The sequence below is a fragment of the Scyliorhinus torazame genome, chromosome 2, assembly GCF_047496885.1.
Source record: "Scyliorhinus torazame isolate Kashiwa2021f chromosome 2, sScyTor2.1, whole genome shotgun sequence".
NCBI lineage: Eukaryota > Metazoa > Chordata > Chondrichthyes > Carcharhiniformes > Scyliorhinidae > Scyliorhinus > Scyliorhinus torazame.
The window spans coordinates 50265583-50337671 of NC_092708.1; positions in this window are offsets into that span (position 1 = coordinate 50265583).

The following is a 72089-nucleotide window of genomic DNA, read 5'->3' on the forward strand; positions in this document are numbered from 1 at the left end:
TTATCTTTGTAAAAAGGGGGGATGTCATGATATTCAAACACACACATCATGATAGACACACCAACAGACAAATCAGAACACACAACACCACAACCAATGACAGAAAGATATAAAAGCACAGACACGACCCCCGGTGGTCAGTATTAGCTGCAGAGGAGAACCAGGACACATCTATTGCCAAACACACTCAGGGAGACAGCACATGCAGAGTATCCAGAACGAACTGTATTATAAGAGTTATAATAAAATAGAGTTGTACCACATACAACTGTGTTGGCTCATCTGTGCACCAGAGCACCCAACACCACAATATGTACATGGTCAGTAGCCCCAATGCAAATCATGTTGACCAGTACGTTGGTTTGATCCTACAGTACTTCACATGCACAGGTTAAGTACTGAGATTTTCCCAGGTCTAATTTATCAATGAATAGCATGTGGTGAAAATCTTCCAAAGTTTGTGCTCTCTTTTGGAGATTGTAACCATTGTTTTTATGTATTTATTCCCACATGTACTTCAATGTACTTTATATGTGAGAAATCTTCAACTGGACCAAGATAAATGCATAAATAAATAAACTATCTTGTGGTTTAAACCCCCCCCCCCCAACACACTGTGGCATTGAGTGATATTTCTTTGTTAAATTATGTTCCGCAAAAGTTTGCTCTGGGTGCTAATTATATGTGCCCTACCTGCTCTGCACAGCAAGTACTGATCTATTGATTCCCTTGGACATTTCTGGTCAATTATACATTCACACACATTGGCACACTGTTGCTTCCGACTAAACAACAGAAACTGAACCAGGTTTTCATGGAAGCAGGAAGCTCGAGTCAGGATGTCTCCAACTTGGCAGACTCATCTCCATGAAAATTAGCCCTACACCCACAATTTTCACTCTGAAGAGCAAGGGCCCATTCAAGTTGGCCTGCTCCCACAGAGGCAGACTGGTTAGAAGGCCCACCTCAGTTTTCTGAGACTTCAGCCCAGTTTTATAAAAGATTGCTAGGCACTTAGATCTCACACCTCATCATATCTCCACCCACCCCTCATGCCCCCCAATACTCCCATATCACCTCAATGCTACCAATGTCACTTCAGCAGTTACTCACGCAGTATCCACTATAGGAAGATGTTAAGAGCCTGTGGAGATGAAAAAAAACATTTGAAGCCAGCTCCCATTTATACACACATGCTACAGAAAAAAACACTCAAATCATGAAACCCACACAGATTTTACATCTAAAAGTAGTCAATCAGTTGTAAAAAACAACAACTCCTATTTGCTAACCACAACGATAGATAATCCTTCAATAGTCTCTTAAAGCTGTCAATTAAAATGCCAAGTCAGTTTCCCCCACCCCACCCCACTGAAATAAAGCGTTCTGAAACACAGGCAAGCATTCATAATGGGCTTAGTAGTAATAACAGCCCTCGGGAAATGGCAACAATGAAATTTACTAAAACTGCAGGAACAACTGGCAATTTATTTTGAAGCCCATGTAAATCAATGCACTGCAGTAGTGGGTTATTTCTTTTTACTCTAACTGACAAATGCAGCCTTTTGGTTTCATATTTCAAGGGCTGGGCATTTAAATTACTTCAGATCATGGGCGAAATTCTCTGGTATCGGCGCAATGTCCGCCGACCGGCACCAAAAATGGCGCAAATCAGTCGGGCATCGCGCCGCCCCAAAGGTCCCCGCCAGCTGGCGGAAAAGGCCTTTGGTGCCCCACCAGCTGGCGCAGAAATGACATCTCTGGGCGGCGCATGCGCGGGAGCGTTAGTGGCCGCTCACAGCATCCCCGCGCATGCGCTGTGGAGGGAGTCTCTTCCGCCTCCGCCATGGTGGAGACCGTGGCGAAGGCGGAAGGAAAAGAGTGCCCTCACAGCACAGGCCTGCCCGCGGATCGGTGGGCCCCGATCGCGGGCCAGGCCACCGTGGGGGCACCCCCCGGGGCCAGATTGCCCCGCGCCCCCCCTCAGGACCCCGGAGCCCGCCCGCGCCGCCTTGTCCCGCCGGTAAGGTAGGTGGTTCAATCCATGCCGGCGGGACAGGCATTCTAGCAGCGGGACTTCGGCCCATCCGGGCAGGAGAATCGCGGGGTGGGGCCCGCCAACAGGCGCGGCGCGATTCCCGCCCCCGCCGAATCTCCGGTGCCGGAGAATTCGGCAACCGGCGGGGGCGGGATTCACGCCAGCCCCCGGCGATTCTCCGACCTGGCGGGGGAGTCGGAGAATCTCGCCCCATGATACTTAAAACAGATTTTATCCATCCTTCAAGAACTTTTTTGCCTCTTCCATAAATTTGTGACTCCACACTGCAGGTTGAGACCCATGGAGCAAAGATAATGGGGTCTGTTTCTACTCAACATCAGTCATAAGTGACCCTGCGTAGTTCGGGTTTCCCATCAGTGTGGCTCACAATCCACTCCTAGCTGGCCAAAATGGGATCTGCTGGAAGTGGGACAGGAATTCCACATCTGGGTCCCGCCCACCATTTTTAAAGGCCTTGGGAGTCAGCTACACTCTGTGAAAATCTGGCTCAAGCGGTTTATTCTGTAATAATGTTCCATAACTCGATCAAACAAAACTACCATGCAAAACAATGCTGATATTATATTAGTAAATTAGTTGAAGAGAAAAATGTAACAAGACAGCCATCAAATGCAGACTGATATCAGCTGCTTTAGTGGACACCTATGCTTAACAAGATGGGCTTTAGTTTGGTTTCACAGGTCGGCGCAACATCGAGGGCCGAAGGGCCTGGCTTAAATGTGACTCCAGCTCTACAGAAATGAGTCATAACTGCTCTCCGAAATGACCTAGCAAGCCACTTAGCGAGGGATGGGCGATAAACACTTGCAGCAATGCCTAAATCCCATGAATGTATTGGGAAAAATATTTTTGCTTTTGGGCGTGCACCTTATTCTTTTTAAAAAAAAAACAGAATATCCAATTTTATCCTCATAGGGACAATGGCTAGAGTAGGTGGAAGAGGAAATGACCAACATTTGTACAGCTTGCATTTTTCATGAATGCTGACTGAATAGCCTTCTACCTTGAACATAGTAGTCAAAGCAATCACTCATTCTTCACTTCGGCACAGCATTTATATGTGGCATTTATTATAAATGAAAGAAATAAAGCATGGTGAGGAAATGTCTGCCTGATGTGATATTAAGCCACATAGTTGATTGTTTGTGTGTGTGAGCTGAGGACAGGATCAAATTTGGCTTTTAATATTCCTGTCTGGGCTAATGCATGAAGAATGCCCCTTCAAGTCAAATACACTAGCCAAGTATCATAGAGGAAGAACTCCTGTGATGTGCTTGCTTATTTTCTAGAAGCCCGTCTTTAAGCAAAGCTGGTTGCAGTCATTCTCGCCTGTCAGATCTGCTGGGAATAAAGTAATTTGATTCCTTGTAAATGTGCTGAAATATACTTTCAAGTAAAGCACAATGCATTTACACAATTATAAAATATTTTTCAGGTGAGTGAATAAATGCTAAAAGCTGTAAACTGGTTTTGTGCCGTGTGCTTGTTGCATCAATTGTTGCCATCAGTTCTGTTAACGATCAATTTCTATTAGGACCATTGCCAAGATTATGCATTCACCAGCCCAAATGACCCATTCACTTTCTACAACATGCCCCTGTTATCGTAATATATGTTTGCTCATCAGTCTAGGCATAGAAAGCTAAAAGTTGTATTTTGTAGGTAGTGTAGGTGATTTGCAATTAAAGTTAAGATGCAGAGCACTCTATACAAAGCAATAAAATAAATGTTCAGGTGCTCAACTGCACAGCCCATTGAATATGGGCAAAGCACCAAGCACCAGCATTCTCATGCGTCTGGCTCCCTGGCTTTTGTGCCACCTGCTACACACCATTGTCCTCCTTCTGACTTACAAGCTACTGCTTCTCTCCATGGCCACGATAAAAAGCACGGTCTGACAATCATCTCTGCCAATTGCAGTAAAACTGCCTCAGGGCAGCCCAAATATGTTTTTCTTTTGAAGAATTTCACATATCCTTTTGACGGAGGTCTTGGTCTGAGCATGTATCGGATAACTAAGGAATGCGAACAGTTATCATCAGCCACGTGTACACACACTGATGCATACCTTCTCGAAGATAGCCAGCATTATCCTCCCGACCCTTTTCTCTCAAATACCTGTGATATTTGATTTCCTCAAATTGAAACCATTACACAGACACCTTGGGAGTTGTGAATTACTTTCTGGTGGAAACTTCTCATAGTTTGCCAATAGATATCAGGGATTTCCCCCTCCCACAGCTCCCTCCCCCTCCCACAGCTCCCAGCAGCAGACTCACATCAGTGGAAAGTTGTTTAGGGGTAGCGCAACAATACACCAGAAAGTCACAGTGACGCAGAGCACGGCAGAGGGGCAAGAGAGCACCCCTTCTGGACTCCAGGCCTTCTGACAAAAGGGGCTGCAGCATCCAGACATCAAGCACTGAACAGTTGACAATACAACATGCAAACTATGTAAAACACATATCACATGAACCATTAACAGACAGGGAAAAGGCACCATGCCAGACAGACAGGCACCTCCCACTACAGAACGTTGGCACAAAAGCATAACCACCAGTGTACATATATAACCACCACAGTGTAGTTATCCAAATACCAAATACACAACGAACATTGTCAGCAGTACAAGGAAGTCACCAGCATCAAAATCAACCTGTCACTCTCAGCAGCAAACTCACATCAATATAATGTTACTTGGGAGGCAGCACAACAATATATTGGAAGTCACACCGATGCAGAGCATGGCGGCAGAGCGAGTGAGAACTCCTTTCTGTACTCAAGGCCTCACACAGAAGGGGCTGCAGCAGACAAATATATGGCCTCCAGACATCAAACAGTAAACAGTTAATAGTACAATAACTCTTTCCTCACTCCCTCCTCAGTTCCAGCAGTGAAAAGCTGCTCAAAAACGAGCATAACAATATAATGGAAAAGTCACACCGACACAGAACATGGCGGAAGATTGAGAGAGTGCCCCTTCCCCCGCTCCAGTACTGGAAGTTTGTTCCAGGCTACAGAAGCAAAAGGAGGTACAGCAGACACAGCCTCCAGACATCAAAGAGTAAACAGTCATCAACAAAAGCAAACACATGGCTTCCAGACAATAAACATAATCAAGCAGCGTTACACAAAGTCACCAGTAATCTGCAAGGCATTTCTTCAAGACCTTCAAGTTGCTTGATGGAATCAGGCAGCCACCCTTCCCCTCCTGTAGTGCCGGCATCTGATCACTTGACTCCCCCTAGTCTTGGTCCAGGCCACAGAAGTAGAGGAAAGCAAACACACACTTCCAAACAGGAAACACTGAACAGTTAACAGTACAACAAAAGCACCAACAAGCTGCCAGAGCAGTCCTCCATACCTTCAGCAAGTTGCTCAGTTGAATTAGGCCACCATCCTGCAGAGGGGAGACCACCTGGACCTGGAGGAGATGGAGGAGTCCCAACATGAGGAGGAGGGCAGCGATGGGCAACCGGCGAAGGAAGAGGAGGAAGGACCTCGGGCAGCCATAATTGAATTGTGGAGCAGACGTGATGGGCCGAATGGCCTAATTATACTCCTATATCATGTGGTCTTATGGTCTTAGGGCCTGCTTGTACCGTCAGGCTAGGTAGGGATGGCCTCATAGCCTTTAGGTTTGGGGAAGAGCAGGACTAGGGTGAGGAAATCTCTATACGAGGGGACAGCTATCTCAGCATTCGTGCGGTGCCAAATTCCATGGGCAGGGCGCTAAAGTAATTGGCCAGACTCTGCAGGAGAATGATGATAACTTGCATTGAGGACAGAGGAATGCTCCTCTCATCCTCAGAGATATGTCTGACTCATGCCTGTCAGAGGGCTGAACACGTCCTGTCAAGGAAGGATTTAGCATTGGGTTCAGAGATGTGGGATATGCTCTCATCGGCTTCCACCAACTTTGATGTCTGGGGTCCTGGTGTGTTCCTCCAACTAACCCCCAGCGTGGTTGCCAGCCCGTGGAATCCTCATTACTGGAGATGTGGCTGCTATGAGATGCCTGAGCCATGATGCTGAGAATTCTGAATTCCCCCTCTGTGTATCCGAACAGGCGTCGGAATGTGGTGACTAGGGGCTTTTCACAGTAACTTCATTGCAGTGTTAAGGTGAGCCTACTTGTGATAATAAAAAGATTATTATTTATTTATTTTATCTTCAATGAGTCATCAGTGCGGAAGGTGGGAGACATAGGGCTGACACTCTTACACCGCACAGGGAATAAGCACTAAGTGTGCATGGGGGTTCGCGAATCTTGGGCCTATGAAATGATAAGGTGGAGGGTCTGGTGTTGAACAAAGTGACATTTATTACAAGTGTTATATTACAGTGGTGTCCTATTTTAACAAATGCCTGTGATCACCCATGCCCACTAGGTGCCACAGTTTCCTACTCTTCCTCACCCTCACACTGCGTCTAGGTGTATGCCCAAGATCCACATCATGGTAGAGGCGATCTGCTGCCTTCCATGGCCTGTTGCCTGAGGTGACGTTGGGGGCTTGGAGCACCTTCAAGCAGCATGGGTGTTGCAGTGCTGCCCTCCTCAGTGTGCAGGACAGGAGGTGAGTAGCTTACAAGGAGGGGTTATCAAATGGGTTCGGCACCCCCTGGGGTCCCCTGGGCAGAGGACCCCAAGCCACGATCCCGTCTCTGCAACACCCTACCCAGGAGTCTGGTCAGGGCTCCCTCAGTAAGATGTGAAGCTGGCGTCCGTGCTGCCATCTCCATCAACTGGATCTGGAACAAGTGCTGGGCATGCTGGGGAGACAATTATATGGAGCTCCCAGTGATTGCACTGATTAAGTTTCCCTGGGGCGAATGAACCAGCGTGAGAGCGCTTAGAGTGTGTTGTGATTCTTATAGGGAGAAAAAACTTTTCTTAAAGTGGTGTGAGATTCCATGAGAAATCCCACCAACGGTTTTCTCGCTGAAACAGACACTGTTCTGTTTTTTGGTAAGATCCCTCCCATAATGTTTAATGGTAGATGTGATTCTGCAATTGGACAGCATGCTGAACATTTTCAAGTTTGCTGAGAAATACACGAACAACCAATTTAAGATTATAAATCAGGCTCACAATGTGACTCACTTATGCTTACTAGAAGCTACATATATTCATACTCAGAGTTCCTACTCTGCAGGCAAATGGACCATGTCCAGGCTTTGTGTCTCTTTTAAATTAAACCAAAGTATGGAGGCAATAGATTCACTGATGCATTCTCCCTGGCAATGCTTTGACCAGCCAGAGTTGACTTGATAACCAATCAGCACCTCATGCAGTATAAATTGGTGTTCCTTTTGAAATTTGGCATTCTTGTATCTGTCCGGATGAGTGCAAGATGAAAAGCTTCAACAGCACGTCTCTTTTTTCAACAATATGATTCTTAGTATTCTTACTTTCATTTCCATTACATCTATATTTTATTGAGTGCACCAGAGCCTAAAGGTCTATGATCTCATTGAGTAAACTGTTCAGGATTGGCTGAAGATTCTGAAAGAGAGCAACATAATTCCAGCCTCAGATCATTAATATTGTTCCGAACAATATGGCCTATAGGATACAGTGTGAATGGTGAAGTCAGGGTGCGATGTACTGGCTTCGTCGCACCCGACTTGGTGTTGCAATGAGTTTGTTAAATCTGGTGAGAGGCCACTCAAGAGATTCGCGATGCTTGAGATGTCGATCTGGACTTCATCTGTGCTGGGCATGATCCAGATCTGCGCCGTATTCTCCCGGGGCCTGGGAACTAACGGCCTTCCCAATGAGGCCTTGACCGGCTGCCGTTTAATACTGGTCTGCACAAATGTGGAACGGTTGTAATAGCACCTGGGAGCGGGGGACGGGGAGTGGGGGTGGGGGTTCCCAGGACTTTGGAGACTCCGGGGTGGGCGGGAGGTCCCAGGACATTGGAGACTCCCAGGTGGTCAGGCTCTAGACAGTATGGTACCCTGGCACTCCTGCTGGTAGTGCCAGGGTACCCAGGTGCCAGTTTGCCCATGCCATGGGTAGGGCCGAGGGTGCCTTGCCCTTAAGAGGTGGCGTGGGGGGGGGGTGGGAGTGACTCCAGGACCCCGGAAGAGGTAGGTTAGGTGCAGTGGGAGGGTCCGGAGGCTGCGGTGGAGATGCTGAGGGGGGGGTCGAAAGATTGGGGCTGCCTTTAAAAATGGCGTTCAGATCCTCGAGTCTCTTCCTGCACTGGCGAGCTGAGCTTGTCACTGCAGCAAATGATGTCAGTGTGGTCTCGGTGGTGCGCTGCTCATTGAGTCTGAAAAAAACAGCACAGTGTCGTTGAATAGCAGGGTGTTTCTTGGTGCTGTCGCCGCTGAGAAACACCCCGCTAAACACACCCAAAAGCGGCCTCTGATTTCTTTCCCCATTAAATTGCACCCTCAGTCTACTCGGAATCAATTCTAGGTAACTCTAATTAACTTACCTTCACAAGTTGTTGGCTTTCAAGTGAGGACTGAGGAGTGAAGTAATGGTTTACATCTATGCTGCTTTTTGCACGACCAAACAATGGTTTATCCATGATCTTCATAATCCATATTAATGGAGATAAAGTTAAGATTAGTGAACTACGAATGATAACGATCTTGGAGGCAAGAATGAAATGAATCATCCCAACAACAACAAGACATCAATACTTGTAGTCGCATCACCTCACACAAAGAAGGCAGACAGAAAATCTGCTCTTGGCGTCCTACTGAAGTTGTTTTGGTCAACTGACGGGCGTGTTGCAAGTGAGAGTATCCCTGGTTTGATTTACCCTTCAAATTTAACTTCCTCTTTGAGTTGAGAAGCACAGCTCATAATGTGAAATGGTTGAATTAGAAACTCACCTGGGCTGAAGAGTTACAGGAAGTCACTGATAAGTGGCAGCCAATGGGCTTCATGGAACTAGAGCAATAAGTGCTTTAATTCGTTTTGCTACTGTGCTACCTTCAAAACCATTCGTTAAATACTGGAGAGATCATTCTGTATACAGATATTTAGCTTTGGACTGGGAGTAATGACAGAAAATTGGCTCAACAAAGTTCCCTCAATCCTATTGAAGTATGGGCTAGCTTTTGCTGTACCAGTTTCCGACTGGTGAAAGAATTGATCAAAATGAAAAAGAAATTGTGGACTCCAGAAATACATTTGTGGATATCAACGTACTTCGCGCCAAAAATGAATAAATCTTAAGAAGGTTTGCAAAGAAATGCAGAAAGTTGTTTTATGACTTCAAAGATGATGCAAATGTGAGGGCGATCCTTAATAAAAGTTTCCGAACATGCCGGAAAAATAAAGTGCACAGCTACATGCTTCCCGTCATGAAAGGATATAGATAGTCAGTTTGAGGAGAAAATATTTGGTGAATCTTGATTCAGAAAGAAGGAAGGACAATTCACAGTGAGAAGTAAACATGCATGTGCTGCCTGGACAGCAGCTTATGCCTCTGCATCAGTGTTTAAGGATTCTGACCTCATAAGCCTAGCTAAAAAAACAAGATTACTGTCTGAACAGGATCATCTGCAGAATTCACTTGAGCCCATGCAGAATCGCTGAATCTTTGCTGCCGTGGCTCAAATCCCAAAAAAACGATAGGGGAAATCTTTTTGCGCATAGGTCGTTCAGGACACGGAATGCCTAATAGCACTCTGCGTTCAAATTATTCCATCATCCTGCAGAAGCAGAATCTGTAATATATTTTAAAAGATATAAATATTTGTAAACTGAGTACAAATGGGTGACCCAAGTAGTCAGCTCTTCTGTGAGCCATGAAAGGCCTACTGAACCGAATGGTCACTTTCTGTACCATAAATGTAAATAGCCCAAATCCTGGTTGCTGGGAAGAATGGATCTGGGATACAATCCTAATGGAGGGTGCAGTGTGGCCCATCTCAATCTCTTGCATCCTCCCTTTAGGTGGAGGAGGGGTGAGTGCCTCTTGGGTCTCCCATTATTATGCCCATGGTTTACTTTGGGAGCATGACTAATAGTATTTTCACCCTGCTCACCAACTGATAGCATTAGTCCCACTGGGCTTGATTGTCCTATTCTTCATTAGAAAAAGTGAAAAAAATGAAATGTCTATAGAGCTATGAAGTAGGCGGGGTGGGGGGGGGGGGCACTTCATCATGGCTAGAGTCACCATGGCAATCAACATCCTAGGGGTTACTATTGATCAGAAACTGAACTGGACTAGCCACATTAATACTGTGGCTACCAGCGCAAGTCAAAGGCTAGGAATCCTACGGCTAGTAACTCACCTCCTGACCACCATCTACTCGGCACAAATCAGGAGTGTAATGGAATAGTCTCCACTTGCCTGGATGAGTGCAGCTCCAACAACACTCAAGAAGCTCAACACCATTCAGGACAAAGTAGCCCGCTTGATTGCTCCCTCTTCCACAAACATTCAAACCCTCCACCACCGACGAACAGTGGCAGCCGTGCGTACCATCAACAAGATGCACTGCAGTAACTCACCAAGTTTGCTTAGATCTTCCAAACACACGACCACTACCATCTAGAAGGACAAGAGCATCAGATACTTGGGAACCCCACCACTTGAAGGTTCTCCTCCAAGTCACTCACCACCCTGACTTGGAAATATATTGCCGTTCCTGTGCTGGTGCTGGGACAAAATCCTGGAACGTCCTCCCTAACAGCACAGTGGGTGTACCTACACCTGTCGGACTGCAGAGGTTCAAGAAGGCAGCTCACCACTACCTTCTGAAGGCAACTAGGGATGGGCAATAAATGCTGACCTAACCCACATTCCGTAAATGAATTTTTAAAAAGTCTCTCTTCACCTTCACATGCACAGAGCTCTTGCTCTGAATTCTTATTCTGTTGTCAGCTGGGTGGTTACACTAGGAGATCCAGGCTTCATGGCTGTCTAAATGTCTACAGGTTTGTAGGAGCACCTGGAAGGAGTGACATGGCCGGAGCAAACACTGATGGGGTTGTTACCTCCCAAGTTAGTGCCATATTTCTGAGTAAGTGACAGTAGGTAATATTGGAAATTGGGGAGGACTATCCAAATGCTACTCCACCAGGCCTGTCTGAATCAGTTGTAGGGTTACTTCATAAAACACAAAGCGGACAAACTGAATTCAACCAGCTGCTGAATCTTTACCTGTCAGTCCATTCACTCCTTCCATTGGATAAACCCGCACGGATCATGGTTTAGAAGTTAGAGGCGCACTTAATCCACACATATCCACCAGCACTTACCACACATATCCACCAGCACTTACTACACATATCCACCAGCACTTACCACACATATCCACCAGCGCTTACCACACATATCCACCAGCACTTACCACACATATCCACCAGCACTTACCACACATATCCACCAGCACTTACCACACATATCCACCAGCACTTACCACACGTATCCACCAGCACTTACCACACATATCCACCAGCACTTACCACACATATCCACCAGCACTTACCACACATATCCACCAGCACTTACCACACATATCCACCAGCACTTACCACACATATCCACCAGCACTTACCACACGTATCCACCAACACTTACCACACGTATCCACCAGCACTTACCACACACATCCACCAGCACTTACCACACGTATCCACCAGCACTTACCACACGTATCCACCAGCACTTACCACACATATCCACCAGCACTTACCACACATATCCACCAGCACTTACCACACATATCCACCAGCACTTACCACACATATCCACCAACACTTACCACACGTATCCACCAGCACTTACCACACACATCCACCAGCACTTACCACACGTATCCACCAGCACTTACCACACGTATCCACCAGCACTTACCACACATATCCACCAGCACTTACCACACATATCCACCAGCACTTACCACACATATCCACGAACACTAACCAAAGGCACAGTAAGAAAGGACAATAACATTCACACTTGGCACAAAAGTTACACTATATTTTCCATGCATGCTCTGTTTGCCATTAGCCAGGATGAAGCGAGTAGTCTGTGTCTCCACAGAATCATCCTTTCTGTCTTCTGTTATCTTCAAATAAACCTTGAACAGATAAGTGATGCAAATTTAAAGCATTGTGGGTGCAGGCAGGCATTGACCTCCATAGTTTGATGTTGATAGTCCTTGATCAACTGGACATTTATGGAGTAGGACTACTTTCTGTTCATATAGCGCATTACATTATCATCCAATGGGTGATATCAATCATCCCTTTTCGTGTAGGAAAGCCACAGTCTGGTGTAGTTGTTACTGTTGCAGTTCAGAAGGGAAGGAGATAAAGCACTTGGACCTCCTAAATAAGGGATCTGGAATTTGTTTAATGCATATTGTATAGATAACTAACTGTTTGCATCTATGTCCTTGCACTATTCTGAATGGAGCAGGAGACAGAAAAATTGATGGCCATGATTAACTTGAAGATGTCCCCTTTATCATCCTGGAACAGATAGCAGTGCTGTGTAATTGCCTCCCTGTAGAACATGAGCTTCTAGAGTTAGTGCTGTGTGCAGTCAATATCAGATAACTGTGTTTGGGCCTTTTAGTTCAGTGATGGCACTATGGTGAGGCCAGACATCTATGGTAGCCCTTCTGTTCATCCCTTCCTTTCCTCAGCTGTGACAAATCACATGTAGCAAACAATCCCCATGACAATGAACTGGCTGCATGGATAAAAGTAATTGAGACTGTAACAGCTCCCTTCTGAACCCAGACATGTCAATACCTGCCTCAGCTGCTAAATCCTTTCATGTAGGCAGAACTAATGCATCTGGTCTGTGACACTTATACTTTTGTGGGCTCCCACTTAACAAACACAAATCTTGTAAATAATGAATGCAACATGCCTAATACTACAATGCACAGCATGCTTGACAATGCAACAACAATTTTAGGACCCAAAGGAAATTGCAGATAATGACACGCTCCCCAAATTGGTGTCAATTAATAATTTTATATCAACAGAAATTACTGGGCTTACGCACTAAATGCAAAATGTTACAACAAAGCATGCAAAAATAGTTGTATTTCTGTAACACATCAAAACATCTCCAGTTTTTCAAACTGAGGTGCAGGAAGCATTTCTGAGTAGTGGCAGCCTTTCTGTGTCAGCAAATCCCACTAATAGGAACAAGCTGAATGACCAGATAATCTGTCTTCTAATAGTATTGTTTGAAGGAGAGAGACCTTAACAAGTCAAATGGAAATAGTGCCATGGAATGGATAACATTCATCTCAACCATATAGAAAAACCTACCTTTAACATCCAACATGAAATATAGCACTTCTGACAATACAACATTCCCTCAGCAACGTATTGGAATATCAGCCTTGTTTAGGACTTGAATCCACAATCATTTCAACCAGAGGTTAGAGGGCAATGAAATGAGGAAATTTAACATCTGGAATATAGGTTTATGTAGAAGAAAGAAAGAACTAGCATTTATGTAAGTGCCTTTCACAATCTCAGGATAAAGTGTTGTCTTGGTGTGTAGGGAAACATGGAAGTCAATTTACACAAAGCATGCTCCCACAACATGATCTTGTTAAGTGAAGTCGATTGAGGAATAAACATTTGTAGAATCAGTATCTGGACTGTGTAATAGTACGTGATTGTAATACATCGTTACTCTTTTGCTTACTTCCAGAATGGTCTGATGATTGCAGTTCAATGAAACTCAGTCTTCTGTGATGGATTTAGGTTATTCCGGACCTGATAATACTTTATTACTAACCTATGCTCTAGGTTAACCTACCAAAGAGGGAAACCTGTTTTCCTGCCAAGACTCAGAATAGATCTCACGAAGGGAGAATGCTTTTCCGGGTCTCAGACAGTTAAACAGGATTTCAGTTACTTTCTATGGGGAAAGTTCAGATACGTCACTTATAACTAAATCTTTACCTCTATCGTCTTGGATCCTTTGTCATTTAAGACTTCCTAAATGTGTGTCTAGGAGTTTAGACTTTGAGAGTGAGTCTCCACAGTATAATTTTAATCAAAGTATTTTTATTATAAAAAATACTCCTGATAGATACATACAGAATTGCAGAGTTAAAAATATAAATCGAATAACAGTCTTTAGTTATCTGTTAATACACTAACTTCTCTCAATAGAATGAGATATCTGAAACATGGAAAATCAGAAAGTATCTCCGATCAATTTCTTAATACATTTCTAAGAAGTTAAAAAAAACCATACTTACAACACCTGTGGTTTGTTCTGACGAGACAAGCTATCAAAAACAGAACTGACTCTCACCCCGAAGTGGGGTCAGAAGAAAATGTGTTGTTTCTGTTAAAATGCCTCCTCATTATATACATGAGGGGATGTACTTCTGAAGCTTCATAAAGCATTAGTTAGGCCCCATTTAGAATACTGTGAGCAATTTTGGGCCCACACCTCAGGAAGGACATACTGGCACTGGAGCGGCTCCAGTGGAGATTCACACGGATGATCCCAGGAATGGTAGGCCTAACATACGATGAACGTCTGAGGATCCTGGGATTATATTCATTGGAGTTTAGGAGGTTGAGGGGAGATCTCATAGAAACTTACAAGATAATGAATGGCTTAGATAGGGTGGATGTAGGGAAGTTGTTTCCATTAGCAGGGGAGACTAGGACCCGGGGGCACAGCCTTAGAATAAAAGGGAGTCACGTTAGAACAGAGATGAGGACAAATTTCTTTAGCCAGAGAGTGGTGGGTCTGTGGAATTCATTGCCACAGAGGGCAGTGGAGGCCGGGACGTTGAGTGTGTTTAAGTCAGAAGTTGATAAATTCTTGATTTCTCGAGGAATTAAGGGCTATGGAGAGAGAGCGGGTAAATGGAGTTGAAATCAGCCATGATTGAATGGTGGAGTGGACTCGATGGGCCGAATGGCCTTACTTCCGCTCCTATGTCTTATGGTCTTATGAAAATCCCCTTATGGGTCAAGGATGGCATCTGTTGTCTTGTCATTTATGGTTGGTTAATTACCTATAGCCAAATGGGTAATTGGATGTATTATCATTAATAGATCTTTTAATGGTCGTAGGGTCTGTGTAAATGTCAGGTGTCCAAAGATATATGGGCAAAGGGGGCCCGTATCAAGGCCTGTCTTCTTTCAGTGTTGTCATATTCTTTAGATATCAAAACAGACACTTTTGTGAGGGTGTTATTCTAAGTGTCAAGAGGTATAGTTAGGGAAAGATTTGTGTATCTGTTTATCTGAAGGATTCCCTGTCCTTATGATTTGACTATCTATAGGTGCAGGGAGTAATCCCAAAGAATTTTATGGTTTGGCAAAAGAACAGCCTTTCTTTGGTTGTATTAATGAGTCTTTGGTACCAGCGCATGTTTCTCCCATCAGGTGATAACCTCTAACTGACCTTTAGCTGAAGTGGTTTTATTCCCCATTGAATTAAAATGCTGTTTGTATTAATGCCTTATTTTAAATCGAATTCTGCGGTGAATGTGATATTCATCACACTTCAAATTAAGCAAATAACATTTAATGAATAACGGATATAAATATCAATGAGTTTGTTCGCTCTTCTACAACTATAACTGATGATTAAGTAAATAAGAAGTATAAATAATGTTTAACTACACTTGCCAACTAAGCTGTCTCTCTAACACTCTGCTATCGAGTCACTCCTGATACGACGAGGCGGGAATCTCCTCTGGGTGCAGTTTATATACATGGATCTGATGCTGCCATCTAGTGGTTGTCTAGCACTATGATACAGTTGTTAACCCTTTACATGCCAGCAGATATACAGTGCAGAAGGAAGTCATTCGGCCCGTTGAGTCTGCACTGATCCTCCGAAAGAGCACCCACCCCAGGCCCATGCCCCCTCCCTATCCCCGTAACCCCACCAAAGTTTTTTGGGACACTAAGGGGCAATTAAACATGGCCCCAGCTAACCTGCAGATCTTTGAACAGTGGGAGAAAACCAGAGCACCCGGAAGAAACCCATGGAGACATGGAGTGAAAGTGTAAACTTCACACAGACAGTCTCCTAAGGTCGGAATTGAACCCGGGTCCCTGCCGCGATGAGGCAGCAGTTCTAACCACTGTGCCACCATGTTGCCCTTGTCCAGTACATTAGTAATGGCGATTTTATGATCAATGAAGCTGAGGAACAGTGAAAGATAATTATACTGATTGTTTCATACTGCGTCTATGAAAATATTGTTTCAGGATAGTTAGACAAAATCATATTTGACAGCTGCACTAGCGCAAGTATAATCAATTGAATTCAAATATTAAAAGACACCAGAAACCAAGGGAACTTGTAGAGTGCTATTTTCAGAGAATTGGATTGGATTTGTTCATTGTCACGTGTACCAAGGTACAGTCAAAAGTATTGTTCTGCGTGAAACACAGACAGATCATTCCATATGTGAAAATAAAATACATAAGGCAAACATAAAGTACACAATGTAAATACAGGCATCGGTTGAAGCATACAGGAGTGTAGTACGACTCAACAGAGAAGATGTATGAAGAGATCAGTCCATAAGAGGATCATTCAGGTGTCTGGTAACAGTGGTGAAGAAGCTGTTTTTGAATCTGTTAATGTGTGTTCTCAGATTTTTGAGATGCCCGATGGAAGAAGTTGGAAGAGTGAATAAGCCTGGTGGAAAGAATCTTTGATTATAATAATCTTTATTGTCACAAGTAGGCTTACATTAACACTGCAATGAAGTTACTGTGAAAAGCCCCTAATCGCCACATTCTGGCACCTATTTGAGTACACTGAGGGAGAATTCAGAATGTCCAAATTACCGAACAGCACGTCTTTTGGGACTTGTGGGAGGAAACCGGTGCACCCGGAGGAAACCCACGCAGACACGGGGAGAACGTGCAGATTCCACACAGACAGTGATCCAAGCCAGGAATCGAACCTGGGACCCTGGTGCTGTGAAGCAACATTGCCCCCCACTGTGCTACCATCCCTATGCTGCCCACTTTCCCAGGGCAGCGGGAGGTGTAGACAGAGTCAATGGATGGGAGGCAGGTTCGTGTGATGGACTGGGCGGTGTTCACGACTCTCTGTAGTTTCCTACGGTCTTGGGCCGAGCAGTTGTCATACCAGGCTGTGATGCAGCCAGAGAGGATGCTTTCTATCGTGCATCGATAAAAATTGGTAAGAGCCAATGTGGACATGCCAAATTTCCATTGTTTCCTGAGGAAGTATAGGCGCTGTTGTGCTTTCTTGGTTGTAACACCGACATGGGTGGATCAGGACAGATTGTTGGTGATGTGCACACGTAGGAATTTGAAGCTGTTAACCATCTCCACCTTGGCACCATTTATGCAGACAGGAATGTGTATGATATTTCACTTCCTGAAGTCAATGACCAACTCCTTAGTTTTGCTGACGTTGAGGGAGAGATTCTTGTTAGACTGTTATCAACTACACTCCTGTATGCTTCACCCGATGTCTATGTTGTGGTAGTCGGTATTAGAGGTATTACGGTACCCTGTAATGCTGTAAGACTATTGGTGTAGGAGGTACTGTTTTCATTGGTTAAGCCTGCCTGCTGGTTCCACCCAGGAAGGCAGAGTATAAGAGCCTGTGTTTCCCCAGCAGCTACCTTCTGTACCTGCGCTGCTGGGGAAACATCTAGTGTAATAAAGCCTTCAATTGTCTCCAATCTCGCTTCTGGAATTATTGATCGAGCATCATATGTATTTACATTGTGTATTTATCGAACGTCCTATGTTTTTTCATGTATGGAACAATTTGTCTGGACTGTACTTGGGACAATACTTTTCACCTGTACCTCAATACACGTGACAATAAACCCGAACCCGAAATCCAAATTATCTGTTGGAATAGATTTCACCCTTGGTAATGATTTAGTTTGTGGAGGCAGTAATTTGATGACAACTGTATTGCAACAGACAGTTGACCATGGTGATCTTAAACTTTTGAAAATGATTATTGTGAAAAATGAGACACTTATGCAGATAACAAGCAATTGAAGGAAAACCTGATTAACACAGAACAATACTTTTCACTATACCTCGGTACACGTGACAATAAATCAAATCCAATCCAATTCCGCCTCATGACTTTTCTGGCTTAACTGAGTGGATGATTTCACTTTGCCGATTCACAGCTCTTCTCCCAGCACAGAGCAGCTCCCCAGGACATCTCACATGGCCTTTCTGAAACACATCTCCTTAAGTAGTAGTTTTGTTTTTTTATCCCTTGCCATTATCCTTCTTTGAAACTTACCTTTCCTAGAAAATAAAAATCTTCCATGTTCTCCCTATTGCCCTCACTTTTGGGCCAAATAAAATGTAACAACATTGCCTTATCTATGTATGACCTTTTCCAAGTTGTAAACCCTTTTTACTCCCCTTTGAAATTTACCAACTGAAACCAACAAGCCTTATTTATCTCCTAATGCAAAGTTTTACGCATGGTTCATTTACTTGTGGAAAATTAAACTTGGCCATATTTACTAAAAGTGCATGCCATTCATATATAGACTTCTTTGATGTCTTCACCCTTGTAAACACTCAGTCACCAGCTTAATTAACTTAGTTTTATGAAATTATCTTTTGGAAAAGTACCATTATGACATTCAATAAAACCACATGCAGATTTCATGGATATCGGTAAAAGGGTTTTGTTACTTTATTCCTTGTCTATCGATGAGGTACTGTGGAACTCAGTAATTTTAATTCAATTATCCAAGGTGACCCCGGCCAGAATTTTACGTTGCTCAGGTTGGCATAAGCCCGACCTAGAAGCATGTCATATTGCGTGAGAAGACATTGGGCAGGTGTCTTGATGTCGTAATGCACTGGCGTGATATTTCAATTGGCGGACACAGGCGGGAGGCGGAAGCGCACCCGTCAATAATTAAGCGGTCAATTAGGCCCATTAAGGAGTCAATCAAAAGTGATTTCATGTGGCCAGTTTGCTTTTACGCTTGGCGAGCAGACCAATTGGCCAGGCGGCCTTCGCGTTCTAGTTACAACCTCGATCAGGGCTGAAATAAAATTTGAAAAGGTGCCTGGCGACTGAGAGTTTCTGCGTTTTTCTCTCAGGTGTTTGAATATGCTGCTAAGATACAGTTTGCTGCATTTTGTAATCATATTTAATTGTAGAGGTCTGCAGCTCCCTGAGATAGCTCTTCAGCAGATGTCCAACTTGAGGGAGTCCATTATAAATCCCATCTCGCAGCCTCCCTATTTTGGTGCGCGCCCTCTTCTGCCTGCACTCTCCCCCCCCTCTCAGCAGCACTGAGCCTTTCTCAGCAGGGGTTTCAGACTGACTGCTGGTTAATTGGCCAGTCAGCATGAAATCATGTTCCTTCATGGCTGGAAGAGCATTTTGTGTCCACTTCCAGGCCTACTGCAAAATTCAGGCCCTAGTATTGTAAATAGTGCTGGTCTTCACTCTCTAAGAACTTTGAATTATGTAGATATCGGTCATTTAAAATGTATTTAATTATTAAAAGGGAATTTAATGGCACAGTACAAATAGAGGGTGTGATTCTCCGGAAAAATGTCCAAGTGCAGTAGCGAGCGGGAATTGCCACGAGTTTCCCGGTGCTCAGCCCAGCGAGGCCGGCAACATTATTCAACGTTCATTGGTCCACTTAACGAGCCCACACGGGCGTCCCACCCCAAATGCCGGCTGGCCATCTGATTCGCCGGGACCGCGCTCGCCAGCCCCCCACGAACAACGCGAGCAGCACTCAAGCTGCACTTGCTCAGCCAGTCCCAGCCAGCTCGAAATAATGGTGCCGAGGAGACCAACCTTCCGATTCGGGAACGCTGACCTGGGGAGGCTCCTGGATGCGGTGGAGGCCAGGAGGGAAGTCCTGCTCCCCCAGGGGTCACGGCGGGTGAGCCACAGGGCAGCTAGTGCTGCCTGGGATGAGGTGGCGGCAGCTGTCAGCTCGGGCAGTGTGACCAGGAGGACTGGCCTCCAGTGTCGGAAGAAGGTCAACGACAGCACGAGTGAGTAGACACCAACATCCTACCCCCAACACCCCAAGGGAGCATCCCCCCTGGCAATCCGCAACCCTCCCTCCATCCTCATCCCCCTTTAATCCTCCCTCCACCCCAACTCTCCCTTCACATCCGCCCCCACAACTGTGAACCATGCGTGTGGCAAACAATGCCCTCTCTGTGTCCCCTCAGGAAAGGTTCTCCCATAATCGGGGGGAGAGGGCCCAGACTGGCGGTGAGGTGCCGGACTAGAGAATCCTCACCTCCTTTGAGGAGTGGGCCCTGGAGGTGACTGGTGTGGCCAAGGACAGGGCGGTCACCAACGGGGAGGCTGGCGGATGCTGCAGAGGTGAGGAACCTCCAGGCTCCACTCGGAAGGACCTGTCAAACGTGAGTAATGATTACCTTACTGACTGACCACATGGCCATTCTCCCGCAGGTCCAGCCACCGAAGGCGCCGGCCCATTCAGGGTGGCCCCCTCTCCTGACTCCAAGGAGAGAACCTCTGAGCAGTGCTCCAAGGAGAGCACAGCTGAAGAGAGCACCGAGGATGCAACTGTTACAGTCGCGGCACAGCTGTCGTCCCCGGGAATGGGGTATTGTACAGCACATTAAACAACTTTTTGCACAAACATTATGATGCCTCTGTCACTTTCTTCCGCAATGCATGCTGACCCCCGGACCCTTTGCCTGTTTCTCCAGGCAATGCCCTCCTCGTGGTATCACCCAGCCTCCGGCCGTGGTCATGTCCCGGGAGCTGTGTCCCATCCCCTGGGTGTTCGGATATTGGCTGTTGTGTGTGTGGTGTTGACTCCCACACAGTGTCCAGGCATCAAGGTGTGATTGGAATGCTAGGCAATGATTCGCACATGCTACATAGCACGCCTGCCCACGGGAACCCACTTGGTATGTGTCAAGTGCTCACTTAACCATGATTGCCAATTCCCTATTAACGATAGCCTTCAGCCGCACGACCAGAGTCCTCAGCAGTTGCTGGGGGTAATGGGTGATCGGTGGGGCACATGGGCAGGAATGGGGTTGGGATCCAGGGGTTGGCATGGTGGTGCTGCGAGCGATTCCCCCCCTGCCCAGTTGCCCCCCCCCCAGTGCCTCCCCCCCACCCTCCCATGGTGGTCCACCCCTGTGGAGGGTTCCCCCACCCCTCACCGAACACTGAGGTGGCAAGCCCAGCGCCCCTGGTCTCTGTGAATAAAGATGGCTACTCACCTCCTCGGCTCCCCACAGAAGCCTTCCGCCAGGTTCACATTTATCAAAAGGAGTACTAATCGGCGCCAGCGTGAACACTTGCTGGGGAAGCCGGTGAATGACGGGAGGCCGTTGGATGACAGGTGGCTCTCGTTAATTGTATGGAAATGGGGTTTAAGTGCTGATAATTGGTTTCTCGCCACGTTCCGGCGAGATTCCAAATTCGCCTACGGGATTGGGCCGGTTCCATCGCAAACTGTTTGGCGCCTGGCGTGGTTTCCGTTTTTGGCCTTGCCTGCTATTCACCGGCCTCGTTACACTTGAGCGTGTGTGATGGAGAAGAAAACTGGAAGGATGGTTTTAATTTTCAATCTTTGTGGCAGAAAAGCATTGTGATCTCATTCTTGATGAATACCGTCAACAAGAATAATTCAGTTTTCTTAATAACACTGGAATGTAAATAACAAATGATAACATTTTCTGATATGTGGAATGTGACAAATGTTGTTCCCCAAGGTTATCTATTGAGGCATCAGCTTTTCACTACATATGTTTGTGGTGAATGTATTATGCCAATAATCCATCATTGTATTTGTACCTATGCTATGCTGTTGCCCTTGTGGGCTCCTCCTATGGCCATTGTATGGCATTATCCATAGGGGAACATGTTGGGGCCTGTATGGGCTCCGCCCATGGCTCCTCCCCTTGAAGGGAGGTATAAAGAGCAGTCGACCTGTAGGTGGTTCTCAGTATTGGATCAGTCGCAGGCAGGCACTGTTCTAAGTTGATTAAAGCCACTGTTTACTTCTACTCCCGTCTCGAGTGAATTGATGGTCGCATCAACTTAATCAACTTAAACGGAACTATGGAATCGGCCCTCAAACCTGACCGACTGGAACTCAATCCGCAGGCCACGAAGGCAAAATAAATTTTTTGGCACTGGCTCCGCTGCTTCAAGGCCTATCTCGCAGCCCCCTCCACGCCTTCCGTCACCGACGAACAGAAGCTGAGCCTCCTCCACGAATGAGCCATCAAATCTCTGTTCAACTCAACGAGGCCTCCTCCTACGCAGACACCCTCACGATGCTCGAACGCCTCTATGTACGGCCCGTGAACGAGGTCTACGCGCGACACATCCTCACCACTCGCCGCCAGCACCCCGGGGAATCGCTAGAAGACTACCTACGCGACCTCAAAGTCCTTGCACGCAGCTGCAACTAACAGGCCGGTATGGCCACTCAACATATGGAACTCGCCGTCCGAGACATCTCCGTGGCGGGAGTCCGGTCCAACTACGTGAGACAGCGCCTACTCGAAAAGGGGGCCCTGGACCTGAATCAGACGGTAAAGTTAGCCTCCTCTCTGGAAGTAGCGTTCCAAAGCCTTAACGCGTTCCCGGCTGACCACGCGACCCCCTCGTGGACCCCCGACCAAAGACTACCCCAGGCCTGTGCCGTGCGGCCGCCCGCCCACCATGAGGGGCTGCCCTGCTATTTCTGCAGCCAGTCCCAACACCCCCAGCAGCACTGCCCGGCCCTTAATGCGAACTGCAGCAGCTGCGGGAGAAAAGGACATTTCGCCAAAGTTTGCCTGGCCAGGTCCAAGAACTCTAAATCACAGGCCTGATCCCCAGACTCACAGGCCCGCAGACCCCGCAGTGTGGTAGCGTGTCTGCCGACTCCGCCCCCTGTGGATGCGTCATCAGCCTCGTGCTATCCGTGGGGGCAGCCATCTTCCAGCCCTCACAGCACTTGCGACTCACGGGGGCCGCCATCTTGGCCATCCTCCCCCACGCGGCCGGCCACATGCGATCCATGGGGGCCGCCATCTTGGACACCATCTGCTACGCCGCTCGACGCGTACGATCAACAAGGGCAGCCATCGCGGAACCGCCCCAGCACCTCCGACCACGCCGGCTACCCACAACTCAGCGCGGTCACCCTGGACCAGTCGCGACCAAGCATCTCCGGAGCTCCATGATGACCGTCCGGGTGAACGGGCACGAGACGCCTTGCCTTTTCGACTCCGGGTGCACAGAGAGCTTCATTCACCCGGACCTGGTAAGACGCTGCCCGCTCCCAATTTTCCCGGCGCACCAAACCATCTCCCTCGCCTTTGGGTCACACTCGGTGCAAATCCGAGGGTGCACTACCGCATCCCTAGCAATACAGGGCGCCGAGTACGCCAATTTTAAATTATATGTGCTCCCAGACCTCTGCGCTCCTCTCCTATTGGGACTAGATACAACCTCAGGAGCTTAACCCTGAAGTTCGGGGGGCCCCTACACCCACACACCATATGCAGTCTCGCGGCCCTAAAAGTCGACCCTCCCCCACTCTTTGCAAACCTCACCGCCGACTGCAAACCAGTCGCCACCAGAAGCAGGCGGTAGAGCACTTTTATCAGGTCCGAGGTCCAGCGACTTTTGCAGGAGGGAGTCATCGAGGCAAGCAATAGCCCCTGGAGAGCTCACGTGGTGGTCGTCAAGACCGGGGAAAAGAATCGGATGGTTGTAGATTACAGCCAAACCATAAACCGGTAGACTCAACTCGATGCGTACCCCCTCCCCCGGATTGCAGACATGGTAAACCAGATCCCACACTACCGGGTGTTCTCCATGGTGGACCGAAGTCTGCATACCACCAGCCATCAATCCGCCCGGAGGACCGCCACTACACGGCTTTTGAGGCAGACGGCCGCCTTTTCCACTTCCTCTGGGTCCCCTTTGGCGTCACGAATGAGGTTTCGGTGTTCCAATGAACAATGGACCGAATGGTGGACTGGTACGGGCTGCGGGCCTCATTTCCGTACTTGGACAATGTCACCATCTGCGGCCATGATCAGCAGGATCATGATGCCAACCTCCACAGAATTCTCCAAACCGCCCAAACCCTAAACCTCACTTACAACAAGGAAAAATGCATTTTCCGCACAACCAGACTAGCTATCCTCGGCTACGTCGTGCAAAACAGGGTTCTAGGACCCTATCCTGACCGTATGCGCCCCCCTCCTGCAACTCCCCCTCCCCCACTGCCCCAAGACTCTGAAGTTGCCTAGGGTTCTTTTCATATTATGCCCAGTGGGCCCCCAACTATGCGGACAAAGCCCGCCCACTCATCAAGGCCACCATCTTCCCACTGACGACTGAGGCCCGCCAGGCCGTCAGCTCATCAAGGCGGACATCGCCAAAGCCGCGATGCGCGCGGTGGACTAGTCTGCCCCTTCCAGGTGGAGAGCGACGCATCAGAGGTCGCTCTCGCCACTACCCTCAATCAAGCAGGCAGATCAGTAGCTTTTTTTTTCGCGCACCCTCACCACCTCCGAAATTCGGCACTCCTCAGTCGAAAAAGAGGCCCAAGCCATCGTGGAAGCCGTATGGCACTGGAGGCACTACCTCGCTGGTAGGAGGTTTACCTTCGTCACCGACCAACAATCGGTAGCCTTCATGTTCGATAATACGCAGCGGGGCAAAAGCAAGAATGATAAGATCTTGAGGTGGAGGATCGAACTCTCCACCTATAATTACGATATAGTATATCGTCCTGGGAAGCTCAACGAGCCCCCAGATGCTCTGTCCCGCGGCACATGTGCCAGCGCGCAAGATGACCGACTACGGGCTATCCACGATGACCTCTGCCACCCGGGGGTCACCCGGCTTATGCACTATATCAAGGCCCGCAACCTGCCCTACTCCACCGAGGAGGTCAGAGCTAAGACCAGGGATTGCCAGATCTGTGTGGAGTGTAAACCGCACTTCTATCGACCAGATAAGGCCCACCTGGTGAAGGCATCCCGGCCCTTTGAGCGCCTCAGTATCGATTTCAAAGGGCCCCTCCCTCCAATTGATGGTCGCATCCATATTAATGACTGGGATAAAGAAGTTGAGAGACGTATATCCATATTTGCAGATGACTAAGACGGGAAGCACTAAGGGGCATAAACACTCTGAAAGTGAGTGACAAAATTATGGCAGATAGCCTTCAATGTGTGGCCATCTACGCTGGATCACTGAAAGGCAAATCAGAATATTTACTCAATGGACGAGAACGAAGAGGCAAAAGGCTGCTTTTGTGCTAAATGGATCCCAAGCTAGATGGTGAAGTATGAGACTAGACTTATTTTTTTATCGATGGCAGGTTTATTTACAGAAAACAGCATCACATATCTCTATATCTCGTACCTACTAACATCCAGTGTCCCTATAGTCTTTTTTTTACTCTAGAATAAAACAAAAATCAATAAATTAAACACAAATGAGAGGGGGGGTGACAGACCATGGTGGGGCAATGTAATTAAAACAAAACATGAAAAGGAAATTTAAAAAATCAAACAAAATATAATTCTGGTGTGTGGTGATGCACCCCAGCCCCCGCGGCACCCACCGGTCACCAGTGACTAGCCAGTCAACTCAGCATGGTCCCTCTCCATTGCAACTCGGCCGTTTGTGTAGCCGTGGAAGAAGGGCAGACCATTGGGTCAGATGACCCCCTCGACTGCCCGCTGCCTGGATCAGCTATTGGCCAACTTGGTCAGGCCCAGAAGCAGGCTTACGAGGAGGTCCTTCTCCCTCCTCGGCCCCTCTGCACTGGGTATGTCTTTTTAAAATATGTACCGAAGTTACTTATCCAATCTATGCCCTTCACTTGTGTATACTTAACCCTGATAATATCATTAATGTACCATTAATGAAAGTGCTCAGGTAACTGAAACACAGTGCACAGATATAAAAAATGAACAAGAAATATATTGGAATGTTGGACTTTGGACTTCATCTCAAGGAGGAGTGGGGGGGCAGGGGCGGGTGCGGCAAGTTGAGGGGGGTTGCGTATGGTGTGTAATTATGAAGAATTTTCTTTCACTCAAAGGCAATGGAAATCTGGAACTCCTTCTTTTAAATGGGCCTGGATGCTGGGTCAATCTAAATTTTCAATGCTAGGATTGATGTATTTCTGTAAGACAAGGATATTAAGGGATACAGAGAGAAGGTGGGTGAAATGACATTGAGGCAGAGATCAACCTTGATATGATTGAATGGCAGAACAAGCTTAAGGGGCTGAATGACCTACTCCAGTTCCTTGTTCCTATGAAAGTACTAAAGTGCCTGAGGCTTTGCTGCACAGGTAATTTATTTTTAATGTAAAGGCATTTGTGTTAAATGTAATAACTATAAAAATAAAAAGCAAAACAATTTGAAAAGCTCTACAAAATTAATCCCATATGTTATCTTCTAGTAAAGTAAAATAAAAATCCCTCCTCCTCTAAATATCCCTCCAGATGTTAATATACATATATATTTGTCTAAGAATCACATTATATGCATGAAAAATAACTGATAGAAAGCGTAACGCTTATGGTTAGGCTGGTATTTAGTCTCTAAATGTTACTTTAAAAAAATAAAATAAAGGTAATTTATAACTTCTGTTTTCCCGAGAAGGGAGGTAGGCAGCCGGCTTCCTGTTTTCAATTTATGCAGGTCGACAACAAACCACAAGAAAATTTGAAAATGCAACATGTGGTAATAATCTTCTCGTTTTGTCAAAGTTACTTGCACCTTTTCTACACTAGGCACTGCCCCACATAAACTCAGCATGCAGGACAATCATAGAGGTGAACCAATATCGTAACCACTCATTGGCAACGAACCAATTAACTGCGCTACAGCGAATTTGCTAAAAAGAAAACAACCCGCTAGGTTTAAGAAAAAGACAACAAGTACTATTTATTTTGTTTTCACTGTTAATTTCCTAGGGGGGGAGTGGGAGGAGGGGGGGGGGCCTTCAATGGGTAATCCCATTGACAAGTGGGGGGCGTAGTGTTAATCCCACCACCAGCGAACGACATGCTGCCAAGAAATACACGGCTGGGGAACCAGAGAATCCGGGGCTAATTCTTGATTAACCAAGTTTTTTTTTGAAAAGGCAGTAATATTTTCCTATGTTGTACAACACCAGATTGCCAGGCACTTCTACATCAGAAACAAATATGTTGCCAGCTACAGTCTCTCATTGTTAAAATGGGGCATGTTAACCTCAAACCTCAGAGACACTCCGTTTTCTATACCGGTAACATTTTCTGCCCAGCTAATACTCAGAATCTTGGAACTGCCAAATATGGAGGCCTGCGGTGCATCTTAAAATTTAACCCACATTTTGGCATTACTGGAGTCTTTTGAGCACTATAATCTCTGGATTGACATGCTGAAAGACCATGAAAATATTCTTTTGTTATGGGAAAAAAAATAATATCAATTTATTGAAACAGTGCTAAATGTAAAGCAAATTGAATTTTTTTGATGACTATACTTTTGTGATGAGTTGCAGATAAATACTTTAGGTTGGAGAAAGGCGGGGAGGGTGCTTTGATGAAGGCAGCCAGATTTTTCTAAGAAAGAGAGTCTAAGAAAGTAAAATCACCAACGCATTCTGTTTATTAAAAGAAGAGGAAGTGTAGCCACCTAAATTGGCCAACTCCCGATTTAAAATGGCGAACGGCAAAGGCTGATGGGAAAGTCAGCCAACAAGACAGAAACCAGCAGCTGCAGGTTTGCTGTGTATTTACCTATGCAAAGGCCAGACAACATCGATACCAGCGACCATCAGCATAACAAAGTAACAGCCATCTGCATACTGATGAGCAATCCCCGGGAACAATAAGTAACATTTTGGACACACAAAGCAAAGCCAGACTCCGCGGCGCCAGCAGGAGCCAAAACAAAGGAGGTGAATGAGCACCTCAAGACCGCCCATCGATCAGGGAACCGCTCCAGTATTGGAGAAAATCGAACCAAGCGATTGGGACAAAGTCCAATCACTTGGGACCAGGTACAGGGTCTGCCCCGAAAGGCGGGAAGCCCCTGGGGACTATAGGAGTTGAGCCCCAAGTTCAAAGCGCTCTCTTCTTCCTGCCCGGGTCACCCAGCAACACGAACCAACATTGACCGTGACTGGTGCAGTGATCGTCAATTGACGTAAGTCTTAATTCAACGCTCGCTACGAGATAGGCGCTTCTAGCTACCAATCCGTACCAACTTCGAATCCTGCAGACTCAGAACCCGAACGAAAGGCCATTTATTCCTCTGACCTGGTGGGCCAGTCCAAAGTTAAGTATAGGCCTGTTAGTTATAGAAGTAGCTTGGACGTAGAATCTGTGCATGAGTAGCGATTACTGTGTATAATGAATGTGCTTTGATTTAAATCTTACTAATCGGTGTCATAGATTATCATAGAATTTACAGTGCAGAAGGAGGCCATTCGGTCCATCGAGTCTGCACCGGCTCTTGGAAAGAGCACCCTACCCAAGGTCAACACCTCCACCTTATCCCCATAACCCAGTAACCCCACCCAACACTAAGGTAAATTTTGGACACTAAGGGCAATTTATCATGGCCAATCCACCTAACCTGCACATCTTTGGACTGTGGGAGGAAACCGGAGCACCCGGAGGAAACCCACGCACACACGGGGAGGATGTGCAGACTCCGCACAGACAGTGACCCAAGCAGGAATCGAACCTGGGACCCTGGAGCTGTGAAGCAATTGTGCTATCCACAATGCTACCGTGCTGCCCCTGTATTGGGTTATTGATCATTACTCGGACTTGAATCTCGTGGCAGTATCATAAAGATACCTGGCGACTTGAGAGCAAAGGTAATAAAACAGAGCAATTGAACCAAGGAGAAAATCAGCAACATTATTTGGCGACTCCGCCGGGTCCCGATCTAGAAGTGGAAAACCACTCCGGGAGAACCCAGAATTTGAATTAGAGATCCAATTGGAAACAGAAAACCGCAAGTGTTCAAGCAGTTCTGATCAATACTCATAAATTCGGAAGTGTGTGTATGCATGCGTAACTAACAGGGCGATAAGGTAAAACTGATAGACTTTTTGTTGCGACAAAACTGTCGGAAGTTTGTATATCGGAAAGTAGCGAAAGCCGGACCCGTATTTACAGCACCGCCTTAATACCCTTGTCCCAAATTTGGAGAGCAGCATTCGGATAAGAAAGATGGCAATGCAGGCAATGCAACGCCTCATGAACCCAGAGGAATTTGCAGTCGCAGTGACCAGCAGCAGCAGAGTGGGACAATGTCCCATTTGGGAGGAAGAGATCAGGAAATATCTCAAAGGGAAAGAATAGCCACTTTGGAATGAATTCTGTGACAATGAGGAATCAGGTCCCGGGAGTATAGGACATACTTGGTGGGAGAACCTGAGCGAGATCCACAAAAAGAGCTTAGGGAAAGCTCGCAAGCCGATGGCAATCGTGTCCTGCTTGGCACAATTGCGAGGCACAGAGGAGGTCGTTAGGATGCTCCGGAAAGAAGTAGAGGGCATACATCGAATGAGTAAGGTCGATGTAAGCGAGGTAGAAAAGGAGAATTTGGAGTTGAGAAGGAAGTTGGCAGCAAAAGATGGAGAGGAGGAGGATGCCAAAAAGGCTCACCAGTCTTTTCTGGCGCACTTAAGCAGCTTCCAGTCTCAATATGAAAAGGCCTATCAGGACACGCAACGTGCAGTCCTGGTACGTGAAGAAACAGAAAAGCAGGTAGAAGCGTTGCAGAGACAGTGCAGCAATCTAAAGGCAGCATTAAGAGCACTCCATGGTGCCACCACAGAACAAAGACAAAGCACATTAGATCACGCAAAGTGCTGGAAGCAGATTGCAGAGCTGCAATCGCTGCTTTCAGTTCAGAAAGGCTTCCAGGAAACCTTTGGAGCGAAATTAGATCAGGAAGACGGCCCTGATTGGGAAGAATTGAATGATACAGTGCAGAGATATGTTCAGGGAACATGTGCGCAGGGAAAGCCACTGAAGAGAAAAGCGCCCCAACCCCCCACAGAGCAGATAGTTCAGGCTCCAATGAACCCAGTCACCACCCACCGCACAGCCACATCGGACGATGCGGAATTTCTATACTCCACCCCTTTAACAGTGACCCAATTACAGGACGCGTGCGATAAGATCACACCGTTCCTCCCCACCTCAGACCCACCAATTCTTTGCCACAGTAAAGCATCAGGCGACCATGTACGGCCTGGATGAGCGAGAGCATGTAAAGCTCACGGTTTTAAGTTTAGGCCCTTCAGTAGCAGCAGCCCTTCCCGACCCACAGAATGTAGGAGGAGGCACCCTTGCAGAGATGCATACCGCGATCCTGGATGCGATCGGGTATAACCGGGGTGACCCCGTAGATGGCCTCAACAAATGCAGGCAAAAGAAATCCGAGCACCCCACAGCGTTTGCTGGACGCCTATGTGTCCACTTTGCAGCAGTCTTTGGAGACTTAGACCGTGCCCATTTGTCCCCAGACAACATGGCCAAATGGACCCGCACCCTTATCTCCCATGCCACAGAAACAGGACAGAAAGCTTGCGCCAATTATGATCCCTCAGAGGAGGCCCATAACGAGAAGTGGGTAGTGAAAAGTTTGTCCCGCGCTTGGGAGCAATCTATACAAAGCAAACCCGCAGCCAAGAATCCCGAGGAAAAGCAGGCCGCCGCAGATATACAGACAGTTACCACACACCAGAACCCCGCATGGGTGAATGAAGGCAAGAACAGTCCCCCACCCAAGTCACAGGAGTGTTACAACTGTGGACTGTTGGGACACTTCGCAAGAGAGTGCAATGCCCCTAGAAAGCCACAGAGAGCCGAGCAGACGGGCACTCTGAGTAAGAAGAAGACAGAGCCCATTCATAGTGTTAGCGCCCGTTCAGATCAGACGGACCTGACCGGAACGGACTGACGGTGTTCGGGCTCCCCCAGCTGGATCTGCGACACCCTTTGGGATAGCTCCGGACGACCGGTAGTTGCAGCGAGAATTTGGGGACAGCCCATCGAATTTCTCTGGGACACAGGAGGGTCCCGCACCATGATAAATTCCTCCACCATGTTTCAAAAAGACACGTGGCCCACTACAGCCAGTACCACCCTCAGCGGCCTTACAGGCCACTCACAGCAGGGACACATCACAGCCCCTGTACCCATTCAAATCGGCAACATCACCACCAAGCACCCCATAGTTTTAGTTGATCTGCCCCACACAGCAGAACACATTCTGGGAATCGACTTCATGAATTCCCACAATCTTTCATTTGATCCAGTCAACCAGTGTGTCTGGAAAATGGCGAAGTCTGCAAGAGCCCCCGCAACGCTCAACATAGGTGAATATGCGAACAAAATTAGCGCAGTAGGCGAATTTTGGTTCAACCCGACCTCGCTTAGCACGGACAAGTAGGTTAGGGCAGTTCTGCAAAAGAACAGGGCAGCATTCGCGACCCACAAGCACGACTGTGGACGGATGACTGGCTCCGTACAAATAACAGGACCTGACCCTAGACCCCAAAAACAGTATGGATTTCCCCAAGAGGCAGAGGGAGAAATCTCAAAGGTAATTGAAAGTGTATTAGAGCAGGGCGTAATTAGATCAGTAGCCTCCACTAATAATGCCCCGATTTAGCCAGTGAGAAAGCCCGATGGATCATGGCGACTGACCGTCGATTACCGGGAACTCAACAAAATCACCCCCGCAGCAGCCCCCACAGTAGCAACAGGTCCCGTGACCATGCTCAAGCAGGGACTCAATTCCCGATTCTTTACGGTTTTGGAGGTCAGTAATGGATTATGGTTCATTCCATTGGCAAAGGCGTGCCAGTACAAATTTGCCTTCACCTTTAAAGCACAGCAGTACACGTGGACATGCCTGCCACAAGGATTCCACAACCCCCCCTCCATTTTCCACCGACAGCTGGCAAATGGTTTAGCCAGATTCTCTCACCCCGAATGTCTGGCTCAGTACGTCAACAACCTACTACTGCAGACAGACACCAAGGAAGAGCACATTGAGCTTCTGTCCGAACTCCTGGAACTCTTACACTCAATCGGTTGTAAAGTCAACCCCAAAAAGGCCCAGATTTTGGAAGATAAGGTGATATATTTGGGAACAATTATCACACATGGTAAACGCGAGATTGAGCATAAAAGGATTGACTCGATTGCTAAATTGCCCCTTCCCCAGGACGTTTCGGCCCTCCGGTCGTTTTTTGGACTGGTTGGCTACTGCCGAAACCACATTGACGATTTCGCCAGCAAGGCAGCACCCCTCTCAGACCTCCTAAAGAAAGGAGCCCCCTGGGAATGGCTTCCGCAGCATAGGGATGCTGTGGATGCGTTGAAACAAGCACTCATAGCAGCCCCCGCACTACAAGTTCCAGACCCGCTTTCCCCTTACGCTATAGAGGTAGCAACCACAGACCGCACCCTTTCGGCCGTGCTCCTTCAGGAACGGCACGACCAGTTAAGGCCCGTAGCTTACGCCTCCAGAATTTTAGATGCTGTGGAGCAGGGATTTTCAGCCTGTGAGAGGCACCTGCTCGCAGTATGAAATGAAATGAAAATGAAAATTTTGGGCAGTCCAGTATTTTTTATATATTACCGGACTGAACCCCATCACAATTCTCACCAAACACACCCCCACCCAACTTTTACTGGACGGATGACTCAAGGACGGTACAGTAAGCCAAATAAGAGCAGCCAGATGTACCCTTCTCTTGCAGGGACGGGACATCACTGTTAAACGGACAAAGACGCACACCTTTTTAGCCGACAACTTACAGTACCCCGGAACCCCGCATGAATGTGAAATTATTTCTCCACACCACAACACAGGCCCCTTTATCGCTAAAACATCCCCCAGAAAGATAGGTCGTTCAACCCAGAGCCCCCAGCACACAGACACGTGTGAGCCCATTAAGATATATGTGGATGGATCTTCCACAGTATTGGATAATACACAGCATAACAGGTTGTGGTATATATGTTGAGGACGTGCAGGGGCGCGCCCTTGGGGAAATATCGTTGAAACTTCCAGGCCACTTAGGCACACAGGCAGCAGAGCTCACGGCCATCGCATATCTAATGGAACACCCTGATTCCTTCCCCAGCCCAGCAGACATATACTCGGACAGCCTCTATGTCTGCAACAGCCTCACGGAATTCCTGCCCCTGTGGAAAGGAAGAGGATTTGTTTCCGCAGATGGGAAACCCCTCCCCTCAGCCCCATTGCTTCGTCACATTTTAGAGAGAGCCCAGAACAGGACTTTTGGGATAGTCAAGGTTCGTAGTCCCCATCGTGTCCCCCCCCCCAGGAAATGTGAAAGCCGACGCACTGGCTAAGGCATGGAAATTTTTGGACACCCCCCGAAAGCGCACCAGTGAGTGCAGTTCAGGTCTCACAGACAAAGATCGAGGATCTAGTGGAGGCCCAGAAGCAGGATAGCAATCTCAGGGAGATTGTAAAAGGAAAATATCCAGCACCCTATGAGAGGTTCAAAAATGCACTGTCCACACATGACTGTGTGGTGTTAAAAGACACCCTTTATGTGGTTCCTGAACAGGACAGGAATGAACTGATTTGTTTGTTCCATGACGGTCATGGACATCAGGGAATCGATCCCACTACAGCCCATCTCAAGCAGCTTTGTTGGTGGCCGAATTTAAAGGAAGATGTAAATCACTACATCGAGAATTGTCTTATCTGTGCCCAGAATAATCCGGACAGATATTCCAAAAAGGCTCAACTCAGCCACACCCGACCCGTTAATGGCCCCTGGACTAACCTCCAGATCGATTTTATAGGACCATTGCCCCCTTGCAGGAATGGCTATAAATATGTACTCGTGTTGATTGACACATTTACGAAATGGGTGGAAGCATTCCCAGCCCGCACAAACACCGCAAATACCACAGCCAAGATTTTGACCCACCACATCTGTACAAGATGGGGACTTCCCCGCAGCATAGAATCAGACCAAGGTTCACATTTTACGGGATGTGTCATGCAGAACGTCCTCACGATATTTGGCACCACCCAAAAATTCCACATAGCATACCACCCACAGTCGAGTGGTATCGTGGAGCCCATGAATCGGATCCTAAAATCCACCCTCAGAAAAATGGTCCAGCAAAACAACACCACTTGGGACTCAGTCCTCCCCTTTGCGCTGATGTTTTTGCGTAATACAATTTCAACTTCCACACACCCTCATGACCAGACGCCCCATGAAAGGCACAGAATTTTTATTAGGTTTAGGCTTGACCAGCCCCGAAGTGACAGCCCTCACACACGAGAAAGCAGTAGAGCAATTAGTTGAAAATGTTAAAACGGCTCAGCTAGCAGCCGCAGTAAAATTGGGCACAAGGAAGAAACAGAGCAAGCCTTGTTTCGACAAGACAGTGCATGCGACTGAGTACAGTATAGGACAGCAAGTTATGCTCTCCGTATACAACCCCAGCACATTCCTGTCACCAAAATACTCGGGTCCGTACTCCATTGCGGACAAAGTAAGCCCTTCCGTATATAAAATAAAGTATCCCAACGGAAAGACTGCGTGGTTCCATATCAACCAGCTGAAGGCACATGGAACACAGTCTAACCACGCACACCACGTCATGTTCGACGCAGCACACCACACCCCGCCCACAGCCTTACCATCCCCCAACACATCCAGCCCAGCCATGGACTCGACCTCGACTCCACCCCCGAAATATACACTCCGCCCCGGAATGCCCACAGACTGCAGCAGCAGAGACAGCGACTGTGACTCGGACTATAGCCACAGCATGCCTCCCTACTATCCCCATGCAACAGGACCCACACCCAGCGAATCCGACTACGATCCAAGTGATCCCTTCATGATCACTTTCCTAAACAAACCCCACCACCGACCACTGATCTACACTGACGACCCCGATTCTGTCCCCACACAATTAGACACCAACTATTGGCACCGAGATAACTCGTTCCGACTCGTCCGCAACGATGAGAGCGACCCCACCTCACACCATGCAGCCCTTTCAGCCCTGATACACTCAAGAGTTTGGCACCCTGGAAAAGATGATGACCTTGAGTCTGACTCCCAGAACGAGAACCCCTTTGCGACCCTGTTCGCAACCGAGAACTGAGGTGTCCAGATGATGTTTTAAAAGGAACCGCTTGGGAGAAATGGTGTCCTTTTGGATGGAACCTGCAGCATGTTTTATGTTGTTTGTACTGTTTTGTTAAATGTTGTTTGTCAGACCGGAATTTTTTTTTCACAGCCCCACGCCTTTTCGGCCGAAACCTCTGAGGACTTGCCCACAGAGACTTGCTATTGGCCAGGCGCTAGTTCAGCAGAACTAGTTTGTCTGCAGAGACTTGTTAAGGTACCAGACGCTCATTCATAACTGCCCTTCTGGTTCGAGGGAAGAACCACTACGGCAGCCCCACCACGATGACTACATTTCTTGCCCGTTGTTGTCGGTTGCTCAGGCAGTGGAGAAATGGCTCGGGACCCGCCCTGCCTGGAAACCGCCCCCCCTCTGGTCAACTACGCTCGGGTAGGGGAGACACAGCATTGGTAGCCGTCCTACCCGGGGACTCCATCCAACTCTTACCCGTCGCGGCCCATACGCACCTCATTTTGGCAATTTTAGTTCAAAAAGTTTTGTTTTGTTTCAGGTAACCCTTAGGTTGCCAACCACATTCTATTTACATCCTGAAACATTTGGATGGTAAATCGCACACTCTGCGAGGCGGCTCGCACTGGTTCATTAGTTGGAAGTGTGTCTTGTCCTAAAATTTGTTTTTTGAAAAAGAAATGAGGGAGTCACACATAGTGACCAATTATAAAGGGAGTAATTGGGACTAAAGGACAGACAGACTATCGTACGAGATGTCAAACCAAGATAGTTACAGACATTATGCTTGTTTCCACAGAACTCCAGAAGATCCAGGACCGGAGAATAGAAGAAAAGAAAAGAGAAGAGCCATGAGGACTTCCTTCACATGGGTCATCATCATGATAATGGACATTTGGTTGCGAGTGAACGCGAACCCCATGACCTCAAGCCCCCCAGCCGTTAATGTTTCACTTCCCCACAGTACCCAGACCTCAGTCACCAGCGACACCACACCATCTTGGTGTGCCAGGTTTATAACCCGGTACTCTCTGTCATATGTAATAGAAACCTTACTAGTATTGGCGATACTCTGCTGCATCGTGCAGACTATGCGTCTAAGGAAATGGAGAAGGAGAGCCTACCGCACCCGAACCCCGGTATATTGGATAAGATCCCCTATTTTTGGATACGACCAGACCCCCGACCCCCGCGATCTATAATAAAGAGCATTCATTTGCGGTTTGATTGTAAATAAAGAAATGTAAAGAAATGTTCATGAGCAATTGTACGATCCTGAGCTTGACTGCCAAGCCAGGAAAAATGTGTATAAACTGCTATGATTCTGTTTGTATGGTTGAGGAAGTTAGAATAATGAAATGTTTAAGTGAATGTAGTGTATTAAGAATAGTTAGAGGTTCCCATTTTACTGTTTTGTAATGCATGTCCCTGTTTGACATAGCGCCCCTTAGAATTGTCAGTTAAAAAAGATTTGTTCCATAGTTATGGTCAGTGTAGAGGCCATGAAAGAAGTGCCCCCCAGGTCAGGGAATGGAAAGCAACATAGTTATGTGATCCTTCACGCTTCGTGTTAGGATCACAAGGAGGGCATGTAGCCACCTAAATTGGCCAACTCCCGATTTAAAATGGCAAACGGCAAAGGCTGATGGGAAAGTCAGCCAACAAGACAGAAACCAGCAGCTGCAGGTTTGCTGTGTATTTACCTCTGCAAAGGCCAGACAACATCGATACCAACGACCATCAGCATAACAAAGTAACAGCCATCTGCATACTGATGAGCAATCCCCGGGAACAATAAGTAACATTTTGGACACACAAAGCAAAGCCAGACTCCGCGGCGCCAGCAGGAGACAACACAAAGGAGGTGAACGAGCACCTCAAGACCGCCCAACGATCAGGGAACCGCTCCAGTATTGGAGAAAATCGAACCAAGCGATTGGGACAAAGTCCAATCACTTGGGACCAGGTACAGGGTCTGCCCCGAAAGGCGGGAAGCCCCTGGGGACTATAAGGGTTGAGCCCCAAGTTCAAATCGCTCTCTTCTTCATGCCCAGGTCACCCAGCAACACGAACCACCATTGACTGTGACCGGTGCAGTGATCGTCGACTGACGTAAGTCTTAATTCAATGCTCGCTACGAGATAGGCGCTCCTAGCTACCAATCCGTACCAACTTCGAATCCCACAGACTCAGAACCCGAACGAAAGGCCATTTGTTCCCCTGACCTGGAGGGCCAGTCCAAAGTTAAGTATAGGCCTGTTAATTGTAGAAGTAGCTTAGACGTAGAATTTGTGCATGAGTAGCGATTACTGTGTATAATAAATGTGCTTTGATTTAAATCTTACTAATCGGTGTATTGGGTTATTGATCATTACTCGGACTTGAACCTCGTGGCGGTATCATAAAGATACCTGGCGACTCGAGAGCAAAGTTAATAAAACAGAGCAATTGAACCAAGGAGAAAATCAGCAACAGAAGGCAGAAGGAATTGAGAAAAGAGAAAAAAAACAATGTCAAACAATGTCTTCGATACACCACATTTCCGAATTTGCTAATGTTGGTAAATTAAAAATTATTTATAAATGTCAAGGTCAACGAAGCACTTTTAAATTTCCATATAATTTCAATAATTCCTAATATTGTAACACCATGCAACATTTATATTGTTTGTGTTATTATTATTATTATTATTAATAAACGTACAACAGCCAGTTGGTGAAAAAGGAGACTAGGAGTCAATCTTTACTCGGGTGTTAGATGCATTCACAAAATGAAACATTACAAATGTACACCCCACCACTAATGCCCCTCAAAACTTCTTCATATGATCTTAAGTAATTATCCAATGACTGCCTTCTTTTTAAATAAAACTTAACAAATAATATTCACAAACAACATTTCAAATCAAATAAGAAAACAAATGATTTTCAGTCTGCTCTATAAAGCATTATACATAATACATTATATTACGAGACAATCCTCTTCTAGCACCCCCAGTAATCCTTTGGTACAAGCATTGTTTTTGTGAAACAATCAGATAATTGATGACTTACATCAACCCATTTGGTCTTGGAGATTTTGTTTTTTTTCTCACACCGGCAAGCTTTTAATCTTTTTTCACTTATACTTCTTGTAGTGTGCATTTTATCCCACAAGGATTGATTATCTTTAACATTCAACAGGGAAACTGTTTTCAGTACTACCCTTAAAATATTTGCCAAATAGAATCCCACATCCATTGCTTCCACACGAGCCCCTGTTTCCACAGCTGAAATTCTTCGAAGAACTATTTTTGCTTCTTAGGCTAAAGGGCAACATTTCCCATTTTCATCCACCAAAGTTATTATGAGCCCAATTGCACTTGAATACCAATCAGGGAGATTGGAAAAAGTCATTAGTGCTGTTGCCGGATTATTGCCAGGCCCCATAGCATTTGCTGTATCCAATGACTTTAGCTGTTCCTTGATACCACATGGAATGAATTGATTTGGCTGAGGATTGACATCTGTGATCATGGGACCTCCAGAGGAGGCCAAGATGGATCATTCACTCAGCACTTCTGACTAAAGATGGCTGCAGATGCTTCAGCCTTGTCTCTTGCACTGATGTGCTGGGCTTCCCTATTTTTGAGGATGAGGATATTTGGCTGGATGTGGCAGGACTGCAGAGCTTAGATCTGATCCGTTAGTTGTGGAATTGCTTAGCTCTGTCTATTACTTGCTGCTTATGCTGTTTGACACACACGTAGTCCTGTGTTGTCGCTTCATCAGGTTTACACCTCATTTTTCGGTCTGTCTGGTGTTGCTCCTGCCATGCTCTCCTGCACCCTTCATTGAACCAGGATTAATCCTTTGGCTTAGTTGTAATGGTAGAGTGGGGATAATAATAATAATCTTTATTAGTGTCACAAGTAGGCTTATATTAACATTGCAATGAAGTTACTGTGAAAAGCCCCTAGTCGCCACACTCCTGCGCCTGTTCGGGTACACTGAGGGAGAATTGAGATTATCCAATTCACCTAACAAGCATGTCTTTCGGAACTTGTGGGAGGAAACCGGATCACCGGAGCGCCCGGAGGAAACCCAGGTGTAGACTATGCTGGGCCATGAGGCTACAGATTGTGGCCGAGTACAATTGTGCTGCTGCTGATGGCCCACAGTGCCTCATGAATGCCCAGTGTTGAGTTCCTAGATATGTTCAAAGTCTGTCACATTTAGCATCGTGGTAGTGCCGCACAACATGATGGGGTGTATCCTCAATGTGAAGCCTCCACAAGGACTGTGCAGTGGTCTCTCCTACTGATACTGAAATAGTAAGAAGCCTTACAACACCAGGTTAAAGTCCAACAGGTTTGTTTCAAATCACTAGCTTTCGGAATCACCTGAGGAAGGAGCTGCGCTCTGAAAGCTAGTGATTTGAAATAAACCTGTTGGACTTTAACCTGGTGTTGTAAGGCTTCTTACTGTGCTCACTCCAGTCCAACTCCGGCATCTCCACATCATGGATACTGAAATAGACAGATGCATTTGCGGCAGGCAGGTTTTTGAGGATGAGGTCAATTATCAGTGTTTCCCACAGACCCAGTCTAGTAGCTACGTCCTTTATCTCTCAGCCAGCTCGGTCTGTGTTGGTGCTACCGAGCCTCTCTTGGTGATGAACACGAAAGTCCCCCATCCATTTTCTGTGCCCTTGCCACCTTTGGTGCTTGCTCCAAGTGGTGTTCAGCATGGAGGTGTACATCAGCTTAGGGAGGCAGTACGTGGTAATCAGCAGGAAGTTTCATTATCCATGTTTGATATGGTGCCATGGGGTCCAGAGGCAATGTTGAGGACTCCCAGTGCAACTCCCTCTTGACTGTATACCACTGTGCCACCAGCTCAGCTGGGTCTGTCTTGCCGGTGGGACCGGCATACCCAGGAATGGTGATGGTGGTGGCTGGGTATTATCTGTAAGTTGTGATTACGTGAGCCAGGCTGTTGCTTGATTAGTCTTGATATTCCTGAGAAGGCTCTCCCAACATTGTCAGAAACCCCAGTTATTAGTAAGGAGGATTTTGCAGGGTCAACAGGGCTGAGTTTGCCATTGTCATTTCTGATGCCTAGGTAGATGCTGGGTGATCCATCCGTTTTCATTCCCTTTTGTTTTCTTTGTAGTGCTTTTCTGAATGGAAGGCTGTGACTAGCGGCATTCCACAGGGATCAGTTCTGGGGCCTTTGTTGTTCGTGGTGTATATAAATGATTTGGAAGAAAATGTAGCTGGTCTGATTAGTAAGTTCCTGGACGACACAAAAATTGGTGGAGTTGCGGATAGTGTAGAGGACTGTCAGAGGATACAGCAAGATATAAACTGGTTGGAGTTTTGGAAGGAGAAATGGCAGATGGAGTTTAATCCGGCCAAGTGTGAGTTAATGCACTTTGGAAGGTCCAATGCCTGTAGGAATTACACAATAAATGGTAGAAATCTTGTGAGTACTGACAGGCAGAGAGATCTGGGCATGCATGTCCACCGATCACTGAAAGTGGCAACGCATGTGGATAGGGTGGTCAAGAAGGCATACGGCATGCTGGCCTTCATCGATCGGGGCATTGAATTTAAAAATTGTTAAGTCATGTTGCAGCTGTACAGGACCTCAGTTAGGCCTCATTTGGAATATTGTGTACAATCCTGGTCGCCACACTACCAGAAGGATGTGGATGCTTTGGAGAGAGTACAGAAGCGGTTTACTAAGATGTTGCCTGGTATGGAGGGCATTAGCTTATGAGGAAGGGTTAGATAAACTCGGTCTGTTCTCACTGGAACGACGGAGGTTGAGAAGCGACCTGATCGAGGTCTAGAAGATTATGAGTGGCATGAACAGAGTGGATAGTCAGATGCTCTTTCCTAGGGTAGGAGAGTCAAGTACTAGGGGACATAGGTTTAAAGTGCATGGGGAAAAGTTTAGAACAGATATGCGAGGCAAGTTTTTTACACAGAGGGTGGTAAATATATGGAATGGACTGCCTGGGGAGGTGGTGGGAGCAGGTACGATAGCGGCATTTAAGGGACATCTAGACAAATAAATGAATATGGTGGGAATGGAAGGATACGGATTCCAAAAGTGCAGACGGTTTTAGTTTAGGCAGGTACCATGGTCGGCACAGGCTTGGAGAGCGGAAGTGCCTGTTCCTGTGCTGTATTGTTTTTTGTTCTTTGGTTGGATACATATGAGTTGTTTGCTTGGACCACTTCGAGTGTTCGATGCGAAATCAAAATTGATCAAAGAAGAAATTGACAAGGATGAAATGCTACAAAAGATCATAAAATATCTCAGTGAGGGATGGCCAAAAGGATCCTGTTCCAAATATTACAATATTCGAGTGGAGCTAAGTGCAGCCAATGTTTTTTTTGCTCAGGTGAAACAGGATTGTTACACCACAATCTTTAAGATTGATGATTCTACAGAAGATTCATGAAGGGCACTTAGGTATTGAAAAATGCAAACGAGGAGCTAGAGACCCCAGCCGGGCTCCGTTCAGTACTGGTTCCCACAAACGGGTACCAGACATGACGGTACTTCTGGGGGAATAGGAGACCCGTGTGTGGTTGAACTCCTGGCAGGGTGGCACCCTGGTGCTCCTGGTGCCACGTGGGCACCTTGGCAGTGCCAGCCTGGCACCCTGGCATTGCCAGCATGCTGTCCCGGCAGTGCCACCTGTTTCCCAGCCTGACACTGCCAAGGTGACCAGGTAGTGCTGACATTGTGCCCGGGCTCAGGAGCGCCCTATCCATGTGAGGTGGGGTCCAGGGGGGCCCTGCGGACCTCATTATAAGTGAATTGGAGGGTCTGGGTGTCGCATCGAGGGGGTCCATTTAAAAATGGCGTCCTGATCTCCTCCTGCACTGAGGCGTTCTGGCGAGTGGAAAAGTGGACTAAGTGCCGCCTTGTTGCCCGCTGTGGCCCGGATTGCAGCAGTTGCATTTGATAGCGTGGTCTTTGTTGGCGCTGCGAGCTGCGGAAAGCACCTGGCTAAACGCACTCAACACGGGACTCTGTTGCAATTTAGTTAGATCGCACCCATTATCTTCAATCACCCTTTAGTTATTTCCAAGTATTATTGGTTGCCATGTCCATAAAGTGCAAAATAAAAATATTTCTGGATTTGTCCCATATACTTAGAGCCATGGCAACTCCTAATTAAAGCCTCATGCCAATGGTCAGTTTACAATTGTATGTCGTGGCATTCTCCGATTCCTTTTTTGTGTGTGTCTGGTGACGGGGTTTGCTCAGGTAGGCGTGCTGTGATCCAGCAGATAAGTGTAAAGAGCTCACTTCCTGGATCAGACAGCTCTTTCCTTGATGAGGCTACCGGGTTTCCAGAGTCTGGGAATACTCAACCGTCAAATAGTAGGATAACAATGAGGCTTCTCATATTTCAAGTGGCCATCAACCTCCTTGGAGCAGGATGAAGTGATGTTCCTGCCCTTAGATTATCCCATCTCAGTCATAATCAGAAGTGGACAGTTGGAGGCGGGTTTGGGTCGGAAATAAGGCATTAACCACCCTCCCCAACCTAAATCCGTACTGTTTATCTGGTTAATCAGCTCATCTGCTGTTTAAACCCTTAACTATGCTTTTGTCACCTCCAAAGTCAATTCCAATTCAGTGGATGATGAAACTATGTTGAACAGTTAACTCTGTTGTTTGACCCACAGGTGCTCAGATGGGTATTTCCAACATTTATTTGCTTTATTTCGGTCACTTAATGCCTTCTTTGCTGGTTCCCATCTTCCACCCTCCATAAGCTTGCGTTCATCCAAAGCTTTGTTGCTGTTATCCCATCCTGCAGCAAGTACCGGTCACCCATCATGCCTTTTGCCTGCTGATCTATATTATCCACCAGTCGCTAAATGGTGCAATTCATATCCTAATGTTCAGATCCCTCCATGGCTTTACCTCTCCCATCTCCGTAACCTCCTCCAGCTCAGATTGTGTTCCTCTAATCCTGGCCTCCCTTTGACCCACCCTTGGCAGCTGTGCCTTCAGCTGTTTTGGCCTGTTTTAGGCCTCCTCAAACCTCTATACTCTTCCACCTCCTTTAAGACCATTTGTTAAGTCTACCACCATGAGCTTTTAGTCACTCATGACTAATGACAAATGAAGTGGGGTAACGAAATGATTTCATACTAAGATTGAAATTAAGATGTACATTAATAGCTTTGAATGGAAATAAATCCTCATGAGTGCTCTTTCTAGAAATTATGGGAAATATAGCCAACACTATAAGCGTATGTAGCCAGTACTGCAGGAACCAACCAAAAAATCACAAGCCATAAAACTGAATGGCCCTCACAGCTTGGGTAAACAAAGTAATAAGGAGATAAGGAAACAGATAGGGAGTCATTAGGCCCCGATGCTAACAAACCTCTTCCTCAGGCCAAATGTTGAGAATACAGGGAACATCTGCAACATGAAGTGCCACACTCCTTGATTAGGTTAAATGATGTATGTGCTAAAGCGACATCAATGATTCAGGTCTGTACTTAAACGTGTTTTGCTATGTGAGAACCATGGACTGTAAAATTGTGATACAGACTTTGTACCATTAAAGGATCCTTGGAAAAGCAACCTGGATAGATCTCTGCTCAGCATATGCTCGAGTAAAATTTGTGCATACTGGAAGCTTACAGACTCAAGTGGTTATTTTTACCACAACATTAGTATCTGCTTCTTTGATGTGGTGCTAATTTGTGTCTGATTCCACTCCTATGATGCACTTTGGGATATTTCCCTATGTTAAAGGCATTACATAACTGTAAGTTATTGCTGTATTATGTCCGACTTTCTTTGGGATAATATAAAAGTCTATGTTTGGTTCATTTGGTGGCATTTTGAGCCTGGGTCAGAAGGTTGCTATTTCGAGCCCCACCCCAGAACTTCAAAATATAGGCCGGGATTCTCCATGCCAGAGTCAAAGGCCGGGATTCTCCCGGAATTGGCGGGGCGGCCCGTACCGGCGTCAAAGAGGTGCGTGAACCACTCCGGCATCGGGCTGTCCGGAAGTTGCGGAATCCTCCGCACTTCCGGGGGCTAGGCCGGCGCTGGAGGTGTTGGCATGTTTCCTGCGTATGTGCAGGGGGTTTCTTCTCCGCGCCGTCCATCGCGGAGCCTTACAGAGGCGCGGAGGGAAAGAGTGCCCCCACGGCATAGGCCCACGCGCAGATCAGTGGGTCCAGATCGCGGACCAGGCTACCATGGGTGCCACCCCTCGGACCACATCCCCCCGCGCCCCCCCCTCCCCCGAGGACCCCGTTAACCGCCCTCCAAGCCAGGTCCCGCCGGGACAGACCATGTCCATTTCACGCCGGCAGGACTGGCCGAAAACGGGAGGCCGCTCGGCCCATCGGGGCCTGGAGAATTGCCGGGGGGGCCACGGCCAACGGCCTCCGACCGGCGTGGCGTGATCGCCGCCCCCACCCAAAAACCAGCGGAGGGGCGGGATTTACGCCACCCCCCGGCGATTCTCCGACCTGGCGGGGGGGTCGGAGAATCCTGCCCAAAGTGTTCTGGCCAGTGGAGAGTTGGGATTGGGGCTGATTTAGCACACTGGGCTAAATTGCTGGCTTTTATAGCAGACCAAGGCAAGCCAGCAGCAGGGTTCATTTCCCGTACCAGCCTCTCCGAACAGGCACCGGAATGTGGCGACTAGGGGCTTTTCACAGTAACTTCATTTGAAGCCTACTTGTGACAATAAGCGATTTTCATTTCATTTCATTTCATTTCATTTTCGTTTCATTTCATTTCATTGTGTCCTTCTGGTGCTCGGAGCGCCGGCAAGGTGGTATTCTCATTGCTTGACTATGCAAAATTATGCATTGCAATGAACTCGCCGGTTTCCCTGCACTTACTGGTGTCGGGCCGCCATTTTGAGCAGGTGCCCCGACCCCAGCATCCAGAGGCAGGACTTCCTCCCCTACCCCCACAATGCAAATGTTGACCCCCCCCTCCCCTGCTGACAAGGGGAGCCCTGCCAACACCATGCATATATGAGGATGACTTGATCTCCTCAACTGAACATTCCCCTCAGCCACCTCCCTTCTCACTCTGAACTGCGATGCCTGACAGCTGGTAAGCGAAGATTCAAGCCAGGACCCTTCCTGCTCCCTCAGCCGTTTTAAAGCTGTTGCCTTCCTGGAAAGCCCATAACACATGGAAAGTCTTGAAATCCGCTGAGATCCTTTGAAATGCAAGGAATTCAATCAATTTCACAGTGCAGTACCTTCGACTGGCCTTTGATTGACATCTCAATGGTTTAAACACAGCTGTCAGGAGGGCTGGTTCCGTGCATGTTAAAGATTCAATGGCATGGTTCAAAGAAAAGTCCAAAATTCTGTTGTTCTAGACAGCATTCCGCTCTAGAAACAGATAAGCTCAGGATTATTCTCTTTTCAGATGGTGGATCCTTAAGTGTGCATAAGAAATGCTGAACCTGACTACACAAGATAAAACAGGACAGAGTCAGCATGGCTCCGTCAAGGGGAGGTCATGTCTGACAAATCTGTTAGAGTTCTTTGAGGAAGTAACAAGGATGTTAGTCAAAGGAGAACCAGTGGACGTGATCTATTTAGATTTCTAGAGGGCATTTGACAAGCTGCTGTATAGGAGGCTGTTAAATAAGTTAAGAGCCCATGTTGTAAAGGGTAAGATACTGGCATGGATAGAGGATTGGCTGACTGGCAGAAGGCAGAGACTTGGGATAAAGGGGTCTTTTTCAGGATGGCAGCCGGTGACTAGTGGTGTGCCTCAGGGGTCTGTGCTGGGACCATAACTTTTTACAATATACATTAATGATCTGGAGGAAGGAACTGAAGGAACTGTTGCTAAGTTTGCAGATGATACAAAGATCAGGAGAGGGACAGGTAGTATTGAGGAAGCAAGCGGGCTGCAGAAGGACTTGGACAGGCTGGGAGAGTGGGCAAAGAAGTGGCAGTTGGAATACAATGAGGAAAATTGGAAGGTAATGCACTTTGGTAGGGAGTGGCTTGGACTATTTTCTAAATGGGAAAAGGCTCAGGAAATCAGAAGCACAAAGGGACTTAGAAGCCCTAGTTCACAATTCTCTTAAGATTAACATGCAGATTCAGTCGGCAGTTAGGAAGGCAAATGCAATGTTAGCATTCATGTCAAGAGGGCTGGGATACAAGACCGGGGATGTACTTCTGAGGCTGTATAAGGCTCTGATCACATCCCACTTGAAGTATTGTGAGCAATTTTGGGCCCCGTATCTCAGGAAGGATGTCCTGGCCTTGGAAAGAGTCCAGAGGAGGTTCACAAGAATGATCCCTGGAATGAAGAGCTTGTCGTATGAGGAACGGTTGAGGACTCTGGGTCTGTACTCGTTGGAGTTTAGAAGGATGAGGGAGGAACTTACAACATACTGCGAGGCCTGGATAGAGTAAATGTGGAGAGGGTGTTTCCACTTGTAGGAAAAACTAGAACCCGAGGGTGCGGCCTCATACTTAAGGGACGATCCTTTAAATCAGAGTTGAGGAGGAATTTCTTCAGCCAGAGGGTGGTGAATCTGTGGAACTCTTTACCGCAGTTAAGGCCGCTGTGGAGGCCAAATCACTGAGTGTCTGTAAGACAGAGATAGTTAGCGTCTGGATTAATCGGGAGATCAGGGGTTATGGGGAGAAGGCAGGAGAATGGGGATGAGAAACATATCAGCCATGATTGAAGGCGGAGTAGACTCGATGGGCCGAATGGCCTAATCCTGCTCCTATGTCTTATGGTCTTATGGAGTTACACAACAGTCAACATATTTAAAATAATTGAAGCACTTAGGGCTATTTCTGAATGAGCTATCACGGAGCTATGTATGGATATATAATATGTATATATATATCCATCTATACTTCTTTAACAAGTAAAATTTAAAATGTAAAAGGATTATAAATTGAATTAATTCCAACTCCTTTGATTAATGTCATTTATCATCATTGAGAGGGAATTGCAAAGAATAGATAGTGAGGGTATCTGGGCTCCAATATGACATTTCCTCTACTTTTGTCTGTATAACATGTAAGTCTTCCCTGTATTTGTACAATGTATATCAGCCATTGGACAAATCTTTTCCCTCTGAATTGTTAATAAAGATATATTTTCCTGAACAAAAGTGTTTGCATTCATTTTTACCATGCTTCAAAACATTTATTTGAGGACACTTCTCTGCAAGCAGTGTGTGTAATCAGCGGGATTAGAGGGGCAGCACGGTAGCATTGTGGATAGCACAATTGCTTCACAGCTCCAGGGTCCCAGGTTCGATTCCAGCTTGGGTCACTGTCTGTGCGGAGTCTGCACATCCTCCCCGTGTGTGCGTGGGTTTCCTCCGGGTGCTCCGGTTTCCTCCCACAGTCCAAAGATGTTCAGATTGGCCATAATAAATTGCCCTTAGTGTCCAAAATTGCCCTTAGTGTTGGGTGGGGTTATTGGGTTATGGGGATAGGGTGGAGGTGTTGACCTTGGGTAGGGTGCTCTTTCCAAGAGCCGGTGCAGACTTGATGGGCCAAATGGCCTCCTTCTGCACTGTAAATTCTATGATAATCTATGATAATCAGAGCGATGGCTTAAATACACAGAATAATCTGTGCCTGCGTACGTCACCACAACCTTTCACTATCCATAACAATCCAGTTTAGGAGAGGGTGGGGTAGAATTGTTCCTGTTAACACATTATAAATATGTTCAAAAAGAATATTTTACAATACACACTACAGCCATTGAAAAACTTCAATGGAAGACAATGCAAGCTGCATGTTAAAGACTCGACACCTGCTTTTCTGATTTGATGCATCCTGAACAAAAACTTATTCGGCGGGAATCTCCGTTCCTGAGACTAAGTGTTGACACCGGGGCAGGTTTCGTGGTCTTCCACCATAGCAAAACTGGCACTGCACCTGGACCGATTCAGTCACTGTTGAGGAGCTCGCATCAGCACCACACAGAATACAATCGGTTCCAATCTGAAACGGTGCCGGATTCGCCATTGACATTCAGGAGGCTGACAAGCTGCCACCACATATACACACTTCACTCCCCACACACACCACCCCAGCCAACAAGCTGGCAGCAAGGAGAGTGGCCCCGAGGTTTACGGTCGCCGACCTCTAGACCCTCCAGGACACTGTGGAGGAGAAGCGGGCCACCCTGTACCTCGGCCCAGGAAGGAGGCTGCCAGCCGCCACCATTTGCCATGCCTAGGCGCAGGTGGCAGAGGCGGTCAGCGCCATCACCAACACCGTCCAGACCGGCCTGAAGTGCTGCAAGAAGCTGCACGATCTCCACTAGGTGGCCAGGGTGAGTAGGCAGCACTTTGACCCAGGTGCCAACCCCCGTCTCACGCAACCATTACCACCACCCCCCCCCACTCCACCAGGAGGGTGGTAAAAACCCCACCCTTCACCACATGCCGACACCAATACCGGCCGCAATGGACGGGAGCCCTGACCACTGAAGCCACTAGCTACCCAGCCCCTCGACTGCATGCTTCAGCCTGTCTAACACTGTGCGCCTTCTGTTTCCACCACTAGGGTCTAATAATGCGCCTGGTGTTGTGTCTTGCAGGAGCTTCTGGTGATGGGGCGGGTGCTTCCGGTGTCTCCTGTCCTTAACCACAGCCCAAACCCCACCCCGTGTGCTGAGCAGCGATGATGACACCGACACAGGGGGGAGGCTGACCCCAGGAGCTAGCTACCGTCCAGACGGTTTTTCGGGCTTCCGGAACGGACAGTCCCATCTGTTGTGGAGATGCAGTTGCAGAGCCAGGGATTACATGAGGGGTTGTCGGTGAGAATCTAGCAGCTGCAGGTAGAGGAGTCCAACCATGTGCAGCGGCAGAGGGTGATGCCGAAAATGCGTGCCACCCAGGCCAACACCGCACGGCCTGCATCCGCGGTGGAGGCCTTGGGGGCGAGCGTTTTGGCTATGGATCAGCATGTCCAAGGCATTGGGCAATCTGTGCAGGTGGCCATGTGCCAGAGTCACCTTGACATTGCAGCGGCACTCCTGAGCATGGCCCAGTCACTGCGGGCCATGGCTGAGAGTGTCGGCGGCATTGCCCAGGTGCGGCCAATGTGGCACAGACACAGAGGGAGGTGGCCCAGTCCAAAGGAAGATGGTGCAGTCACTGGCTGATGTGGCACAGACCTGGAAGGTCTCAGCATGATGTGGTGCAGTCCCAGACGGAGGTGGTCCACTCCCTGCGCTCCACGGCCGTGAGCATGCAGAACCTGGGTGAGACGAGAGTGGACCTCTAGGACTGGCAGCGCCAGGTGGCGGGGGAGCCTCAGGGGATAGCTCTGCTCGCACCCCTGTCTCATGGAGTAGCCAGGGAGCCATCGGGCACCATGAGGGAGGAGGAGGTGATGGGTCCCGTGCCGGTGACCCCCGCAGGGGAAGTGCTGGATCACTGCAACACCTCAGACTCCTCCCTCCTGCCCTGGCTCATCTGGTGGGCAGTGGGAAGAACAGGGCAGCACCTTGCCACCTTGAACACCCGAGCAGCAGCTGGGGCCACCCAGGCCCGGTCGCCCCAGAGGACGGTCACCAATAGGACCCCAGGTCGAAGGGCAGGAATCAAAGCAGGCCACCTTTACTCCTGATGTACCGTCTGGGGACCCACCTAGATGTAGCGTTAGGGCCCGTAAGGCCAGAAAGTTAGACATCAATTAATTTGGAACGTGTTCAGGGCTCAGTATAGTGATAGGGGCTAGGGCACGACTCTGTATATATTTGTTCACAATAAACACCTGTTCACATTGTTAGAATCTGCTTCGGTGCTCTGTCAGAAGGGTATGAGGTGTGGGCTGGTCTGGTCTGGTCACAGAGGGGGCACGGTGGCGGTGGTGGGGGGTGGGGGGGTATGGGTTGATGTTGTCGGTGGGCTGGGCTCCTCCCCTCCCCCCCCCCCCCCCCACCGTCCCCACCTCCGCCGCACCAGGGATCCGATGGGACTGGGAAGTGTTACTGTGGGCAGGAGTCAGATGTTGCCGAATGATGCGGAATACCAGCTCTCATCGCAGGGTGGGTTGTCATCACCCTCCATCCCATGGACCAAACCCGCTGTTACTGCCAACCCAGGGAATGCACCCCCATAGTGCGGCAGATATGCATCACGGAGGGGATTGCAGGTGGGGGGGTGGGGGTGGGGGGGGTGGGGGGTTGGCTAGGAGGGGGGGAGATGTGGGGGTGGGATGCAGTGTCTGTGCCCCTGGCCGGTTCCCCCCCCCCCAAGTCGGTGAACCTGGAGCCAATCAGAGGGTCCAGTGCGCATTAGGCCCTGACGCACACGTTGTGTGGCCTCCCGTGTCTGCGTGAGTCCCATGTTCTGCCCATCCTCGCCCTACCCCACATCGTCCTCGTCGGATGAGGACTGCCGTTCATCCTCCTCCTCCAGCATGTCGCCCCTCTGCTGTGTGATTTTGTGGAGGAAGTAGCAGACCACCACAATGCAGGCGACCCTCCTAGCACCATACTGGAGGGCCCCTCCAGAGAGGTCCAGGCATCTGTACCGCATCTTCAGGATGTCGAAGCACCGCTCGATCATGCCCCTGGTCGCTGCATGGCGTCATTGTAGCGGGTCTCCGCTTCGGTCTGTGTTCTCCGGATAGGCTTCATCAGCTACAACTGCAATGGATAACCCCTGTCATCCAGGAGTCAACTCCTCAGCTGGATGGGCGCCTCGAAGGCACCGGGTATTGTCGATTATGCCAGGACGACAGCATGTGCACATTTCCCGGGCATCGAGCGCAGGCGTGCACGATGGTCATCTGATGGTCACATATCAGCTGCATGTTGATGGAGAGCAATCCCTTTCATTTTGTGCGGCCAGTTATCTGCAAGTACTCGTAGGGAGACATGCATCCACTCGATCACTCCCTGGACAGGGGCATGTCGGCGATGGCGGTGAACCCCTCTGCCCGGGCATCCTGGTGGGCTCCGTCCACATTGAAATGGATGTATTGTGCCGACTGGGCAAAGAGGGGCTCCGTGATGGCGCGGATATACCTGTGCACCGAGCTCTGTGAATTCCGGACAGGTCCGCGCTCGGCGCCTGGAAGGACCCTGTGGTGTAAAAGCTCAGGGAGACCGTCAGTTTGCATCGCCTACTTCGACGGCATGCCTGGTCCGGCAGGTCCTTGAATGACAGGTGCTGCTGGCACATGAGAGGCCTCATGCGTCATGTCCTTTGTACCAGATCCTCCTCCTCGGCCTGTTGGAGGGACGTATCTCCATCCTGGCTGGCTGCCCCCTGTTCCGTTGCTGCACGCTCCACTGCTGCAGCTTCCTCCTCCTCCTAGAGCAGCTCCAGCTCGTACGGTGGCAGAGCATTCCCCAGGACTGCGGCGACCAGGAGGAAGGCTACCAATGCTGATTGTATTCTAATATCCATTGTGTGCAGGGGGTGACATGTTAACATGGTGCATACCAGCATGCCAAACCAGGGCCAACCAGGGCCACCCTGCGATGAGAGCTGCTATTCCCGTGGTGCCCCTGGTTGGGACTGTGAGGTCTGTCACCGCACGCTCCCCAATCCCCTCCTCTCCCTACCCCAGGCCCCTTCGGAACCGTGGGGGCCATAGGACGGGAACCAATCCCTGCTTCCAGGGGTACCGTCGGCTGGTGCTTACGTTGCCAGTGCTATGCTCCACAGTCCCCAACTGGCCCCCCCCGTCGGGGACACTGGTTGCACAGCAAGGTGGCTGCCTTGCAGGCCACAGCAATGGCTATCTGTCCCTTGGCTGTCTCATGGAGGGGTCACCCTAGCCAAACAGCCCCTTCCCCCATCACCAGTCCCTCCGACCCTGACAGGGCCAGCTTACCCATCCCAGCCAGCCCGGCCAGTGTCAGGACTGACAGCCCACTGTCACGCCTCTCCGTGTCTTGCCTTCTCTTTCTCATTCATTAGTCATGCACAAGTGAGCCTTGCCATCGAGAATTTGCCCCAGTGGAGGCGAGAATCGCAGAGGCCCCGGAGAATGCCAGGTCGGGCCCATTAATGGTATGCTAAGGGTCCTTACTGTGTGTGTGTTCTAGAACGGATTGACGCCGGTGTGGTGACAGAGAATTGCAATTTGGCGTGAAAACGGCGTCAGCCACAATTTCGGCATCGGAACCGATTCTCTGCCCAATCGCGTTTCCCGATTCCAGGTCGGCCGACGGAGAATCCCGTCCCATTGTCTTTCTTGTAAGCTATTTGCTTTGGTTGGGTTGATGTGACAAAGCTCACTTAGTATGGCCGTATGGGAACAAGTGTAAATTTGAAAGTCAGAACAAGTTCAGGCAGCCGGCCGTAGGCAGTCCTTGCAGGGAATGAATTCAGCCGAACAACATGTCAATCAAATCTTGAATAAAGTGGATTCGCAAAAGTTACAGGAAACACCTTTGGATCTCGATAGATGACTGTTGTAACCCCTTTGGCCCCCATTAATGAATAATTTTGCTGATGTGCTAAAATCATTTTTATGCATTTCTTTTCACAAATAACCAGCAGAGAGCATCTATATTTTAGTAAATGTAGAGAAGTTGACCTTAAGCGATCAGTGCAAACTTTCTAAGCACAAACTTATAGAACTAGCATTTAATTTCCAAGTCTAAATTGATCTGAAGATGTATTTGTTACTAATGTTATGCGATGCAATATTGTAAGAAGCTTATTAAAGTCAAATCTAACATTGGAAGTTATTTGTATAATTTATTAAAAAATGGCTGTTAATGCTTTTAGTTCAGGTTTTATTGAGAACTGCTTTTCTGTCTTTGTGTTGCTCAACACTTCTTTGTCTTGCTGTCTTTGAGAAAATGTATTGCATCATGTGAAGCTGGCCTGACTGCTCTGAAAGATTTCAGTCAACCAGCAATTTCACATTCTCCTGAGCAGTGATATTCTGAAGCATTGCCTGCAACATCTTATTGATTTCTGTCACTGCTTGTTTTATTTTGGTGTTAAGAAAAGCTGTACATCATCTGAAATAAAGAAAGAAGTAGCATCAGTTACATTAACCTTTGCCGTGCTGACCATATGCGCCCTTAGCTGCAAAGTGACAAGAATTGACTGTTTTGCAATCACTAATTACAATTGACGCTGTTTCCTGGCAGTAGTCGGAAGATCAGTTGTACGGCACCGTCAGATCTTGTGAAACAGCTGCAAATCATCAGGTATCTATTGATATGTAAGGATCCCAAACCAAGTATATCTGCTTTCACCAGAACAACTTGGGTTTTGAAACTACTGGAGCGGGATTCTCAGTCGGCCGACGCCGAGATCGGGAAAGGCGATTGGGCGGAGAATTTGTTTTGATGCCAAATCGCAATTCTCCAGTGTCTCAACAGCGGCATCAATGCGTTTCACTCCGCGCATACAGTGAATGCTGTTTGCTTATCATTAGCGGGCCTGACCTGGTATTCTCCGGGGCTTCCGCGATTCTCCGCCTCCACTGGGGGGAAAATTCCCGACGGTGAGGTTCACTTGTGCTTTCAAAAATCGTAAAACAGGCGCTGTGGGGGAGAGAGGGGGTACGGAAAGTGTCCAACATCGCCAGTGTGCTGACAGTTGTGCCGCTGTCCGGGGGCTTCTGCCAGGGCTGGGGGGAGTAGCTGGGACTGGCCAGGAGGTGGGCTGTCAGGCTGGATGGGCACGGAAATACGCAGGTGCGCATGCCATTGACGGCCCAGGTGAACTTAGTGCCTCGGGTCATATGGGTCTCCCCCCGGCCACCCCCTCAGGTGTCTTCTGGTCCCAGCCGACCCCTCAATGGGATGGGCGTGCTCCAGTGCAACCAGTGCCATCTTGTTGGCAGGGATGAGTGTGTGTGGGGAATGCAGTGTGTTTATGTGGCTGCAGCTTGTCAGCCTCCTGAGTGTCAATCCTGAAACCGGCAAATCTGGCACCATTTCTCATTGGGACCGATTGCGTTCCACGTGGTTCCGGTGCTAGCCCCTCAATAGTCGTTGAATCGGTCCATGTGCGGCGCTAGTCTTGCTTTTTAGAATTCCACAAATCCTGCTCTGGCGTCAACACTTAGTCTCAGGAACGGAGAATCTGGCTGCTGCTGTTCCATGTTATACAATAGTTTGACAAATATTATAGCACTGCCTCCTGTTTAAAAGTATTTTTATTTGTCTTCCCTTTCTAAGTTTATCTTTCACATTGGACGCATCTCCAACGTATCAGCACCTTTGCAATAAATCCATAGAGCCCAACCCACACATTGAATTTATATAAATATGTAAACACATCATTTGCATTTCTCCATGGAACGAGCAAACAATTGATAAATTCCAAAAGTTATCACTTACATAGTCACATTGGACGATTCATCACAGAAGAATTTTCATGGGCAGCAAACAAGGAAGTAAAAACCACTCTTCAATTTTTAATTATTTTTCAGGCAGCAAAATAAAAATTGGGACGTACATGTGGGATTAAGATCGAAGCTGAAATATTATAAACAAACTTTAATATAGAAAATTCTTGATATCTAATATGTTTCCATAATTTTCTCTAATTCAGATATAACATCCTTCAGATCTGCTGAAAATCTATTTTACAGAAACTAAACCTATCCATGATTGGTGCATTCCTCCAGTTCTGGCCTTTTGTGGATCTACAATTTTAATCACCCCACCACAAGTAGCCATGCCTTCATTTGCTTTCACCCTCAGCTCTGGAATTCCCTCCCTAAACCGTTCCTTCTCGCTATCTCCCTCTCCTCCTTTGAGCCACTCCTTAAAAAGGTTTTGTATTCCCCCTTGACCAAGCTTGTGCTCATCTGCTCTAATGTTTCCTTACGTGGTTCAGTGTCTCATTTTGTCTCATAATGCTCCTATGAAGTGTGTTGCCCATTTTACTACATTAGGAGTGCTATATAAATGCAAGCAGCTGTTGTTGTTGCATAGGAGAGAGTGCATGCCATGTCTGAAAGATGGAAAGGATAAATTATTGTGCTACCTCGGGGTGGCACGTGGCACAGTGGTTAGCACTGCTGCCTCAGAGCACCAGGGGCCCGTGTTCAATTCCAGTCTTGGGTGACTGTCTGCGTGGAGTTTACACATTCTCTCCGTATCTGCGTGGCCTTCCTCCGGTACTTCGGTTTCCTCTCAATGTCCAAAGATGTGCAGGTTAGGTGGGGTTATAGAGCAGGGGAGTGGGCCTAGGTAAGGTGCAGACCTGATGGGCTGAATGGCCTCCTTCTGCACTGTAAGGATTCCTTGACTTCTATGACCACCTTATTGCCATTGGTACTAACTTAGTCTGCCAGATCTCTTATTAAAACAAACTTAACCATGGCAAAAGATTTGTGATATTGATTGGAAGACGGCAAGCCTCAAAAAGACTGGCGATTGTACATTCTCATAGAAACTGCTTTCAAAAATATTTATTCACGATAATTTCTGAGCATATATACCAGATTTTAACCTGTGTTTCCTAAACATATTTAATGGCCTTGCAATTCTGCTCAACAATTGCTGTCTCTAGCACTCCCTCTTTAATCCTAAGGAGAAAAGGGTAAGTTTTGAAAATAAACATCAGATGGATCTTCAGCTGCTGTTTTGCAGTTGTAATTTACATTTATCTGCAGAACATTATTGCAACACATCCTGAGTGTTGGGTGTATTTCCCTGGAGCGAATAATCTTCAAAAGAAACTTTTAAAAGTTGAGTCACTGATTAATGGAGCTTCTTGCATCAAGGCATGAAGAGGGAGGAACATGAACAATCATTAGTTCCAGAGAATATCTGAAATGCTAACATGTCATTAAAAGCTGAAAACTGAGTTAACCTGAGTTAACTATTATCCTGCTGAACGAATCTTGTAAACCTTTTTGTAATGTAACAAATGCAAGGCTTTATAAGACAATTATGTTTAAAACTGTCTCTTTAATTCAAGGTAAAATGGCGTAGTATTGAGGTGCATATGACCTCCTAGTAGTTCTGGCCAGTGACAAACCTTTGTGATCTGATTGCTGTGGAGACAGGAAACTCAGATCAAGTCCTGTTGCAACTCACTTGCCAGTGTTGACAGCTGAACTACAATCGGGCGTCGCGGTTGCACAATGGTTAGCTCTGTTGCTTCACAGCGCCAAGGTCCCAAGTTCGATTCCCAGCCTGGGTCACTGTCTGAGCGGAGTCTGCATATTCTGCCGGAGTCTGCGTGGGATTCCTCCGAGTGCTCTGGTTTTCTCCCACAAGTCCCAAAAGACATGCTTGTTCGGTGAATTGGACATTCTAAATTCTCCCTCAGTGTACCCGAACAGGTGCTGGAGTGTGGCGACTTGGGGATTTTTACAGTAACGTCATTGCACTGTTAATTTCAGCCTACTTGTGACAATAATAAAGATTATTATTATTATTGCTTTGTGCAGACTTACGGACTCTTAGTCAGTTAGATTCAAGGATCCTGGAGACAGAGAGGGAGCGATGCGGCTGGGTGAAGATGTAAGAAACTGTTGCCATGAGAGCAGAATTCTGATGAGAATGGATCCCAATTTGAAGAGATGGAACTTGTAGAGATTTAAAGATTGAAGTCCCTGCCTATTCAGCTATACTCTGGAAGATTGACTAAAGAGACTTTTAAGAGGACATCTTGAAGACTTGATCTCATGTAGCAGCGAGAAGAGGGCCTATTGAAACACAAAGGGGGATTTGGTACTTTAAAAGCAAGACTAAACTTTTGCTGAGAGTGCAAAATAATGTATGTATGTGAGATGGGTGATTGATTATGTTAAGAAACAAATATGGCCCCTATCTTCTGAGTATGTTCAATGAGGCAGTGGAGAGAGAGAGGTTACTGGCTATGCTGGCGCAGGCGTCCGTTTCGCTGATCCCAAAGAGAGGGAAAGAACCGATGGAGTGCGGGTCCTATAGACCTATCTTGTTGCTCAATATGGGAGTAAAGGTCCTGGCCAAGCTGTTGACAAGATGGTTGGAGGGTGTGTACCAAAGGTGGTCTTTAAGGATCAGACAGAGTTTGTGAAGGGGATGCAGCTGTCGAGTAATATCAGGAGGTTGCTAACCATGGCGATGACCCCCTCGGAGGGACGGGAGCCAGAGGTGATTATGCCAATGGACGCAGCGAAGGGCTTTGCCCGAGTAGAGTGGCAGTAGCTGTTTGAAATCCTTGGCAGGTTTGGGCTGAAATTCGTGGCATGGGTGCGGCTATTGTCCCCCATGGCTAGTGTGGGACAAATTAGATGAATTTTGGATATTTTGAGTTGCTCAGGAGGATGAGCAGGGGTGTCCGCCCTCGCCATTGCTGTTTGCTCTGGCGATTGAGCCTCTAGCGATAGCTTTGCGTGACTCCACTGAGTGGTTGGGGATTGTGATGGGTGGTAGGGAGCGTTGTATACCAACGATTTATTGTTGTTTGTGGCGAGTCCACTGGAGAATATGGGGAGGATCATGGACCTGTTGGGGAAATTTGGGGCCTTTTCAGGTTCCAAGTGGAACATGGGGAAAAGTGAGGTCTTTCTGGTAAATCTTCGGTGCGAAGGGAGAACTTGGGGGCCCTGCTGATTAAAGTGGCGGGGGTCAGATTCCAGTATTTGGCGTGGTGCATGACTGGGCCAAAACGCACAAGTGCAACCTGTGCTTGGTAGGGGAGGTGGCAAGAGACTTTAAAAGGTGGGATGCCCTGCTCTTGACTCTGGCAGAGAGGGTGTAGGTGGTAAAAATGAATGTACTGCCAAGATTTTTGTTTATCTTTATCCCGAAGGCATTTTTGGCAGGGTGGACAAGTTAATGCCGGAGTTTGTTTGGGTGGGCAGGATGCCAAGGGCGTTAGTAGGGCCCTGTTGCAAAGGCGGAAGTGGGATGGGGGATTGGTGCTCCAGAATTTGCTGCATTATTATTGGCTGGCAAACACTGAAAAGGTGCAATGATGGTGATGGGGCGGGGAGGGGCTGGATTGGGTCTGGTTGGAGGAGGACTCGTGCAAGGAGACGAGTCTGAAGACCCCATTGCCATTCTCCCCATCGAAGTATACGAATAGTCTGGAGGTGGAGTCATCAGTTATAATTTGGAACCAGCTGAGGAAGCACTTTAGGCGAGGGCACATGTCGGTGTTGGCCCAATTCCATGGGAATCATAGATGTATGCCGTGTGGGATGGATGGGATGTATAGAAAGTGGCAGGAGGAAGGGATAGTGCGGGTGAGGGAACTGTTTGTGGGTTTAGGTATTGGCAGGTACGGGATTTTGCACGGGAAGGAACTGCCCTCATTTCCCCAAGTGCCGGAGTACACGCTGCTGGTGAGATTGTTGCTCCCAGAAGGATTGGGGATATATATGGGTGGTTGACGGAGAAGGGAGCAGGCCTCGTGAAGGGGATTAAGCAGACATGGGAGGAGGAGTTGGGGATGGAGATAGGGTGGGGATTTTGGAGTAAAGTAATGCATTGGGTCAACTCAACCACCTCCTGCGCAAGAATGAGCCTTATACAGTGCAAGGTGGTGCATAGGGTTCATATGATTCGGGCCTCAGATGAATGGGTTCTTCCTGGGAGTGGAGGATGTGTGCAAGAGATGCGGGAGGGGGCCAGCCAACCATTCCCACATGTTTGGGGTGTACAAAATTGGACAGCTTCTGGGGGGCGGTGTTCGGGAGTCGGTTGGGGATTTGGGGGTGAAGCTGGCGGCGGATGTTATTTTGGGAATTTTGGGGGTTTCAGAGGTACCAGTTGTTCAGGAGGGCAAGGGGGCAAATGTCGTGGCCTTCATTTCTCTGGTTGCCCGGCGATAGATTCTCTTAAATTGGAGGTCGGCAATGCTACCGGGGATCATGGTGTCGGTGGGGGACCTATATAAGTTCCTCAGGTTGGAGAAAATTAAGTTTGCCCTCAGGGGATCGGAGGAGGGGTTTCTAATATGGTGGAGGCTGTTTTTGTTTGAGGATTTGTTTGTCGCAAGGAGGGGAGGTGAGAAGGTGGGGCGGGGTGGGGGGGGGAAGGTGGGGGATTAAAAGGGGGAAAATTGAACAAACCGCATGTACTACGTTTTGTTTGTGCTCTGTGGATGTCTTTTGAGGATGTTTGGAATAAAATATATTTTAAAAAAATAATCAAATACGGATGATCTGTTCTTTAGTTTCGAGGATTAGTTGCCCAAGTAATGTTTAGTCATTATCAATATTAGTTTGTTTGATACAGTAAAAGGCTTAAAACATGAAATCTTGCTGTGTGATTCCTTTACTTCAATCACTGGGAATTCAAATCTCAATATCTCTATGGATATCATATTGATCTGTGCAAGTTGTGGTCGTGTCTTTTTAATTTTAATAAAGGGACAGAAAGAGGTGCTTCGACACCCGATTATGCCTGAGTGCATCGGTCAAGTGAGGAGTTGAGAATTTGGCTCAGTGGGAATTTGGTGCAAGGGAGAAAGAGGTTGTCCTATTTCTACATTTTGCAGCCTCTAGAGATTGGTGAGTTTCTTTCCTTGTCTCCAAGCTAGGTGAGTGCAACTTTCTCTTATTTTATCTGTGTAAAATATTAACTAATTGGCTAATTAAATAAATAAAATGGTGGGACATCGGGGATGGGGAAAGTTATCTGGACACTTTGTACCAAGAGATAGGAGGATCTGACAGGTAAGGGGAACCACTATGTAGCCTCAGACCCTGACTTTGTCCAACTGGTACAAGGTGCTTGCTACCAATATGGGTGGGGAGAAGGACTACAAGGTGGATGTGCAAACTGACCATTGTGAAAGATGCCACTCTAGTGGGGGGGACAAAGAGGAATGTGGCAGTGATAGGATGCAGCATAGTCAGGGGGTTGGATATTGTTCTCTGCAGTCAAGGGCATGAGTCCAGATGGCTATGTTACCTACCTGGTGCCAGGGTATCAGCTCCGGGCTGGAGAAGAACTTGCACTGGGAGAGGGAGGATGAGTGTAAGATGAAAAGCTTCGACAAAATATCTTTTTTCAGCAATACTCAAGTCATATGTCTGATCTGACAGCCATTGCAGTGGCCTGTCTACAAGGAAATCAAAGCTGGGACCTGAATTTCTGGAACAGTACGTTGAGGAACCAACTACAGAACGGGTTATTTTAGATCGAGTATTGTGCAATATTGTGGGTAGCACGGTAGCACAGTGGTTAGCACAGTTGCTTCACAGCTCCAGGGTCCCAGGTTCGATTCCCAACTTGGGTCACTGTCTGTGTGGAGTCTGCACGTTCTCCCTGTGTCTGCGTGGGTTTCCCCCGCGTGCTCCGGTTTCCTCCCACAGTCCAAAGATGCGCAAGTTAGGTGGATTGGCCATGCTAAATTGTCCTTAGTGCCTAAAAAGATTGGGTGGGGTTACTGGGTTATGGGATTACGGGGATAAGGTGGAGGTGTGGGATTAAGTGGGGTGCTCTTTCCAAGGGCCGGTGCAGACTCGATGGGCCGAATTGCCTCCTTTTGCACTATAAATTCTATGATTCTATGAATAATCTAGTTGTAAAGGAGTCTTTAGGAAAGAGTGACGATCATATGATAAAACATTGAAAGTGTTGTAGTTCAATCAGAAACTATGAAATGAATGAAATGAAATGAAAATGAAATGAAAATCGCTTATTGTCATAAAGTAGGCTTCAAATGAAGTTACTGTGAAAAGCCCCTAGTCGCCACATTCCGGCACCTGTTCGAGGAGGCTGGTACAGGAACTTGGTCTTAACTATGGTCTTAAATCTAAACAAAGGAAACTATGAAGGTACGAAGGTCAAATTGACAATGCTAGATTGGGAATATATGTCAAACAGTATTATGGTAGACAGGCAATGGGTAAAGTTTGAAGAACTAATACATAGTTTATAATAAAACTATGTTAATTTAATGTACAAGAATCAAGCATGGTTAATAAAAGAAATCGAGGATTGCATTAGGGTGGTGAACCACTGTATTATGGGATGTAAGGTAGGACCTGCACTACAGGTTCGCCGGTAGCCCCGGTCAGCTGGCTCCGCCCACTAAGATCTGTATAAATATGCGTGACCTCCATTGCTCTGCCATTTTGCCAGCTGCAGCAGGAGGTCACACATCTGACTGCAATAAAGCCACAATCTGCGTCTTTGAGCAATTGATTGCGCATCAACTTATTGCAGTCAGATTTTTTTCCACAGAATGGATAACAGAATCAAACCAGATCACCTGCAGCTGGATCCGCACTTGCCCGACGCCAGAAACGACTTTAATCACTGGCTAGCCTGTTTTGAGGCCTACATTAACGCTGCGAACCCCACGCCAACGGAGGCTCAGAAGATAAACGTCCTGTACGCGAGACTGAGCTCCAGCGTGTTCCCGTTGATCCAAGACGCCTCGAATTACACAAAAGCAATGGAACTCCTTAAAGTACACCATGCTCAGAAGGCGAACACGCTCTTCGCCAGGCATGTGCTCGCCACCTGCTCGCAACTACCTGGTGAGTCCATCAAAGACTTCTGGCGGGCCCTAATTCCACTCGTCCGGGACTGTGACTGTCAGGCCGTTGCAGCCATTGAACACGCTAATCTCCTCATGCGCGATGCTTTCGTGACGGAGATTGCGTCGGACCACATCCGAGAACGATTACTGGAAAGGGCCACGCTCGAACTAGCGGAGACGAAAACCTTGGCGCTCTCCATGTACAGTCTTACCCCACCCGCCGCGCTGCCCACCCTTTTACCCCTTCCTACCCCTCCTGGACTCCGCCGCGATCTTGTCCCCCTTCGGCCACATGCGCCCCATGGGCGCCGCCATCTTGTCCCGACACCACAATGTGCGCCCATGGGAGCCACCATTTTGTTCCCCACAGGGTGTCCGGACATCCCGAGATCGGAACTGCACACGCTCGCCATCCGAAGCATCCGACGACTACCCGCAGCTCGCTTCGATGACGCTGGACCAATCTCACCCGCACAACCTGGCCACCGCGTCAACGACGGGGAAAATCAACGGCCACGTGACCTCGTGCCTGCTGGACTCCGGGAGCACCGAAAGCTTCGTACACCCAGAAACGGTAAGTTGCTGCTCCCTCGCGGTCCATTCTGACAATCAAAGGATCTCCCTCGCCTCTGGATCCCACTCCGTCCCGATCTGAGGTTTCTGTACAGTCACCCTCACTGTCCAGGGCGTAGAATTTAGTAACTTCCGCCTCTATGTCCTTCCTAATTTCTTTGCTACACTCTTGTTGGGCCTGGACTTCCAGTGCAATCTCCAGAGCCTCACCCTCAAATTCGGCGGGCCCCTATCCCCCCTTACTGTTTGCGGCCTCGCGACCCTCAAGGTTGACCCCCCCTCCCTCTTTGCCAATCTAACTGCGGATTGCAAGCCCATCGCAAGCCAGGAGCAGACGGTACAGCACCCAGGACAAGACCTTCATCAGGTCCGAAGTCCAGCGGCCGCTTAAGGTGGGTATTACCGAGGCCAGCAACAGCCCATGGAGAGCCCAAGTGGTAGCGGTTAAAACTGGGGAGAAACACAGGATGGACGTGGACTACAGCCAGACCATCAATCGGTACATGTAGCTCGACGCGTACCCCTCCCACGCATATCTGATATGGTCAATCAGGTTGCGCAGTACCGGGTCTTCTCAACAATTGACCTGAAATCCGCCTACCACCAGTTCCCCATCCGGAAGTCGGACCGTCCAGACACTGCCTTCGAGGCGGACGGTCGGCTCTATCACTTCCTTAGGGTCCCTTTCAGCGTCACAAACGGGGTCTCGGTTTTCCAAAGGGAAATGGACCGAATGGTCGACCAGTACGGTTTGCGGGCCACCTTTCCGTACTTAGATAATGTTACCATCTGCGGCCATGACCAGCAGCACCATGATGCCAACCTCGATAAATTCCTCCACACTGCCACTCTTCTCAACCTGACCTACAACAAAGGGCAGCACGACCCGGTTAGCCATTCTCGGCTATGTAGTCCAAAACGGACTTCTCGGGCCCGATCCTGACCGCATGCGCCCCCTCATGGAGCTCCCCCTCCCCCACTGCCCCAAGCCCCTCAAACGCTGCCTGGGGTTCTTTTCCTACTACGCCCAGTGGGTCCCAAACTATGCGGACAAGGCCCATCCACTCATTCAGACCACCCAATTCCCTCTCGCGGCCGAGGCACAACACGCTTTCGCCCGTATCAGAGCAGACATCGCCAAGGCCGGGATGCGTGCAGTGGACGAGTCACTGCCTTTTCACGTCGCCCTTGCCGCCACTCTAAACCAGGCAGGCAGACCCGTGGTATTCTTTTCCCGCACCCTTCATGCCTCTGAAATTCGACATTCATCCGTCGAAAAGGAGGCCCAAGCTATTGTTGAAGCTGTGCGGCATTGGAGGCATTACCTGGCCGGTAAGAAATTCACTCTCTTCACTGACCAACAGTCGGTAGCCTTCATGTTCAATAACACACAGCGGGGCAAGATCAAAAATGATAAAATCTTGCGGTTGAGAATCGAGCTCTCCACCTATAATTACGAGATTTTGTATCGCCCCGGTAAACTCAACGAGCCCCCAGACGCCCTCTCCCGAGGTACATGTGCCAGCGCACAAGTAGACCAACTCCGGGCCCTACACGACAGCCTTTGTCACCCGAGGGTCATTCGATTGTACCATCTGGTCAAAGCTCGCAATCTGCCCTACTCCATCGAGGAAGTAAGGACAGTCACCAGGGACTGCCAGGTCTGTGCGGAGTGCAAGCCGCACTTCTACTGGCCAGACTGTACATGCCTGGTGAAGGCTTCCCACCCCTTTAAACACCTCAGCATGGATTTCAAAGGGCCCCTCCCCTCCACCGACCGTAACACGTACATTCTCAGTATGGTCGATGAGTACTCCAGATTCCCCTTCACCATCCCATGCCCCGATATGACGTCTGCCACCGTCATCAAGGCCCTCAGCACCATCTTCGCTCTGTTCGGTTTCCCCGCCTACATCCACAGTGACAGGGGATCCTCATTCATGAGCGATGAGCTGCGTCAGTTCCTGCTCAGCAGGGGTATCGCCTCCAGCAGGACGACCAGCTACAACCCCCGGGGAAACGGGCAAGTAGAACGGGAGAATGGGACGGTTTGGAGGGCCGTCCAGCTGGACCTATGGTCCAGGAACCTCCCAGCCTCTCGCTGGTAGGAGGTCCTCCCTGACGCTGTACACTCCATCCGGGCACTATTGTGCACCGCCACTAATAACACACCCCATGAACGTGTTTTTACCTTCCCCAGGAAGTCCACATCCGGGGTGTCGCTCCCGACTTGGCTCGCTGCTCCAGGACCGGTCCTTTTCCGTAGGCACGTCTGCTCCACGCCAACCCTCAATAATTCTACGGGGAGTTCCCCGAAGGCCGCCAGGATACTGTCTCACTCAGGGACCTGGCACCGTCATGTTCCACCCCAACACACTCCCCCACCCATGCGCCCCCCCCTCCCACCGCGCCGCCAACATTGACCCCACCAGACCATCCCCTACCCCCCTTCCCGCACAAGAGGACGAAGAGGACTTTGGCACGCTCCCGGAGTTCCCCGATGACTGGCCAGCATCAGCACCGCCACCAATGGCATCGGTGCCACCTCCACCACTGCCAGCACCGACTTCGCCGCCACCGTTACGCCGCTCCCAATGAAGAACCAAAGCACCGGACCGGCTGAACCTTTGACGTACTCTGGACCGTCAACATGGACTTTTCTTTTTTTTCTTCCTTGTTTTCCCCATTCTTAACACTGTACATAATTGCACTAATTGTATATAGTTTCACATCACCCCCGCCGGACTCATTTTTAACAGGGGGTAAATGTGGTGATCCACTGTAATAGGAGATGTAAGGTAGGACCTGCTCTACAGGTTCGCCGGTAGCTCCTGCCGGCTGGCTCCGCCCATGGAGAACGGTATAAATATGCATGACCTCCAGTGCCCTGCCATTTCGCCAGCTGCAGCAGGAGGCCACGCATCTGACTGCAATAAAGCCACAGTTGTACCCAATCTGCGTCTTTGAGCAATTGATTGCGCATCAATTAGATCAAAGGAAAAGGCATATAAAGTTGCCAATGAAAAAATGGCAAGCTTGAGAATTTACATCCTTCCTGGGATTCACTCGCCTGAATTTGTTGCCCGTAGGGCGCGCACACAAGGCAAGCCCAGAAACGGATGCAAAATGCGCTCCTGGACGTGGTTGGCCACGGAGCACGTCTGCCGACAATTAAGAAGTCAATTTAAATTAATTAGACACCAATTGACCACGATTGTACAGGGCCCACCTGCCGTTACGTTTGGTGCATGGTCCGAATGGCCAGGCAGCCTTCACATTTCAACTGAAACCTTTATCCATGGTGGGATGAAAGATCAGGGCTCAAATAAAATTAACAAAGGTGTCTGGCGACTGACTGTGCTACCTCGCTGCTCAGCCATTGTCTTTCCATTAGTATTTATCTTTCTGTGTCAGTAACCCCCTGAGACAGTTCTGCAGCGGCTGTCCCACTGAGAGAGCACATTGGCAGCAGCAGACCGGACCCTCCCTTTTCATGTCACCGCCCAGCAATTCTCAGTCTTTCATGCTGTGCACTTCCACAACATTAGTACTAATTTGTTTTATCCAGTCCTTACGCAGATTGAAATGTTCCATGATTATTGTATTACCCTTGTTACATGCACCTCTAATTTCCTGATTTAATATGTGATTTTCATTACGGCTGCTATTTGGTGGCTTTTAAACAACTCCCACTAATGTTCTCTGCCCTTGCTGTTTCTTAATTCCAACCAAACTGATTCTACATCTTGACGTTTGGAACAAAGTTCTTCTCTCACTACAGTACTCATGATGTGGAGATGCCGGCATTGGACTGGGGTGGTCACAGTAAGAAGTCTTACAACACCAGGTTAAAGTCCAAAAAGTTTGTTTCGAATCACTAGCTTTTGGAGTGCAGCTCCTTCCTCGGGTGAAAGAGTTACCTGAGGAAGGAGCTGCACTCCAAAAGCTTGTGATTCGAAACAAACCTGTTAGACGTTTAAAAAAATTTTGAGTACCCAATTTTTTTTTTCCCAATTAAAGGGCAATTTAGCATGGCCAATCCACCTAACCTGCACATCTTTGGGTGTGGGGATAGTGATGGTATGTATTAGGTACCTGTGAAGCCGAGAGGCTGTTGGCTGACAGGTCCCGGGTTCTGGTTGGATCTGCCGCCTGCAGGCCCCTCCCTGAAGGCGGAGTATAAGAGCTCGAGTTCTCCCAGCAGCCGTATTCTGTAACTGAGCTGCTGGGGAACAAGTCTTGCTTAATAAAGCCTCGATTAATTTCATCTCTTCTCGACTTGAGTGAGTAATTGTTGCGCTACAATTTATTAAGCAAGCTTAAAAGACTATGGAGCTCCGGATCGCCCCGGAGTGTCTGCGAATCAGCCCCCATGCAGCAAACTCGGCGGCCGTGTTTAAACACTGGCCAGCATGCTTCGAAGGTTACCTTCGAACGGCCCCCGGCCGGACCACGGAAGATCAGAAAATGCAGGTCCTGCATTCCAGGGTGAGCCCGGAGATCTACACGCTCATCGAAGACGCGGAGGATTTCCCGACGGCGCTCACCATGCTGAAAGGAGTCTACATTCGGCCCATAAACCAGGTCTACGCACGCCACCAACTCGTGACGAGGCGGCAAATCCCCGGAGAATCGCTCGACGAGTTCTACAGCGCGCTCTTGATTTTGGGAAGGAACTGCAACTGCCCGTCGGTGAGCACAAACGAGCACACGGAGCTCCTAATCAGGGATGCTTTTGTGGCAGGTATGACTTCTTCTCAAATTCGCCAGAGACTGTTAGAGAGAGACTCGTTAGGACTCACAGAGGCACGGGCCCTTGAGGCCTCCCTCGACGTGGCCGCACAAAATGCCCACGCCTACGACCCCGACCGCGTGGCAGCCCCTTGGGCTCCGTGGACCCCCGTTGTGACCGACTCCCCGGCATCCCCCACCCCCCAATCACCCCCCGTACGCCTGCGCGGCTAGAGCACCAGACCATCCGGGTGGGCCCCGCTGCTATTTTTGCGGGCAGGCGAAACACCCCCGGCAGCGCTGCCCGGCCCGCTCAGCTACTTGTAAGAGCTGCGGCAAAAAGGGGCATTACTCAGCGGTGTGCCAGTCCCGGGGGGTCACCGCTATCTCCTGGGGAGAACGGGGACAGCAGACTCAATCCCCCCAGCGCTCCGTGTGCGGCCCATTTTGGATCCCGGACACCACGCGGGGAGGATGGGCGCCACCATCTTGTGACCCCCCGCCCACGTGCGATCCATGGGGGCGGCCATTCTGTCCACTCCCGACCGCGTGCGATCCATGGACGCCGCCATCTTGGCTGATAGCCAAGGACCCCACCATAGACGGCTCCACAGGGTCGGAAGAAAACGCCACGGTGCAGCAACCAAGACTGGCTTCGGTGACCCTGGACCAATCACGGCCCCGGACGCTCCAAACGGCAATGACAACGGTGCTGGTCAACGGGTACGAGACGCCATGCCTAATCGACTCTGGGAGCACAGAAAGTTTTATCCACCCGGATACGGTAAGACGCTGTTTTCTCTCTATTCGTCTGAGTACCCAAAAGATTTTTCTGGCAGCGGGATCCCATTCCGTAGAGGTCAAAGGATCTGCATCGCGAACCTAACGGTGCAAGGGAGGGAGTTTAAGAATTATAGGCTTTATGTCCTTCCCCAACTCTGCGCTCCCACTCTCTTGGGGTTAGATTTCCAGTGTAACCTCCAGAGCCTTACGTTCCAATTCGGCGGCCCAATACACCCACTCACTATCTGCAGCCTCGCGACCCTCAAGGTTGAACCGCCTTCCTTGTTTGCAAAACTCACTCCGGATTGCAAACCCGTCGCCACTTGGAGCAGACGGTACAGCGCCCAGGACCGAACATTTATCCGGTCTGAAGTCCAGCGGCTGCTGAAGGAAGGCATAATCCAGGCCAGCAATAGTCCCTGGAGAGCCCAGGTGGTAGTTGTGAAGACCGGGGAGAAGCAGAGGATGGTCGTAAACTATAGTCAGACCATCAATAGGTACACGCAGCTCGATGCGTGCCCTCTCCCCCGCATATCCGGTCAATCGGATTGCACAGTACAAGGTCTTTCCCACCGTGGATCTCAAGTCCGCATACCACCAGCTCCCCATCCGCCTGAGTGACCGCAAGTACACGGCCTTTGAGGCAGACGGGCGGCTCTACCACTTCTTAAGGGTCCCATTCGGCGTCACGAACGGAGTCTCGGTCTTCCAACGGGAGATGGACCGAATGGTTGACCAGCACGGTTTACGGGCCACGTTCCCGTACCTCGACAATGTAACCATCTGCGGCCATGACCAGCAGGACCACGACGCCAACCTCCGCAAATTCCTCCAGACCGCTAACGCACCTATAACGAGGAAAAATGCGTTTTTAGCACCAACCGTCTGGCCATCCTGGGATACGTAGTGCGCAATGGAGTGATAGGCCCCGACCCCGAACGCATGCGCCCCCTTATGGAATTTCCCCTCCCCCACTGCTCCAAAGCCCTGAAACGTTGCCTGGGCATCTTTTCGTATTACGCCCAGTGGGTTCCCCAGTACGCAGACAAGGCCCGCCCGTTAATACAGTCCACTACCTTCCCACTGTCGACAGAGGCCCGCCAGGCCTTCAGCCGCATCAAAGCGGATATTGCAAAGGCCACGATGCACGCAATCGACGAGTCCCTCCCCTTCCAGGTCGAGAGCGACGGATCCGATGTAGCTCTGGCGGCCACTCTCAACCAAGCGGGCAGACCCGTGGCCTTTTTCTCCCGGACCCTCCACGCCTCAGAAATCCGCCACTCCTCAGTGGAAAAGGAAGCGCAAGCCATAGTGGAAGCTGTGCGACATTGGAGGCATTACCTGGCCGGCAGGAGATTCACTCTCCTCGCTGACCAACGGTCGGTAGCCTTTATGTTCGATAATGCACAGCGGGGCAAAATCAAGAATGACAAGATCTTGAGGTGGAGGATTGAGCTCTCCACCTATAACTATGAGATCTTGTATCGTCCCGGAAAGCTGAACGAGCCGTCCGATGCCCTATCCCGCGGCACATGTGCCAACGCACAAGTAGACCACCTCCAAGCCCTCCACGAGGATCTCTGCCACCCCGGGGTCACTCGATTCTACCATTTCGTGAAGTCCCGCAACCTCCCCTACTCTGTGGAGGAGGTCCGTACAGCCACCAGGTACTGCCAAATCTGCGCAGAGTGCAAACCGCACTTATTCAGGCCAGATATAGCGCACCCGATAAAGGCTTCCCGTCCCTTTGAACGCCTCAGTTTGGATTTCAAAGGCCCCCTCCCCTCCACCGACCACAACGCATACTTCCTGAACGTGGTGGACGAGTACTCCCGTTTCCCCTTCGCCATCCCCGACATGACAGCGGCCACAGTCATTAAAGCCCTCGGCACCATCTTTACACCGTTCGGTTTCCCCGCGCACATCCATAGCGACAGGGGGTCCTCCTTCATGAGCGACGAGCTGCGTCAGTTCCTGCTCATCAAGGGCATTGCCTCGAGCAGGACGACCAGCTACAACCCCCGGGGGAACGGTCAGGTAGAGAGCGAGAACGGTATGGTCTGGAAGACCGTCCTACTGGCCCTACGGTCCAGAAATCTCCCAGTTTCCCGGTGGCAGGAAGTCCTCCCGGATGCCCTCCACTCCATCCGGTCGCTGCTGTGTACCACCACTAACCAAATGCCTCACGAGCGCCTCCTTGTCTTCCCTAGGAAGTCCTCCTCCGGAACGTTGCTGCTGACCTGGCTGGCAGCCCCAGGACCCATTTTGCTCCGAAAACATGTGCGGGCGCACAAATCAGACCCGTTGGTTGAGAGGGTTCACCTTCTCCACGCAAACTCTCAGTACGCCTACGTGGCGTACCCCGACGGCCGACAGGACACGGTCTCCCTACGGGACCTGGCGCCCGCCGGAAACACACACACACTCCCAACACCAATCACCCCCCCCCCCCCTGCCACCGGCGCACACACGACCGCTCCCTTCCCGGGTGGATCGGTCCTCCTCCCGTGCCCGCCCAGGAGTAAAGAAACAGGGACGAACAGCGCAACGCTCCCAGAGACAACAGTGCCCGAGCCAGCACCTGCACCACCACCGGGGCTGAGGCGATCGACAAGGATGACCAAGGCACCTGCTCGACTTGTGGAATCCGCGTGACACAAAAAAAAAACTTGTAAATAATTCTGACAACCTGTACATAGTTAACTGTTGGGCTAAATGCATAGCCACTGTACGAAATTTGTTCCAGGACCAGCCTTGTAAACCCCTACCACCATGCGGACCACCACCCCGCCGGGTTCCTTTTTAACAAGGGGTGAATATGGTGGTATATATTAGGGGTAGTACGGTACCTGTGAAGCCAAGAGGCTATTGGTTGACAGGTCCCGGGTCCTGGTTGGATCTGCCGCCTGCAGGCTCCACCCTGAAGGCGGAGTATAAGAGCTCGAGTTCTCCCAGCAGCCGCATTCTGTAACTGAGCTGCTGGGGAACAAGTTTTGCTTAATAAAGCCTGGATTGATTTAATCTCTTCTCGACTTGAGTGAGTAATTGTTGCGCTACAGGGATGAAACCCACGCTGACACGTGGAGAATGTGCAGATTCCACACGGACAGTGACCCAAGGCCGGGATTCGAAACTGGGTCCTCAGCGCCGTAGTCCCAGTGCGAACAACTGCGCCATCATGCTACCCTTAAAAACCTGTTGGACTTTAACCTGGTGTTTTAAGACTTCTTACTGTACAGTACTAATGCCCTGTTTAATTAACAGAGCTACCCCTTCATCTTTTCTCAGCTTCCTGTCCTTCTGAATGTTACATGCCCTTGGCCAGCCAGCGTGAAATCATACCCCATGCCGAGCTCGCCCGGAGGCATGTTTTGCATCCACTTCCAGGCCTGCCGAGTGTCCACACCTGATGGGGTACACACCAGAAAGGATTCAATATGAAAAATATTTGCAGGGTATGCTAGTCTTAATATATCTTGATTTAACCTGTGCACTCTTTTGAATGTGGGATTGCATTATTTCCTCTCTTTCTCCATTCCTCCTTGCTATTTGAAAGCCTGAGTCGCATGTGGTCTGATGCCTTGGTATTTGAGCTCAACCATGGGTTGTAGGGCAGACCACACACCAGATTCCTCAGAGTTGGTCATCCACTGCTGGTACACGAGGCTGGGAAAGTGGAACTCTTCTTCAGGTTTGGAGGGCTTGAGGCTTCTGAGATGTATTTTTAGTTTTTTGTGCATCTTTCGAACCTGAAGCTGTGGCTCAGAACTGCGGGATTAGAACACTGATTAGCAGCATTTGAAACCTGGGGCGAAATTCTCCGTTATCGGCGGAAAGTCCGCCGATCGGCGCAAAAAACGGCGCAAATCCGACTTGCGTCACGTCGGAAAAATGGGTCGATAGTCTCCGGCCCGAAATGGGCTAGCAGCGACGTAACGGGATCCGCGCTTGCGCAGTGGTTCACGCCGTGCAGCGTCATACGCGCTGCACGGCGTGACGGCTCATAAGGCCGCGCTGCTCCCCCCCACCCGACCGGAACACCCGACCGCAACACCCGACTGGATGGCTGGCCGTCGCTCAGCCCCGAGGTTCGAGTCACGCGATGTGGAGGCGCTCCTGGACGCGGTGGAGCAGAGGAGGGACGCCCTGTATCCCGGGCACGGCCGCAGAGTTGCCCCACGCCACAGCCGGCGTCTGTGGAGGGAGGTGGCAGAGGCCGTCACCGCTGTGGCCCTGACACCACGGACAGGCACCCAGTGCCACAAGAAGGTGAACAACCTCGTCAGAGCAGGCAGGGTGAGCCTCCCCCATATCCCCCATATCCCCCCTCCCCCATATCCCCCCTCCCCCATATCCCCAAGTGAATCCAGC